Source organism: Schistocerca serialis, chromosome 9 (genome assembly GCF_023864345.2).
Source record: "Schistocerca serialis cubense isolate TAMUIC-IGC-003099 chromosome 9, iqSchSeri2.2, whole genome shotgun sequence".
NCBI classification, from domain to species: Eukaryota; Metazoa; Arthropoda; class Insecta; order Orthoptera; family Acrididae; genus Schistocerca; species Schistocerca serialis.
The window spans coordinates 182975201-183047289 of record NC_064646.1 but is presented as its reverse complement, the minus strand read 5'-3'; positions in this window follow the sequence as shown (position 1 = coordinate 183047289).

Genomic DNA, 72089 nt, shown 5'->3' with positions numbered 1-72089 from the left:
CAATATTTTTAGCGCAACGCAATCTGACTTTCAAAAATCCCTACAAAAGAATGGTCCTGACTAACATTAACCAATACCTTTCACAAATCACTTACCTCACAAAAATCTTCGTTACTCTAGCTACAGCAATACAGCGAGCGCCACTACTGCCAGCTAAATAAAAGATTCGAACTACTGAAAGCACTAACTACTGATAGGCATAGTTAGCAAATGAAAGATTTTGATAGAGAACAAACAATGTATTTACCTTAATAGTCGTAATATATATAGCAGTTCATGACAAATTTCAAAACTCCGCCACCTCTCTCCCCACATCCATCACTGCTGGCGGCTCACCTCCAACTGCGCAACGCTACGCGCTGTTCACATCCAGCTGCCGCTGCCCAACACTACAATGGCGAGTATTACAACAATGCAAAGCAGCCACAGACTGCACACAGCACAGCCAGTGATTTCCATACAGAGTGCTATGTGGCGTTACCAATAAGAAAACATAGCCCCCATGCTCCCCACAAAAAATTTTACAAATTGTTTTGGGCAGTGGCCAATAATGATTTGATTAAATTTTTCATAATTACAATAACAAAGAAATCAAATGCACACACTTATTGATACACTGTTGGTCAAAAGCTAAAATTTTCTCACAGTCCAGAAAGACAGTCCTGATCGTTCATCACAGTAAAATAGCAGCGTTTTTCTCAAAGTCTGAGCAGTAAAAGAAAATGCACACGGAAGTAGTGGATTTCCATGCAGTCTTGAAGAAGTAGTGTTGTCCTTCCAACGAAAAGACAGTGCTGACTCTTGACATGCAGACAGGTAGTGGGCCACAACAGAGCAAACCCACCGTAGAGTCAATCGAAGTTTTGAAGAATATTGGTAGGTCATCACAGAGCAGACCCACTGTAGTCCTGGTAGAGATTACGGTATTGGTGGGCCACCAGAGGCGCAGACCCACTGCAGTCCTTGTAGAAATAATGGTACTGGTGAGTCAGCAAAGACGCAGACCCACTGTAGTCCTTGTAGAGATGGCCAGAAGCCATCTGTTGCAAATGTGCAGGTGCACAATCACCATCGAAGAGTCTTGCGGACAATATAGCAAGTCCATAAACCACCACTTGTGCACTCACAAAGTTTCTGGAATTGTCCTTAGAACCAGCAATGCTGTTATCCAGTCCCTTGCTGAATCATTAACACACATGCAAACACTATCAGTCCCTACTTCTCACATATTGTCCATATACTATGACCAACAGAAACGTGTGCAGTGAAATGTAACTTAATTTGAAGAACTGGTGTCTATACAATTATAAATTTACAACATGAAAATACAATTACAAAGGTACAAAATACATCATTAAAGAACATAATAGTACAGATAACATTTGTAGTAATATGGGCTTTACAAAAGAATCGAAATAACATATACATCAGTGTTACAGGAATTATGACATAAGTACATACATAAAACATCGGAATAATTATTGAAACATCGACTTCACACATGAGCATTAAAACAAAACAGAATAAATAATGTCTAAACATCTTTACAAAGTAAATAACATATTATTAATGCAAATTATATTTGAGGATAACAGTATTCCTCATCATAGTTCATGTAGCTGAGTATTAGAAAGATTCTACAACATAAGTCTTATCAGATAAACATGTTAAGACAGGAAGAACATAAATACACAAGGGTCCACAAACACTTTCTTTACTTCTCGGAGATCTCCCTTCGTTCTTAATTATTCCCAAAAGGTCCTATCTATACCTGCTTTCTGTACTTTTTTCGTATAACTTCTCAATGCGTTTCTTCCAATTCATCGCAACTCATTCTCTTATATAGTCTACCCCCTCTTAAGCTAACTTAAATCTACTGAGCTCAGATGCTAAACTAAGGGGCGAGGCAATGCAGCAGCACAAAACAATTAACACAAACATCAATGACAAAAAATTCAAATTGGCAAAGCAATTGCAATATTGCAACTAATATAAGGCACTGTGCAACAAACAAGAAAAATAAATTCGTAGTAAAACTGGCTTAAAAGAGTAATACAAAGTGAAATTTAGTAACACTATGCCTGGCAAACAGCAGCAGAAAATGAAATAACTTATATCTAAACATGACATAGCTCAAGCAGAAAAAATTGTACATTAAAGATAACAATGCAGATAAGGGAAATGTATAATCACATCTTAATGTCTAAATAATTAAAGTGGTGCACCACAAGAAGTTATTCTACCAAAAAAGTTACCAAGTACTTGAAAAGAAAATTATGAATGCAGTTCCTGTGAAGGTAAATGTCTTTTTGTGCTCCCTCATTTTTTTGAAAAAATTATTATTTACTCAATCTGTAGACAGAAAATATTTATATTAGTACATCTATAAAATTTTATTTTAACCAATGCTGCAGTGCCACTAGAAACTAGATATTAAACAAAATGAGCAATCTCTCAACTAGAAAGACAATGGATGTAAAATGTTTCTCATCATTTCATTAGGCATTTTAGTAAATATCATAAATTAAGAGTTCCACAGTGTAATCATATGTTTTCAAGTTCGAGCGTGTCGTATTTGCGATGCTTTCTACAAAGGAATGTCAATAGCGAGGATAATGGCCTTCTTTTTTTTTTTTTTTTTGCACCTAATGGCTTTCTTTTGTCAGACGTCTACCTCTCATCTGGGCGCCCAAAACGCATTAGGCCAAGGTCACTTACCTTTCTTGCTGAAATATTTACGATGGCAGTTTCCGCCACAGTGACAGTCTCATATAAAAATATTTCACAGGTCAAGAATTTGGGTTGCACATCTGTAGAAACAAAATCCTATAAATATAACAGCGTCCAAACAATTTTCGCCAGCATTGTGATACATTCACGCATATACACACATTTCATAACTCTTAAAGTACGATTCTCGGTTTCCAACAACCTTTTTCACAAACCAGAGTCCCTAACCACTACTCATTATTCCTTACCTTATTCGTCGACACTTCTTCAATATTTCATCATTACAGATATGTAGCATAATCAAATAACTCATATAGCATCAGCTTACTGATCATAAACATACCTCAGCAGCATAATACACATCGTCGTCGTAATAATATCATAACACCTCAGTCAACTCTCAAAAACGTCGTAGCTTTTTGCAATAATTTCAAAACCTAAAAAAAAAATTCTCTGCTCATGTCAAAAGTGTCATCTGCCTCAAACGTACTTTAAAAATCGTGATCCCATACCAAATATATCATTCAAAGTTCTCGTAATATCACAATGGGTCTGAAAAAATATGAACAGTTCACAAAGTACAGACAAAATACAATTTCGTAAGTGTGAAGTTATCCAACAGTGTAATTACGTAAACATCTGTCACTGCCATAGTAAAAACGTTTGTCTCTCTCAGTTAAATGATTAGATAGCTGTGTAATTATGTGTTGGAGAAATATGGTACTGATGTGTAAAGTTGTGTAAGCAAATACCATATTAGCTAGGGCTCCTTGTGCTTGCCAAACACATGATACACAAAGTAAGCGTGTACCCCCCTGAGGATTAATGTAATTATACCCTCAGGTGTTACAGATTACAGCAATGGAATGAAATGTATCACAGAAAACCTTTGTATCATTGCACTTCAAATATCTTTAAAAATAAATGTTTTAAGTACAAAATTAATCACTCAAATCCGTGTACTGTAACGCTAAACTGTGCGTCTTGTTGAAAGATAATCGCTGTGGAAGTGTCATAGTTATTGTCCTCCGAAAGCTAAGTTCTGCAGAAGCCAATGTACTTACCTCATGATAAACAAAAGTGAAATGCTTTGCGTATCGATATCTTAGTTATTACGCTTATTGCCATGATGAAGAAAGTACTGTGCTGTAACATATTGTTGTGCTATGGAAAAAGCTGTCTCATTGTAGCTATACCACAAAAGTTACTACTAAAACATGTTTTACTTTCCAGAATAATTCAGAAAAACTGTGCAGATATAAAACAGATACACCACAAAAGCAACAAGGTAAATTGTGTCACACATTAGTAGCATCGTGATATAGTCGTGTAGCTGTCAAATAAACTAACCACTGTGTCATCTGGTATCTCTAAGAAAGCACCTTAAATCCATAATGTATTTTCAAGTAAACCAAAATGTTGCACTAAAATCTCATTAGCAGTACCAGTACATGTTCTATGTATGTAAGCCTGATAGTAGTTACGTAATCATGCAACTAACAAGCAAGAATGTACACACACAATAACACTGTGACGTCTGTTCACTATAACAATGCATTCGTAATTTCTGTCTAAATAAGTTCTCTTGGTTCTTGACTGGATATTTAACTTCGAGTTTCTAAGTCTGACAATGCATACTAGAAATGTGAAGTGAAAAGTTTTATGGCAATGACAAAGTTAAAAAGCAGATTATCTTTCAATAAACGGTTTTACATGTGAAATGTGGTGCAATCCTTTGCTCTTCCTAGTATGCAGAGTTACAACTTTAACGCAATTATCATGTGGTGCACGTCGGTAAAGGATACTGGAATTTTTCTCAAGGTTAGCGTCTATGTTATTTTTCCCTGAGCCAGCGGATGCACGTGGCTGCCTGCGGTGTGAGTCATTGTCTGTTTCTTTGTTGGCGCGCGTCGTTACTGGGGTTAGGAGACCTAATTTCTACAAATTCACCTTGCCCAGAGGGCCCAGCCCCATTTAAATCCCGCCAGTTCTGATGAAATTCAGGTCTGTCGTTATGTCGGTAGTTGACATAATTGCTTTCTTGTCGGTCATGTGGTGGAGAATGTCTTCCTGAATCGTACCTGCGCGCTGAACTGTTGCGTCTGAAGTTATTCTGTCTCCCTTGATAATAATTGTTTTGGTTCCCATATTGTCTGTTTCTAAGGTAATCTCTGTCATATTCATTACTACGGAAATGCGATCTTTCTCTGTAATTATTATTACTCTGCCAGTGGTTGTCATATGGGTGGTGTCTGTTTTGGTCACGATTTGCATTGTAAGAATAGCCTTGTCGTGTCCAATTATTGTTTCCGTCGTCACGGAATTGTGACGTATGTGACCTGTAGTGATTGTTTTCCTGTTTTCGCAACCGAGCGAGGTGGCGCAGTGGTTAGACACTGGACTCGCATTCGGGAGGACGACGGTTCAATCCCACGTCCGGCCATCCTGATTTAGGTTTTCCGTGATTTCCCTAAATCGCTCTAGGCAAATGCCGGGATGGTTCCTCTGAATGGGCATGGCCGACTTCCTTCCCTGTCCTTCCCTAATCCGATGAGACCGATGACCTCGCTGTTTGGTCTCTTCCCACGACCAACCAACCAACCTGTTTTCGCATCCGGCGACTGTCTGTGTCAATTTCTAATTCTTGTAGGAGTCCCTGAAAAGCTTCATTGTCGTCTACATCTACATCTACATCCATACTCCGCAAGCCACCTGACGGTGTGTGGCGGAGGGTACCTTGAGTACCTCTATCGGTTCTCCCTTCTATTCCATTCTCGTATTGTTCGTGGAAAGAAGGATTGTCGGCATGCCTCTGTGTGGGCTCTAATCTCTCTGATTTTATCCTCATGGTCTCTTCGCGAGATATACGTAGGAGGGAGCAATATACTGCTTGACTCTTCGGTGAAGGTATGTTCTCGAAACTTTGACAAAAGCCCGTACCGAGCTACTGAGCGTCCTCCTGCAGAGTCTTCCACTGGAGTTTATCTATCATCTCCATAACGCTTTCGCGATTACTAAATGATCCTGTAACGAAGCGCGCTGCTCTCCGTTGGATCTTCTCTATATCTTCTATCAACCCTATCTGGTACGGATCCCACACTGCTGAGCAGTATTCAAGCAGTGGGCGAACAAGCGTACTGTAACCTACTTCCTTTGTTTTCGGATTGCATTTCCTTAGGATTCTTCCAATGAATCTCAGTCTGGCATCTGCTTTACCGACGATCAACATTATATGATCATTCCATTTTAAATCACTCCTAATGCGTACTCCCAGATAATTTATGGTATTAACTGCTTCCAGTTGCTGACCTGCTATTTTGTAGCTAAATGATAAAGGATCTATCTTTCTGTGTATTCGCAGCACATTACACTTGTCTACATTGAGATTCAATTGCCATTCCCTGGACCATGCGTCAATTCGCTGCAGATCCTCCTGCATTTCAGTACAATTTTCCGTTGTTACAACCTCTCGATACACCACAGCATCATCCGCAAAAAGCCTCAGTGAACTTCCGATGTCATCCATAAGGTCATTTATGTATATTATGAATAGCAACGGTCCTATGACACTCCCCTGCGGCACACCTGAAATCACTCTTACTTCGGAAGACTTCTCTCCATTGAGAATGACATGCTGCGTCCTGTTATCTAGGAACTCCTCAATCCAATCACACAATTGGTCTGATAGTCCATATGCTCTTACTTTGTTCATTAAACGACTGTGGGGAACTGTATCGAACGCCTTGCGGAAGTCAAGAAACACGGCATCTACCTGTGAACCCGTATCTATGGCCCTCTGAGTCTCGTGGACGAATAGCGCGAGCTGGGTTTCACATGACCGTCTTTTTCGAAACCCATGCTGATTCCCACAGAGTAGATTTCTAGTCTCCATAAAAGTCATTATACTCGAACACAATACGTGTTCCAAAATTCTACAACTGATTGACGTTAGAGATATAGGTCTATAGTTCTGCACATCTGCTCGACGTCCCTTCTTGAAAACGGGGATGACCTGTGCCCTTTTCCAATCCTTTGGAACGCTACGCTCTTCTAGAGACCAACGGTACACCGCTGCAAGAAGGGGGGCAAGTTCCTTCGCGTACTCTGTGTAAAATTGAACTGGTATCCCATCAAGTCCAGAGGCCTTTCCTCTTTTGAGCGATTTTAATTGCTTCTCTATCCCTCTGTCGTCTATTTCGATATCTACCATTTTGTCATCTGTGCGACAATCTAGAGAAGGAACTACAGTGCAATCTTCCTCTGTGAAACAACTTTGGAAAAAGACATTTAGTATTTCGGCCTTTAGTCTGTCATCCTCTGTTTCAGTACCATTTTGGTCACAGAGTGTCTGGACATTTTGTTTTGATCCACCTATCGCTTTGACATAAGACCAAAATTTCTTAGGATTTTCTGCCAAGTCAATACATAGGACTTTACTTTCGAATTAATTGAACGCCTCTCGCATAGCCCTCCTCACACTACATTTCGCTTCGCGTAATTTTTGTTTGTCTGCAAGGCTTTGGCTATGTTTATGTTTGCTGTGAAGTTCCCTTTGCTTCCGCAGCAGTTTTCTAACTCGGTTGTTGTACCACGGTGGCTCTTTTCCATTTCTTACGATCTTGCTTGGCACATACTCATCTAACGCATTATGTACGACGGTTTTGAACTTTGTCCACTGATCCTCAACACTATCTGTACTTGAGACTAAACTTTTGTGTTGAGCCAACAGGTACTCTGAAATCTGCTTTTTGTCACTTTTTCTAAACAGAAAAATCTTCCTAACCTTTTTAATATTCCTATTTACGGCTGAAATCATCGATGCCGTAACCGCTTTATGATCGCTGAATCCCTGTTCTGCGTTAACTTTTTCAAATAGTTCGGGTCTGTTTGTCACCAGAAGGTCTAATATGTTAGCGCCACGAGTCGGTTCTCTGTTTAACTGCTCAAGGTAGTTTTCAGATAAAGCACTTAAAAGAATTTCACTGGATTCTTTGTCCCTGCTACCCGTTATGAACGTCTGAGTCTCCCAGTCTATATCCGGCAAATTAAAATCTCCACCCAGAACTATAACATGGTGGGGAAATCTACTCGAAATATTTTCCAAATTATCCTTCAGGTGCTCAGCCACAACAGCTGCTGAGCCAGGGGGCCTATAGAGACATCCAATTACCATGTCTGAGCCTGCTTTAACCGTGACCTTCACCCAAATCATTTCACATTTCGGATCTCTGTCAATTTCCTTCGATACTATTGCACTTCTTATCGCTATAAACACGCCTCCCCCTTCACTGTCCAGCCTGTCTCTGCGGTATACATTCCAATCTGAGTTTAGGATTTCATTACTATTTACATCTGGTTTCAGCCAACTTTCTGTCCCTAGTACTATATGGGCGTTGTGACCGTTTATTAATGAGAGCAGTTCTGGGACCTTTCTGTAGACGCTCCTGCAGTTTACTATTAGCACATTAATATTGTTATTCCCTGTTGCATTTTGCCTACTCCTACCTTGCTGCGTCTCAGGAGGCGTCTTGTCGGGCCTAGGGAGGGGATTCTCTAACCTAAAAAACCCCCATGTGCACTCCACACGTACTCCGCTACCCTTGTAGCCGCTTCCGGCGTGTAGTGCACGCCTGACCTATTCAGGGGGACCCTACATTTCTCCACCCGATAGCGGAGGTCGAGAAATTTGCACCCCAGATCCCCGCAGAATCGTCTGAGCCTCTGGTTTAAGCCTTCCACTCGGCTCCAAACCAGAGGACCGCAATCGGTTCTGGGAACGATACTACAAATAGTTAGCTCTGATTTCACCCCGCGAGCGAGGCTTTCCGCCTTCACCAATTCCGCCAACCGCCTGTACGAACTGAGGATGACCTCTGAACCCAGACGGCTGGAGTCATTTGTGCCGACATGAGCAACAATTTGCAGTCGGGTGCACCCAGTGCTCTCTATCGCCGCCGGCAGAGCCTCCTCCACATCTCGGATGAGACCCCCTGGCAAGCAGACAGAGTGAACACTGGCCTTCTTCCCCGACCTTCCCGCTGTTTCCCTAAGGGGCTCCATCACCCGCCTAACGTTGGAGCTCCCAATAACTAATAAACCCCTCCCCCCGTGTGCCTGCTCGGACCTTACTGAAGGAGCAGCCACATGTCCACTCACAGGCAAAGCGGGCGATGCCACACGGCCAGCCTCCACATTGACCCTCCGCCTCGTGCGCCGCGAACGCCGCTGACCCCGCCACTCCCCTTGGGGAGAGGGTGGCCCAACCGCACCCAGTACACGCAAAGATGTCTCGACAGCAGGGACAGTGGGTGAAGCGTGTAACACCTGGGGTGTACCTTGCGATGCACCAGACTCCCCACTGCCACTACACTCCGAGGCAGCAGCCTGAAGACGGCTGACCGCGGCCATCAACACGCTCAGCTGTTCGCGAACAGTGGCCAGCTCCTCCTGCGTCCATACACAGCAGTCACACATCCCATCCATCCTAAGGAATCAATTTACTGAAGAGAGTTAATCAACCTTTAACTAGACTGCTAATTCACTAAAGGCGGCAGTTTATTAACTAAACTGTGGTTGCTAGGCACTTCTTGTAGAAAACAATGAAAATAGCACTACCTGTCTCTGGACTGTATTGAAAACAAACACTAGCACTACTGGCACTATGGCTGACTAGAGGGACTCTCTCTGACTGTATTCAAAACAAACACGAAATCTATGGAACACTATTAATAGCACCCGACAATTAAAGCTTCCTAAAAGCAAATACACACGGAAGAAGAAGTGACAAGTAAGAAAAATACAGTTAATACTTAAATTAAGGTAGCTCGCTGCACAGCAGACGTGAAGCAGACGGCAGTTACGACGACACTGACTCTACTGGCACTATGGCTGACTAAAGGGACTCTCTCTGACTGTATTCAAAACAAACACGAAATCTATGGAACACTATTAACAGCAACGTCTTGCCAAAATAATATTTCTTAAATGTTCAGGCAATTTCATTAAGCAAATGGGGATGAGTTCTGAGGGGTTGTATGGGTTTGACAGGTACTGATTCTTATGCAACATGTCTTCAAAATATTTGACAAGACTGGAATATTCAGATTGTTCAAAGTGTTTCATCATCATGATGCTATGTTTTACTCGGTCTTGTGTAGCTTGAGACCAATAATGCTGAGAGGAAGGCATGGTAAAATTCTCCTTCTCTGTGACAATCGTGAATGACCGATCGCATTCTTACAGCTGGTTCATTCTCTAAGTAGCCACACATAAATTCTAATCTGTGTTCTAACGACCAGTTGGGAGCAAAACAATGAGAGAATTGATGGAGCCATGCTTGTGGATGAATGTCGTTGCCAGAATTCTTAAATGTTTTGAATTTACGTGTAGTAATGAACAGCTTATAGTCAAAACCATCATGTCGGCGAGTCGCATATCGGTCATTGTTAGGTCGTGTCGGCCGTTCCATCTCAAAATTCGGTGCACATTGTCAATTTCTTTCATAACTTCCGAAATGCCCTGTGTTATTAATTTGCGCCTTTTCCGTATTTCTAAGTCCCTCTTCCCGTATTGGAGTGCGAGTGTCCTCTGAAATTTGTAATTTTTGTATTACTTGTGCCAACTGATCTTGTACTTCCCGGATTTCTCTTTTGTACTGTATATTGATTTGATTTTGATTGAATTTCCTAATTTGTTCGCACTCTTCTGTGTCATTAAAGACTACCAGCTTTGTGTCATTCAGATTATCATCTACCTTCGTAGATAAATTAGTGAACTGATCCGAAAGTTCGGCTACTTTCTCCGATAGTGTACTTATTTCCTCAGTGTGTTTTTCGGAACCAAGTTTCAGAGTATCTACTGTGTCCTTTAAGTTTTCCTGAGTTTTTGCAAGTTGCGTAACCGAATCGGTAGATGCAACTGAGTCAAATTTAGCTTACAAGGTCTCATAATTTTCATGAACAATAGTTTGCAGTTCTTTTGTGGCTGTTTCGTGATTCTGTAATGCATTTTCATGCCGCGAAAAAATAGGTTGAAAATGCTCACAAATTTGTGTTTTTGCGTCATTACAGACTTTCTGACACCTCGATTCAATGTTATGTAACTCAGTAGTTAAATCTTCACGTGTTTGATCAAGAGTTTGTTCCAATGAGTCTAACTTTTGAAGCTGTTGCTGTGTTTGTCTCTGATTTTGTTCCACCGTGTCTAACTTTTGAAGCTTTTGCTGTGTTTGTCCCATTTGTTGTATTAATTGTAATAACAATGCATTGGTGTCTGAAACATGTTCCTCTGTGCTTTTCGGCAGTGAATTTGCACCGGCAACATTCACATTTTGACAAGCGGAAAATGTGTCTTGACTCATTTGAGAAAACGGTGAGAACCCAAAACCTGAGTCTACAGTATTTGCAACATTGTGTTCTGTCATTCCCGATTCCTGAGGCGAGCTGTTGCCGACCGATCGATCGATAATGCTTCCCTGTTCACTACCTGTTTCACTGTCTACGCCATTATTTGACGCCCGCTCCATTTCCCTATGCACAGTTACCAAATTACTACTTTGAACATTAGTTAATTCATTACATGGTGGCGCTAACACATTGCTTTCGTCTTCACTGTCATTTCTCAGTTTACTTTGGAGCCTAGTGTTACGTTTTTCACACGCCATTATTGTCACAATATTTCACACGATAACACAGAAAAGCACAATTTGAAGAGCAAAATAAGATAACACATTAACATAGAAATGGAAATAATGTCTACTTAAATACTTGGTGCAAATCTACATGCATGTCACAACTGTTTTACTGTACAACAATGAAAGACTGCAACTACAAAGGAGATTCTCTCTACAATTACGCGCTAGCAATAAACAAAATCTACGCTAATTACACAAACTACAAGGAAAAAATCAGAAGATTCCAGTGAGGTATCCTCGGCTAAGGGTCGACATATGAAACGTTCCCTTTTTGAAGAATTAAACGAGACTGTGCTTAAACTGACACACAATATTTTTAGCGCAACGCAATCTGACTTTCAAAAATCCCTACAAAAGAATGGTCCTGACTAACATTAACCAATACCTTTCACAAATCACTTACCTCACAAAAATCTTCGTTACTCTAGCTACAGCAATACAGCGAGCGCCACTACTGCCAGCTAAATAAAAGATTCGAACTACTGAAAGCACTAACTACTGATAGGCATAGTTAGCAAATGAAAGATTTTGATAGAGAACAAACAATGTATTTACCTTAATAGTCGTAATATATATAGCAGTTCATGACAAATTTCAAAACTCCGCCACCTCTCTCCCCACATCCATCACTGCTGGCGGCTCACCTCCAACTGCGCAACGCTACGCGCTGTTCACATCCAGCTGCCGCTGCCCAACGCTACAATGGCGAGTATTACAACAATGCAAAGCAGCCACAGACTGCACACAGCACAGCCAGTGATTTCCATACAGAGTGCTACGTGGCGTTACCAATAAGAAAACATAAACAGCCTACTTACAAAACGACAGCTCCGCTACTGCATTATCCTTTTATACATTGTGTTTATGTGCATATAGCTATCTCAAGACATTTGTGGCGGAGATTCGAGTCCTCCCTCGGCAATGGGTGTGTGTGTTTGTCGTTAATATAATTTAGGTTAAGTAGTGTGTAAGCTTAGGGACTGATGACCTTAACAGTTAAGTCCCATAAGATTTCACACACATTTGTGGCCTCAGTGAATATTGCCTTCTGAATCAACAAAATTACTGCTGCATGCGATCATAAATAAAATTATGTATTGAAAGTATCGAACACCAACCTCGATACATGCATCACATGTTTAATTTTGCTCTCTGTAAAGTGGAACAGATGGAGAGGGCAGATGGAGGAAAAGACATAGTATCAATAATTATCCAAGACAAAAAGACCTTCTACAGAAAGAAACAGCTTCTCAAAGCAAAAACCAGGTACATTAAAACAAGAAACAGATTCAGGAATCGCTATGTTTGTGGTGTAGCACTGCAAGGGCGCGAAACGTGACGACGAGGAAGATATGAATTAATTGATTAGACGCCTTTCAAATGTAGTGAGAATATTGAAGACCAGATGGGTTGACTGAGGAATAAAGGAAGTGAGAAAAATACTACTGCCTGACAAAAAAAGTGCAGCACGCGAAAGACGTGGGTGAATCTCAGTGTAACTTCGTAGACTTACACACCGTCGGCGGGTATGTGAATGACGAGTGTTGTCATTCTCTGTGACAAGTAGAACGGCCACCAGAGAGCATTAGCTTTGGTAACAGGCCTGCTAGGGTATGTGACGGTCGTGAACAGCGTCAGATGTTGAGTGATCACTGTGCAGGACACGGAGATGCCGTATACTCATGTGAGATACCGTTATCTGAACCTGACAGAGTTTCAAAGCGGCCTCATTGTGAGTGTCCATTAGAATGGTACAATTGCCGATCTGTGGGCCATTCGAAAGTGATGACGGCCCGATGTTGGACTGCACTGGAACGTGAAGACACGCCCACACGTCGTCAAGGTTCCAGTCGATCATGTCTGGCCACCACTAGGATGGACTGCCGTACTGCGCACAAAGCACTTCGTAATCCTTTCACATCTGCGCCTGCCATCCGAGAGCGAGTAATGGTTTGTTCCATCACACACTATCCGTCGGAGCGTAGCAGCAGCCTGGTTAGGGAAATACTGTCCCACAGCACCAACGGCTAAATCTGGAGTGACGCCGTGACTAGGAAGCACGGACTCCTGGTGACTGACGTCACATTGTGTTCGCCGATGAATCGCGGTTCTGGGCTACTTCTCATTCATCCAATATTTTAAAGAGGCCACACACAAATGTTACTCTGTGGAAGATGCTAATCGAATGAGATTATATCGTCCCAGAAACATTTTCAAATCACAAAGACCTACCAAGCATATATATACGAGGGATGGAACATTAATAGTGGCAACTATTTATTTACATCTCGTACAAAACAAATACGTGTTTCAAAGTTTTACTGACCTTCAAAGTAGTCAGCAGCATTGTGTATAACCCATTGCTGCGGGGTCAATTGTCCAATGAATTTGTAGCATTTCTGAAACGAATGCCGTGAACTGTTTCCTTCAGTTTAGAAATCGAGCTTATTCAAATACAGAGATATGTAAACAGGCAGAACACGGCGGAGCGGTCGGCGGCGTCTAACAAGTATCTGATGCAGTTCTTAGATCTGTACCTGCTAATACAATGGCAGGTTATCAAGATTTAAGTGAGTTTGAACGTGGTGTTATTGTCGGCGCACTTGTGATGGGACACACCATCTCCGAGGTAGCGATGAAGTGGGGATTTTCCCGCACGACCATTTCACGAGTGTACCGTGAATATTAGGAATCCGGTAAAACATCACATCTCCGACATCGCTGTGGCCGAAAAAAGATCCTGCAGGAAAGGGACCAACGACGACTGAAGAAAATCGTTCAACTTGACAGAAGTGCAACCCTCTCACAAATTGCTGCAAATTTCAATGCTGGGCCACGAACAAGTGTTAGCGTGCGAACTATTCAACGAACCATCATTGATATGGGCTTTCGCAGCCGAAGGCCCACTCGTGCACCCTTGACGAATGCGCGGCACAAAGCTTTAAGCCTCTCCTGGGCACGTCAGCACCGACATTGGACTGTTGATGATGACTGGAAACATGTTGACTGGTCGGACGAATCTCGTTTCAAGTTGTATAGAGCGGATGGACGTGTACGGGTATGAAGACAACCTCATGAATCCATGGTCCCTGCTTGTCAGCAGAGGACTGTTCAAGCTGGTGGAGGTTCTGTAATGGTGTGAGGCGTGTGCAGCTTGAGTGATGTGGGACCCCTGATACATCTAGATACGACTCTGACAGGTATCACGTACGTGAGCATCCTGTCTGATCACCTGCATCCATTCGTGTCTATTGTGCATTCCGAGGGACTTGGACATTTCCAGCAGGACAATGCGACGCCCCACAGGTCCAGAATTGCTACAGAGTGGCTCCAGGAACACTCTTTTGAGTTTAAACACTACCACTGGCCACCAGACATGAACGTTATTGGGGATACCTTGCAACGTGCTGATCAGAAGATATCTCCACCCGCTCGTACTCTTACGGATTTATAAACAGTGCTGCAGGATTCATGATGTCAATTCCCTGCAGGACTACTTCAGATAGGTCGTGTTGCGGCACTTTTGCATGCTCGCGTGGCCCTACACGGCATTAGGCAGCTGTACCAGTTTCCTTGGCTCTTAAGTGTACAATGTAAAATCAGAAGAATTATTTCAAAGACCCCTGAATTGTCTCTGCTCGAGTGATATGAAAACTGCAACATTTTCTTCAGTTAATATTATTAGAATTTGGTCAGTTTCCGTCGTCCTTCTATGACCACTTTCAGTGACACCAGAAAAACAATTTGTCATATAATTCAAAACATAGATGACTTGGCAGTTCTGTAGTTCCTGAGACGTTATTTCACCGAACTGGTGCGCGACAGAGTGTTTGTAATTAAATTAATGTTGTTCCGAGTGCTGCAGTGCGCGCTTTATGCAGATAAGGATGTTGAAACATCGTAGATAGGTTCATTAACCTATACTTCCAATTTTCGTTACCGAATGAAAATATAACTCTGCAAGCAGTTAGATTTTGAAATGTTTCATACTTTGACGTTAGTATGCTGTCTGTCGCTTGCCGACACTAGTTGATTTCTTTTGTGAAGTGACTGTTGGTGTAAAAAGTAAAGAAGGTTGAAATTCTCCATACGAAACGTAATGGCTATTCAGAAGAAATATCGTTAACTGCTTGCACTGTTGGTGAAGTTGTTTTATCATAATGGCAGCAAAGACAGAGCGTCATTGCGACAATATCGCCGACAGAAAGATATGTGAGGAGGCCCCGTGCAATAAACGGGCTACGGAACACGATTAAGAAATTTGAAGAATGAATTAAGTGGTGCAACATGGAGAGGGAGGCGGCCCATTCCCATGGCAGTTGATGGAGTTGCTGTAGTTATAGCAGACCGTGCAACGTATGTTTCAAATTCTTCAGCCAGTGCTCATTTCACGGCAATGGTTTTTCCCCTGATCAACCCTTCAAAAGATTTTGAGGCCCATTTTACTCTGGTATTCAGAAGGTGCACCAATGAAACCCCAAGATACGCTGCTACACCGCGACTTTGCCCTTCGTTTTTTTGGCACGCATCTTAATGGATGACATGTGGCGGGCGAATATTCTTTGGATGGACGAAGCGTGTTTTACTCTGCACGGTGCTATGAATGCACAGAACTGTCACGTATTCTACTCCGCCACGTGCTATGCAGGAACGTCCAGTGCACTCAGAATACGTGACTAAATGGTGTGGTTTCACAAGCTCCTTCATTCTCGGTCCGTTTATCTTATATGAGATGACACCTCGTAGGCCTGTTGATTGTACGATGACATCTGCATGTTATAAGGATCTCCTTGTGCAACATGTGATTCCAGCTTTGCAAGTATGCAACTGTATCCATATCATTAATTTCATGTAAGATATGGCGACCCATATGTTGCTTGTGTGTAGGTACACGGTGAAAGACCACCCGGATATGTTGTTGTTGTTGTTGTGGTCTTCAGTCCTGAGACTGGTTTGATGCAGCTCTCCATGCTACTCTATCTCGTGCAAGCTTCTTCATCTCCCAGTACTTACTGCAACCCACATTCTTCTGAATCTGCTTAGTGTATTCATCTCTTGGTCTCCCTCTACGATTTTTACCCTCCACGCTGCCCTCCAATGCTAAATTTGTGAGCCCTTGATGCCTCTGAACATGTCCTACCTACCGGTCCCTTCTTGTCAAGTTGTGCCACAAACTTCTCTTCTCCTCAATTCTATTCAATACCTCCTCATTAGTTATGTGATCTACCCATCTAATCATCAGCATTCTTCTCTAGCACCACATTTCGAAAGCTTCTATTCTCTTCTTGTCCAAACTATTTATCGTCCACGTTTCACTTCCATACATGGCTACATTCCATACAAATACTTTCAGAAACGACTTCCTGACAAATCTATACTCGATGTTAACAAATTTCTCTTCTTCAGAAACGCTTTCCTTGCCATTGCCAGTCTACATTTTATATCCTCTCTACTTCGACCATCATCAATTATTTTGCTCCCCAAATAGCAAAACTCATTTACTACTTTAAGCCTCTCATTTCCTAATCTAATTCCCTCAGCATCACCCGACTTAATTCGACTACATTCCATTATCCTCGTTTTGCTTTTGTTGATGTTCATCTTACATCCTCCTTTCAAGACACTGTCCATTCCGTTCAACTGCTCTTCCAAGTCCTTTGCTGTCTCTGAGAGAGTTACAATGTCATCGGCGAACCTCAAAGTTTTTACTTCTTCTCCCTGGATTTTAATACCTACTCCGAATTTTTCTTTTGTTTCCTTTACAGCTTGCTCAATATACAGATTGAATAACATCGGGGAGAGGCTACAACCCTGTCTCACTCCCTTCCCAACCGCTGCTTCCCTTTCATGCCCCTCGACTCTTATAACTGCCATCTGGTTTCTGTACAAATCGTAAATAGCCTTTCGCTCTCTGTATTTTACCCCTGCCACCTTCAGAATTTGAAAGAGAGTATTCCAGTCAACATTGTCAAAAGCTTTCTCTAAGTCTAGAAATGCTAGAAACGTAGGTTTGCCTTTCGTTAATCTTACGACTTATCTTAGAAGAAAGATTAAGAAACCCGGATATGGAAAATTCAAAATTTATTAAAAAATGAAACAGCGATAATGACAGGAGCAAGGACCAACTGTAGGCGTTTTTGTTTGTCTCTCTCGTATGTAGAAGGGTGGTTAAGATGTATTGCTCGAAGTATGACGTGCTACGAGCGTTTTGTATTATATGTGATTCTGAATAAGAGAAGACTTAATAGCAGTATTAAGTATTTTTATTTAAGTGAAGTGGAGCCAAGTTGGGAGAATTTCCTTCATCTTGAAAGGCATTGGTGTCCTTGGAGTCGGCTGCCTGCATCTAGAATTGAAATGTAGGAGAGGAAGTCCGTGGTCCAATTTCATAAGATTAACAGAAGTATAAGAGCCATCAGAAGACGACAAATATAATTAAAACATATATAGTGATGGACACACACATAAAGAGAACAAAAGAAGCGACACAAGGTAAGGTGAATGAAGAATAGCACAATTGCGTGCATGCAGAACGTTTAGTAATAATGCAATTGTACTATCTTTCAATTTCTTCCGTTTTAATTATATTATAATTTTTTTATTATTATTATTATGATACAACAGGCAACTGTGACTTCAGAGCACAGGTTGTAAGTAGGGTTTGTTAACTATTGCCACGGTAAGAAATTTCTATGACATTGTTATTAGCCATAAAAAGTAATTGTCTGTATTTTCCGTTTACATGAATCACAACGGTGAGCAATCAAAGCAAAAAGAAAAAAAAAACTGCGGAGAAAATTTTGGAAAGAAATGAGAATTGGACCGAGGTTACGTAAAATTTTTCGTAGTAAGCTGTTTCGTTCGGCGTAGCAAAGGTAGGACGGCTACGCAAGTTGCTTGCATTGTTACGCTTGGTAGCGCCTCTTTTGATCTAGAAAGAAACCTTTTCCTCATTATTCCCTTCCTTGTATTTTATTGTGAAAAATTTACAGGAATTTTTCAGTGTGATACGTGTTGTCAGTAAAACATTAAGAATTGCGACACAATAGTTTGATTATCACAGTAGGCGTAAAAAAGGCTTTGGCTTCGCAGAAATTACAATTATCAAGAGTAATAATTAGTACACGAAACTTTACCATTTTTTGTTAAATTTTTATTTTTGCATATTCAAACAACATGGTAGAAAAATGTATGTCCGTTGTTGATAGCAATAGCGAAAACTCAATCAGTCAAGATGGCGTAGAATTGCGCGATCGAACAATGGAAGGCGTCAAGCATGCCTACCGCAGAAAGTTTAAGTAGATCAGAGATGAGTGTTGCAGGTGTGACGAATGATAGCAATGCTCCACAGCAGAATAACCTTGACGACACAATGTTTGCAATTGACGAGACAACGTCACACATCTCCCAGAGCGACATACCACTTATGAATGAAACATTGGAGAGCGATAGAAATACGAATCTTGACAACACGTTACAAACACCACTTGTTCACAACACAAACATTAACCTGGAACGTACAGCCTACAGCAACCACAGTAGTACAACTGACGCACTGCCATGGCAATTATTACGTAACATAAACACGAAATTAGACAATATGACCACCAATTTCAGTGATATGAAACAAGATATGAATACCAAAATTCATAATTTGACACAAGATATGAACACAGTAAAAGAGCAACAAAACACTGTTACACAAGCTCTAAATACAATGAAACAAGAACAAAAACAAGTATTCAAGGATTTGCAAGACATGGTCTCACAGAAGTTCAATGACTTAGCCAAAAATTTTCGCAATGAAATCGACGAAAAATTGAACGATGTGAAAAAACAACTAAAGCATGAAGTACTTCCTGAAGTTAACAGTGACATTACGGAGTTAAAACAGAAGGTAGATTCTTTTAACGGCAATCATCATGTAGTACAGCAACAGATCAAGAAAACCACAGAGGCAAACACAAATATTGAAGGCATACAAAACCAGTTGTATTCGACAGTAAAAAAAGGTAACCACTGTCGTTAACAAACCAAACAAAGACTATGAAGGTATGCCTCTAGCTGTAGAAGGGCTTACTTTAAGGGTAGCAACACTGGAAGTTGAGTCAGCAGGTACTAAGAAGAAGAGAGAGAGAAGATCAATGAAAATCTAAGTGATATCACTAGTAAAGCAGAAGCAGGTGCGTTAGATAAGAGTAATACCACTGCAGAGAAGTTAGTAACCAATTGTAAGTTATACACAGATGTAGTAGAAAAGCAATTCAGAAAAAAGAAAACGAAATAGTGAACACGGTAAACATTAACCTACAAGCCGCGAAGGTAAGATCCGCAATCTTTTAGAAGAAAATATTACCAGATCTCGAAATATGCATGTAAATAATACACAGACTACAGTGAATAAACCACAGCCTGTCAGTATACAGGGTGGTCGATTGATCGTGACCGGGCCAAATATCTCACGAAATAGGCGTCAAAAGAAAAAGTTACAAAGAACGAAAGTTGCCTAGCTTGAAGGGGGAAACCAGATGGCGCTATGGTTGGCCCGCTAGATGGGGCTGCAATAGGTCAAACGGGTATCAACTGCGTTTTGTTAAAACAGGAACCCCATTTTTTATTACATATTCGTGTGTACGTAAGGAAATATGAATGTTTTAGTTGGACCACCTTTTTCGCTTTGTGACAGGTGGCGCTGTAATAGTCACGTAACATTGCGCCAGTGCAGACGGTATTTGCTTCGTGATACATTACCCGTGTTAAAATGGACCGTTTACCAATTGCGGAAAAGGTCGATACCGTGTCGATGTATGGCTATTGTGATCAAAATGCCCAATGAGCGTGTGCTACATATGCTGCTCGGTATCCTGGACGACGTCATCCAAGTGTCCGGACCGTTCGCCGGATAGTTACGTAATTTAAGGAAACAGGAAGTTTTCAGCCACATGTGAAACGTCAACCACGACCTGCAACAAATGATGCCCGAGCAGGTGTTTTAGCTGCTGTCGCGGCTACTCCGCACATCAGTAGCAGACAAATCGCGCGAGAATCGGGAATCTCAAAAACGTCGGTGTTGGAGAATGCTACATCAACATCGATTGCACCCGTACCATATTTCTATGCACCAGGAATTGCATGGCGACGACTTTGAACGTCGTGTACAGTTCTGCCACTGGGCACAAGAGAAATTATGGGACGATGACAGTTTTTCTGCACGCGTTCTATTTAGCGACGAAGCGTCATTCACCAACAGCGGTAACGTAAACCGGCATAATATGCACTATTGGGCAACGGAAAATCCACGAAGGCTACGACAAGTGGAACATCAGCGACCTTGGCGGGTTAATGTATGGTGCAGCAATATGGGAGGAAGGATAATTGGCCCCCATTTTATCGATGGCAATCTAAATGGTGCAATGTATGCTGATTTCCTACGTAATGTTCTACCGATGTTACTACAAGATGTCTCACTGCATGACAGAATGGCGATGTACTCCCAACATGATGGATGTCCGACACATAGCTCTCATGCGGTTGAAGCGGTATTGAATACCATATTTCATGACAGGTGGCTTGGTCGTCGAAGCACCATACCATGGCCCGAACGTTCACCGGATCTGACGTCCCCGGATTTCTTTCTGTGGGGAAAGTTGAAGGATATTTGCTATCGTGATCCACCAACAACGCCTGACAACATACGTCAACGCATTGTCAATGCATGTGCGAACATTACGGAAAGCGAACTACTCGCTTTTGAGAGGAATGTCGTTACACGTATTGCCAAATGCATTGAGGTTGACGGACATAATTTTGAGCATTTATTGCAGTAATGTGGTATTTACAGGTAATCACACTGTAACAGCATGCGTTCTCAGAAATAATAAGTTCACAAAGGTACACGTATCACATTGGAACAATCGAAATGAAATGTTCAAACGTACCTACGTTCTGTATTTTAATTTAAAAAACCTACCTGTTACCAACTGTTCGTCTAAAATTGTGAGCCATATGTTTGTGACAATTACAGCGCCATCTATCACAAAGCGAAAAAAGTGGCCCAACTAAAACATTCGTATTTCTTTACGTACTACACGAACATGTAATAAAAATCGGGGTTCCTGTTTAAAAAAACGCATTTGATATCCATTTGACGTATGACAGCGGCATCTAGCGGGCCAACCATAGCGCCATCTGGTTTCCCCTTCAAGCTAGACAAGTTTCGTTCTTTGTAGTTTTTTCGTTTGCTGCTTATTTCGTGAGATATTTGGCCTGGTCACGATCAATGGACCACCCTGTATATAGGGTGTTTCACTAAATGTGTTTGCAAGATGCGAAGTAATAGGCGACGGAAATATCTGGAAATAGTTATTGCTGTAGGTCACCATAAGCAACATTACACTGTCTGCGGAGCTATGAACATAGTTTATTGTGTTGTTATCCAAAGAGTTACAGCAAAAAGATACAATTTTTTAAATAGTACGAGGGTCACTCCAAAAGAAATGCAAACTATTTTTTTAACAATCCATGTTTTATTCTACATGTTTGAAAGTTTTACAGTGTGTAGATACATCCTTTAGGTACAATATTTTCATTTCTCGACATAATTTCCATCCCTCTCAACTGCCTTACGCCATATTGGGACCAGCACCTGTATACCCGCACGGTAAAATTCTGGACCAACCTGTTGGAGCCACTGTTTGGCAGCGTGCACAAGGGAGTCATCGTCTTCAAACCTTGTTCCACGAAGAGAGTCTTTCAGTTTCCCAAAGAGATGATAGTCACATGGAGCCAGGTCAGGACTGTAAGCCAGGTGTTTCAGTGTTGTCCATCCGAGTTTTTTGATCGCTTCCATGGTTTTTTGACTGACATGTGGCCGTGCATTGTCGTGCAACAGCAAAACATCCTTTTGCCGATGTGGTCGAACACGACCTAGTCGAGCTTGAATTTTCTTCAGTGTCGTCACATATGCATCAGAATTTATGGTGGTTCCACTTGGCATGATGTCCACAAGCAAGAGTCCTTCGGAATCGAAAAACACTGTAGCCATAACTTTTCCAGCAGAATGTGTGGTTTTGAATTTTTTTTTTTTTTCTTGGGTGAATTTGCATGATGCCACTCCATTGAATGCCTCTTCGTCTCTGGTGAAAAATGATGGAGCCATGTGTCATCACCTGTCACAATTATTCCAAGGAATTCATCTCCACCATTCTCGTTCTTTTCCAAAAGTTCGCTGCATACCGTTTTTCTTGTTTCTTTGTGAGCCACTGTCAACATCCTGGGAACCTACCTGGCACAAACCTTTTTTAACGCCAACACTTTCAGTATTCTGCAAACAATTCCTTCCCCTGTCCCAACGTAGCGTGACAACTCGTTCACTGTGATGCGTCTGTCAGCAGTCACCAATTCGTTAACTCTCTGCACATTGTCTGGAGTGTGTGCAGTACGAGGCCTTCCGCTGCGAGGATAATCCTTAATATTGCCGTGCCCGCTTTCATCACATAACCTGGTTGCCCACCGACTAACTGTACTGTGATCGACAGCAGCATCTCCATACAACTTTTTCAACCTCTTGTGGGTGTTTCCTACTGTCTCGTTTTCACAGCACAGGAATTCTATGATAGCACGTTGCTTCTGACGAACGTCAAGTCTGGCAGCCACCTTGAAGACTTGCTGTGACGGCGCCACTGACAGGAACAGGTTGAACTAAGTTTGAAAACAAGCGGGAAGGATGTATCTACACACTGTAAAACTTTCACAGATTCAGAATGAAAACTGTATTTTTACAAAATGGTTCAAATGGCTCTGAGCGCTATGGGACTTAACATCCATGGTCATCAGTCCCCTAGAACTACTTAAACCTAACTAACCTAACGACAGCACACAACACCCAGTCATCAACGAGGCAGAGAAAATCCCTGACCCCACCGGGAATCGAACCTGGGAACCCGGGCGCGGGAAGCGAGAACGCTACCGCACGACCACGAGCTGCGTAATATTTTTACAAAAATAGCGTGCATTTCTTTTGGAGTTACCCTCGTACCATAGTTGTTTCTATCATGCACTGAAATCAGTAACACCAGCTGTGTGTACATAAATTTAAATTACGTTCCTATCGCTTTTGTTGGGAGCTACAACCCTTCAAAGTTTCAGGGGCATATACCACACACGCTGCGCGTAACACAATGTGCCTTCTACATGTGGTGCTGCCGAGTTGTAACGTCGCCGGTGCCACGGAGCGAGAAGCTTCCTCGATACGCTGTTAGACTGTCGACTGTCGCCGCACACGGCCGTATACCCGACAGTTCGAGCCACACAAACAAACGGGGCTCAATATATCAGTTACTGACATCGGATGAGGATGGCATACACGAAAAAAAGAGTACGTTGACATGTTGCTGATGTTCGGCGAGTGCCGACAGCACTGAAGCAGCCATAGAGTACGCCGTGAGATATCCTAGGCGAAGAGCTCCGGCAGCCATTACGTTCTTACGTGCCGAAGAACGACTTCGGGAAACAGGTAGCTTAGTAATGCACCGCAGTAACAGACGAAGAACTAAAAGAAGTGAGGAGACGGAAGTGTTTGTTTTAGCTGCAGTACACCACGATCCTCATGCCAGCTTACGAGACATCGCTGCAGTCGCTGGTGGCAGTCTCACATATATGTGGCGTATAGTACACAGTCACAGGTTTCACCCGTACCGCCTGTCACTGACCCAGGCGCTGCATGGGAACGGTTTCCGTGCGAGAGTTACATTCTGTGAATGGATCATGCGAAATTTCACGCTGGAGTCTTTACAAGGTGTTATATTCTCTGATGAGTCCACGTTCACAAATTATGGTGCAGTGAATCGCCATAACGTGCACTACTGGGCCGCAGACAATCCTCGGTGGGTACGACCTGTCGACCGTCAACGTAGGTGGTCTATTAATGTGTGGTGTGGAATCCTTGGGGATGAAATCATCGGTCCACACTACTTCCCACGTCCACTGACAGGTGAGTTATATCGCGCATTTATAATCGACAGTTTGGGTGGTCTCCTTGAACATGTGTGTGTACACACGAGATTCCATATGTGGATGCAGCACGATGGTCACCCTCCCCATTCTGCGAGTGCTGTTGTGGAAGAACTAAACAACAGATTTGCAGAAAGGTGTTTGGGGCGCCATGGTCCTATTCATGGCCCGCAAGGTCGCCCGATTTAGCACCATTAGATTTCTTTTCGTGGGGATATCTAAAGGATCGTGTTTATGTCACTGAGCCCGCATCCCAAGATGATCTAAAACGGCCAATCGAGGACGCATGTTGCTCCGTGACACCGGCGATATTACATCTCGTCCGCAGATCCTTTAGAAGGCGCATTGCATTGTGTATTCACGAACATGGACACACATTTGAACTTATCATTTAAATCAACTTCCCTCCGCCAGAACATCCATCACCCACCACACAGCCATGTATTATGTACAGTGTGTGGTATCTGCCCCTGAAACTTGAAGGATTGTAGCTCCCAAGCCAAAAGTGATAGGAATGTAATTTAAATTGCTGTATACACAGCTGGTGTTACTGATTCCAGTGCATGATAGAAACTACTATTGTTCCATTTGAAAATTGTATCTTTTTGCTGTAACTCTTTGTATAATAACACAATAAACTATGTTCAAAGCTCCGCAGACGGTGTAACGTTTCTTATGGTGACCTACCGCAATAAATATTTCCGTCGCCTATTTCTTCGTAGCTTACAGAGGCAAACACAAATAGTGAAACACCCTACATATATGTTATCTGACATAGACAATTTTGTTTCTTTTGTAATTTAAGTACTTGGTTCATACAAATTAACATGTAAAATCAAAGGAATAGTAAGAGAACAGTTGCGTTTGTTGAAGTGATTAGTGGTTCTATTCCTAAAAGAGGCACAAAAAGTTATAGCAAAGAATAGTAATAGTTAATTATCTGCGAGGAACGTAGTTTAACGCCAGTCTGCCCTGATGGAGTATGAAGGGTAATGTTTAATAGGAACTGCTGAAGTGCATATGACCTGTGTGCTACGGGTAATGCCGGCCGAAGTGGCCGTGCGGTTAAAGGCGCTGCAGTCTGGAACCGCAAGACCGCTACGGTCGCAGGTTGGAATCCTGCCTCGGGTATGGATATTTGTGATGTCCTTAGGTTAGTTAGGTTTAACTAGTTCTAAGTTCTAGGGGACTAATGACCTTAGAAGTTGAGTCCCATAGTGTTCAGAGCCATTTTTGCTACGGGTAAATAAGGAACAACTTTATTTAAGAGGTGCGTTCCACAAGTAATCTTGTGGAAGGAGGAACATATGTGAGACATTGAAGGATGAGGTCGTAGCAGAGAATTTAATGTGATTCGTAATTACTAAACGGTGACCCATTTGCTGTAATAAAAGCAGAGTGAAACCGGTGTCTGTAAATTTTATATGCAGCCCAAACGAACATCCTGCCATAAATATGTACTAAATACATTTGACTTTCAGAAACTGACAAATTACATCGATCGTCATTCATTTACCAACGATCCACAATCCTAAGGGCGAGTTTCGTGTTATTTAAGGAGGAACTGCCGTATTGGATAGAACTGTTATATTTTACAAGTGGTGATAATGCACAGTCTACAGAACGTCCTGTATCCTTGAAGCTCGCAGTACGTTTATGAAATTTTTTTTAGCTAGCAGTAATCTCATTTACAATTTTTAAAACATCAATTCTACCACAGAAACAGTTTCAAAATTATAGTGTCGATGTTATGTATCTGAACGAAGCTTCTGTGTATGTTTCAATTCACTTTGAGGCTAAAGCGCAGTTTAGCAGGAGCAAGACAATTTTATTTGTGTGATTCTTGAAGATTTCTCAGAGGACAGAATATTTCATCAACCATCTGGCACCCATTAAGGTCAGCAGCATTTCTTGTTCCGGTGTTGCTGCCAATAATCGTACGTATGGCAAGTCACTGAGTTAAAACCATTTGACACAATTATATACTGTGGATTAAATGCGCATTTTCAGAGATGATACCGTCGGCACAAAAGCACCAGGCATAAACAAAACTTTTTGCGTCTAAGAATAAACATTGCATGCTCCTAGTCAGCACTTCCAGAGTGTGGTAGAAGGTACATGGACAAACAATGCATATTGCACAAGGACGGTGCATAAAACACCAGACACGACCGCCCATAAAAGCTGCGTTGGACGTTCCCTCGGAACAAGATTCGACCCAAAAGCTTTATTCTCTTTTTAACAATTGTAACGTTGTTGCTTTAATTTGCTATGAAAGCAGTGCCGATAGACAATAAAAGCGGGTTAAAAGCTGTGAGCTGTCTGGGGAAGTTAACCTTGCATTACTGCGCAACTGTTTCACCAGGTATCCAGTCTAGCTTTCCAAATTCCCAACCAGACTATCATTAATTATAATCTTTTAATAGTCATACGACAACCGGTGATATATATATATATATATATATATATATATATATATATATATATATATATATATATATAGGAGAATTTAAATAAAAAGAAATAAATCAGTTTATATTTGGAAATTTATTTTAACATTGATCATTGAAATTTCAGCATATTAAACTTGATTCATAACTATACTGGTGCCTTATTTAGGATTGTGAAAATGTGAGATTGTAATCTTACGGAACACATCAAATATGGGGCCAAGATTGTGACTGCATACAACACTGCATTCATAAAATAACACACAAAGAACGTTGAAACATATGCAAGAGGAAATTAACCACAACCAACCGATTCAATTTTCACCCAAAGAAGTTACGTTCGTAGCACAATCCTGTCCGTCATGTAATTACCACACACTGGTATACTAAATTCATACTAACTCTCTGTGAAATCTTCCCGAAAAGAATAGCTGAGGGCTACTTTGATGGTTACACCACATGCTTCACGTGGTCAACTTGGTTTACACAAAGAGTGTAACACCACAATAATTTTGATAATTAAAATATATTAGATCGAAAAGCAATTTACAAAAGAAAAACCTCGAACTGGTTACTATCGTCTTACTCTTAACCTGATGGGTCAAACAATTGTATAAGCATGTGGTACTGGTCTCACAAAGTACACCCCACGTGGGTTGAACATAAAGAAAAGTTGCTATATTGAAAAATATTGTCAAGACGAGACGTTATAATCTCACGCACATTCGCATTTAAGATTGATGATCTTAGTTAGAGTTACTGATCAACACGTGGTTCCACTTTACTCACAAAGTAGTGACAAAGCAACTACCGGAATATATTCTGAACTTCACACTCGAATTACACTGCATTGCAATTTAAGATAACATTAGATATTTTAGAGCTAAACCTGAAATAAAGGTGATTAAATTTTCAGTTAGGCTGATCTTAAGAAATCCATTGTCCTACAGACTTAGCCGACACGCGCTTAGCCGGAGATCTTACCACTTCAGACGCTCGCTGCGGACACACTGACCTGCTGGGCTCCTACCGAGCGTGCTTCACAAATACAAACGGAAGTGACCAGAGAGGCAGCTCCCTATACCAACATGACAAGGGACGGACAGGACCATACTAAGAATAGAAACCTCTTTGCTTCTAGAAAGCGTAGCTACCTGTTCCGACGTTGGTCCTACTGTTCTCTAGCAGATAGGCTTGTCTGCTACCATCAAGCATGCAACTAGAAATACATTTGCTCATTCATTCTTTCACACAGAAGGGAAGGGGGATGACAGTATCTTATCATATACAGAATATAAAAGAAAGCGGATGTAGGTTCCGTATGAGACTGTGTGACCTGAATTACATATAAACTGTGTTTTAAAGTGTAGTAGTGTGACAGATCGTTCTTGTTTATGTGTAAAAGTAACACGTTCCACTACTCAGTCTCCTCCCAGATAGAAACGCCACAGTAAATTTAGAAGAGGAATTTATGCCATAAATGACAACAGATATAAGAAATTAACATGAAAGGAATCCAACAGAGACCTTTCACAATGTAACATTTTACAGCAGTAGGGAACATGCCATCCTTAAAGCCTGGAATACCCGAAGCAACAGATTACTATAGTCTTCCCAAGATTCAGCGTTAACTGGTTAGTCAACGGATATGGCATCATGCAGAGAAACATACAACATAGAAGCACTTGTAGAACTATGTCTAGATATAGTAACACAAATACTGCAATGAGTATGCCCCACATAAGCACATAGAAGGTGCAACAAGTAGTACTAATTCTTAGAGAGTAGAAGCAAGTACACAGAGAATTATTCATGATGTATTTCATGTAGTATGTAAGAAGACATAATTTTGTGTACTACTCTAGGTGGGCAGGCTCAATGTTTCTGCCGAGACCCTCTCACCTGGAATAGCAACACAAATTACAATTTATACGCTATATTTTGTTTTAATAGTAAATGAAAATTTTTAGATCGTCCTTTCCTATCTTTCCATTATTTTCTTCTAAGTTACTAACATTTATTATTTCTAGGTGGGCAGGCTCAATGTTTCTGCCGAGACCCTCTCACCTGGAATAGCAACACAAATTACAATTTATACGCTATATTTTGTTTTAATAGTAAATGAAAATTTTTAGATCGTCCTTTCCTATCTTTCCATTATTTTCTTCTAAGTTACTAACATTTATTATTTCAGCACTCCGTTTCTTATTGCTCAAAACAAATTTCGCTAGTAATGTGAGACAATGTACTATTACATATATAATGTACGACGTGCTTTTTAAAATATCAAGCAACAAGTCTCAAATATGCAATAAATGAAAGGAAATGAAAATGATGATCTACATATGTAGTGCTTTTGGAGCACAGCTCTGGTCCTAAGACTTGGGCTGGTCTCGTATAAATACTGACCCACTAATATTGAACCCAAAAGAGACAGCAATGTGGAACATCCTTCGAGTCCATACGTCGGCGCGTCCAAAGCACTGCAAGATGTCTCACTCGTGACTGCAGCCTAAATCCACAGACTCTGTGATTTTTGGTGCATGAGACAAATTATGCTATGCAACGCTCTGTAGATATCATCAGAAACATTTATTGGCGAATCCAATTTAATTTCATCCTACGTTACACTATCAAATCAGTCTAAATAATGGCCACCAGTCTCCTTTGATACACAAGACTGAGTTAAACTTCTCACCACTCCAAAGACAGCTAGAAACTCTCACCGATAATCATCAGAACAAAAAACAGGAATACAGTTCAATGTCATTTGGGAAAGAATCACACGAAAACATCACTCTCAAAACTGCATTGAAAGTAAGCTAATTGTACGAAGCTCTGCTACAGCATTTCTCATTTTACTAAATAAATCCAGGCTCACTAATCCGCAAACTCACAGAGAAAAACAGGAGAGCTCCTAAGCAAAATTCTTCGCCCATGCCTGGGAATGCACTTCAGATCCTCTCAGTCTACGTAATGCAGTAAGTGATCTGGTTGATCAAGAAGGATCAACTATTCCCAACTTCTGAATTGCACGATGAAAACAACACCTCTGCCCCAGACAACAAACAGCTTGTACACCCGATGACAAGCTGCTGGCAGATTCCTCACTTTCGCGACCTCCAATTCCCTCCCAAGAAATTAGTTTGTACTTAAGCCTTCAAGTCTTCTCAGTCAAGAGCAGAATGTAGGCATCCCATTGGCCATTACCTGTTCCCACTAACGGAGCTTCTGTAAGATACTGCTTTTTGACGGGACTTTTAGAACATTTTCTACAACGGCTGCTGAAAACACTGGCCGTCATTAGGAAATTACTCTCCCTGTAGGCCAGCCACGTATGCTCCAGCCACAACCCATTTGGGAGTATTTGGGAAAACCTAGCCCATCAGCTACAGGCCTAGGAAAGCCTCCTTATTCTAGAACCCAACCCTGTCAGAGACAATAGCCAAAGGAAGAGCACACAGGCAAGGCCAGAAAGTTACAGGTGTTCTGGTCAGACTTCCCATTTACTAATAAGGCTGTAGGATCTCGATTTTCTTTGACAAGTGGCACCTGTCAATAACTATCCATTGGGCTAACATATCACATTTAGGAGTATATAAACAGAACACTGTGCCACCCCCAGCAGTCAGTCAGTGGTTCTGACTTCTGCTGGCAGTCGCAGAGAAAGCTATCAAAAACCCGAATTTTTTATTCGAAGGACATGGCCTGTAAACCGAAAAGATTTTGTTAACATCAAGACTTGCCACGTTCATTTTGTAGTATTTATATTGATCTTACACGTCCAGCAGGGAGCATTCGATTATCTAACATGCTGTTTCGACAGTGCACCTTGGTGTCATCCTCGGGTGATACCTGTAGAACGAGCATCTTGGCTGTCGTGCCTCCTTTGTACTCTTACTGCAGCCCTCCCTCACTACCTGGTCGCACGTCACATTTGGTGAAGTGGTGGGGATACGATCGCCGACTGCTGGCCACAGACTGCGATTCCTCAGCGCTTCTGCCGCCACCATTGGGTGTGGAAGTCACTCTCGGCTAATGTTATGACCTCAGTTGGCTGAGCACTGGATCCTACGCTTTATTGAGAGAGAAGCCACTGTCTACGTTGATCAGGGTGTCAGACACTTACATTTCAATAGCTTTCTTTAGAAAACAGACACAAAATGACGAGGTCTGTCTATCACTTCCATTATTTATATTTCGTTGAATCACCTGTATCCGTGCAGTTTCTGCAACCACAGATTTTGTTGGTTACTTAAGTTCTCCTTACACCTTTCTTCGACTACCTGCACAGCTTGTCCGATATATGGCATAACAAACTTGTACGGAACACGGTGGGAACCCGGTTTACGGAGCCAAAAGTCGTCTTTCACTGTACCTAATAGTGCACGCATTTTCGGAAAGACACAGAAAACATATTCAATGTTACGTCGAATCGAGATCCTGCCGATTTTGTCCGATACTTTGCCGGTATATAGTAGATACGCCTTTGTCTTATGCTCCTACTTGTGTTCTGTTTGTTATATCTGTACCTTCTGCATGAAAGTACATAGTACTTTTGAACATTTCTCATACTTTTTTGAGCAATCAGTCTCTCTCCTCACTGATTCGATCAGTACTCTAGCATCTCTCGCAACTTACACTACTATCTTCTTTTACTCACACAGCATATGGTAGATATACCATTGTCTCAAGCTCCTCAGAGTAGTCTGTTTGCTGGGTCTGTGTATCCTGTCCGAAATCCTGTAGTACTTTTGCAACATTTCTCCCGTGTTTTCTGAGCAATTAGTCTCTCTCCTCACTAATATATTTAACATCCTAGCATCTGTTGCTAGTTATATACTACTATCTTGTTTACCCACATCAATGTTACTTCTCTTTACAACGTCACATTCCATTATCCTTTCAATTACTGTGTACATTGTCTCCCTTTGCACCAGTAATGTAGGAAAAGGTTTTATCTACAAAGGCTCATGCAGTTTTTATGTCCAGTTTACATTCAAAACGTTGAACTTTACCTGCTCTGTTAGAAAATATTTCCCTATTTACCCATAACACATCTTTAATTCAACTTTCTGCTCGCTTAATATCTCAGCTTTAGACATTTCATTCCTTACCTCTTCTATAATCCCAATTTCACCTGCATCACTGTCATATCTCCAGTTCATTTCTAAATCCCCAACTGGTATTGCTTTTACTTTGAGAGTTACCAATAAATTATCATTGTCCACAATCAGATCATCAAAATTGACACTCACTTTCGATCCTTCACACTCAATATTAACAAAACTGTCCCACAAATAATCTCTACTTTACATTCTCTCAACAAACATATACCTAGAATAATATCTACAGTTAATCCAGGCACTACATAAAAATGGTATACAAACCCATGCCCCAAATATAAAATTCTTATAGTATTTGATGCTTAAAAATTTTTTTGACCTATGTCTCCTTCTGATTCTTTTCAGGTTACACATAAACCTACTTCCTTTTCATTACCAGTTCCCACACCTTTATATTTGTGAACTGTCAAAACATTAACTTTCTCCTCAAAGTCTGTTTCACTTTTCCAGAAATTTGTTATAGATTAATAAATCTGTTATAGATTAATAATTTCAGAATATTCTTTTCAATCGTCATTCAGTCCTTCAAACTATTGATAAAAGAAATGTACCCCCTTGTATTCTCTGTTCTCCCCCTTCACTACAAATACTATCGGTAATATTTTCTCATAATTGTTATCACTTCTACACTGCAACCTGTCTTTTTCATTTTTCCCATTTCCTTGCTACTCTTCACATTCTTTCACACCATTATACATTTATGAAAACATTTCCAACATTACTCTAATGATTTCTCATTTCTGCTATAGCTAGTCTCAGACACATTACCTTCAATAATTAGAGTCTTACTTTCACATATTCTGTCACAGAGTTATTGAACTACAAAATGTTAAGTTTACTGTCTCATTATGGCAACTTGTAACACTGGCAAGCTCGAAGGTATGACCCACATCAGCGTGGGTCTTTACTGCTAAGGGAGTTCTTTTACCACTTCAGATTCTCTCCTTGTGTAACAACCTCTACTATTACCTCCAAAATTCATTTGACCTCTTCCTCCCCTACCCTTCAGATTTATTTGGTTCGGTGTATTGATCTGATCACTGTTTTCATGATAACCATTCATAATTTCTGTTCTGACGATGTGAATAATTATTTTCCCACCTATCGTCATCACTCACTTTGTTTAGAAAATCTTTTATATGACAATTGTACCCTATTAACCCACAGATCTTGTTTGGAATCTCTTCGGTCAGCAGTGGAGGTGGTCACTAAACAAAAACAGAAATCTACAAAGAGGAAACACATTAATAATTTTTTTGGTACTAGATATACTTAGTAATTGAGTTATACAGAACTTTGGGAGCTGTTGGTTTTTCTGCAGTACTGAGCCATATATAAAGAGAGTAAAGTTCTTGATTGTAACAAATATCTTGAAAGCTGATACAGTTATGTAAGTAACTAAATACACTCCTGGAAATTGAAATAAGAACACCGTGAATTCATTGTCCCAGGAAGGGGAAACTTTATTGACACATTCCTGGGGTCAGATACATCACATGATCACACTGACAGAACCACAGGCACATAGACACAGGCAACAGAGCATGCACAATGTCGGCACTAGTACAGTGTATATCCACCTTTCCCAGCAATGCAGGCTGCTATTCTCCCATGGAGACGATCGTAGAGATGCTGGATGTAGTCCTGTGGAACGGCTTGCCATGCCATTTCCACCTGGCGCCTCAGTTGGACCAGCGTTCGTGCTGGACGTGCAGACCGCGTGAGACGACGCTTCATCCAGTCCCAAACATGCTCAATGGGGGACAGATCCGGAGATCTTGCTGGCCAGGGTAGTTGACTTACACCTTCTAGAACACGTTGGGTGGCACGGGATACATGCGGACGTGCATTGTCCTGTTGGAACAGCAAGTTCCCTTGCCGGTCTAGGAATGGTAGAACGATGGGTTCGATGACGGTTTGGATGTACGGTGCACTATTCAGTCTTCCCTCGACGATCACCAGTGGTGTACGGCCAGTGTAGGAGATCGCTCCCCACACCATGATGCCGGGTGTTGGCCCTGTGTGCCTCGGTCGTATGCAGTCCTGATTGTGGCGCTCACCTGCACGGCGCCAAACACGCATACGACCATCATTGGCACCAAGGCAGAAGCGACTCTCATCGCTGAAGACGACACGTCTCCATTCGTCCCTCCATTCACGCCTGTCGCGACACCACTGGAGGCGGGCTGCACGATGTTGGGGCGTGAGCGGAAGACGGCCTAACGGTGTGCGGGACCGTAGCCCAGCTTCATGGAGACGGTTGCGAATGGTCCTCGCCGATACCCCAGGAGCAACAGTGTCCCTAATTTGCTGGGAAGTGGCGGTGCGGTCCCCTACGGCACTGCGTAGGATCCTACGGTCTTGGCGTGCATCCGTGCGTCGCTGCGGTCCGGTCCCAGGTCGACGGGCACGTGCACCTTCCGCCGACCACTGGCGACAACATCGATGTACTGTGGAGACCTCACTCCCCACGTGTTGAGCAAATCGGCGGTACGTCCACCCGGCCTCCCGCATGCCCACTATACGCCCTCGCTCAAAGTCCGTCAACTGCACATACGGTTCACGTCCACGCTGTCGCGGCATGCTACCAGTGTTAAAGTCTGCGATGGAGCTCCGTATGCCACGGCAAACTGGCTGACACTGACGGCGGCGGTGAACAAATGCTGCGCAGCTAGCGCCATTCGACGGCCAACACCGCGGTTCCTGGTGTGTCCGCTGTGCCGTGCGTGTGATCATTGCTTGTACAGCCCTCTCGTAGTGTCCGGAGCAAGTATGGTGGGTCTGACACACCGGTGTCAATGTGTTCTTTTTTCCATTTCCAGGAGTGTATTAATAATTTTCAGTAGTGTCATGCTCCATTGATGTAATGTCGTCACTGCAGCTGTCTATGCGAATGTTGATAAGTCTACAGATGTGCTGAATCTCGGGTGAAGCTCTGAGTGAAGCAACTTAAAAAGATGCACCGGCCAATCACAGTTGCATGCACTGTGGTCATGACAATTTCTGTCCTCTGGTTGCATGTTTGTCCCTCCTCAGATACAATAGACAATGGAAGAGATGCTCATTCGGTGGTGTATGGAGTGAGACTTGAAAGTGCCATGTCTTGTGAAGTTGTGAGTGACTTGCAAGGGACCATCGATGAATATGCCATCGATAATGCAGAGGTAACTTCCCATTAGTAACTATATAGTACTCTTTCACCCCATGGGCTATCCAAATGTTTTAAGCTACTTACCAGCCTTTTGCAGTACTCCTTCATGCTCTCCCCAGTCCCTATCGTACCAAAATGCCTTCATAAATTATTCAATTGCTTCACCTTCTTTTTGCTTACACCATTACTTTTCCAGAAATTGTGTAGCAGAATCCTCAAAATGATCATATTTCTCCGGTGCTTGTGGTACCCAGTTCAATCTTTCCATTTAAGGAAGCACTTGCCCTGTTTAGTTTATATTATCTGCCCATTCTACAGTAAGCTGACTTCTAAAGATATTTATAAAAGAAGCAAAGTGCACTTCCGCATTAGGACCAAAAACCGTTTCAATAAAATTATTAGTATCACTTACACCCATTATCACAGGTGACCATAAAAATTTCTCTACATTAGCGACCCTATTCTCAATCTCAGAAGCAGTCTCTACAATTTCTTCCACTTCTGCCTCATTCTTTCTACTATGTTCCTGGGAAAACTGATCACAACAATTGTTAATTCCAGTTTTCCCTTGTTCACGTTCAGAAGCTTAAGCTTCAGTACTTTTAAAAAAGCATCCTATGTCTTCATTTAAAGTACATTCAAACTATCCTTGCTTTCTAAATATTGCAAGTTTATCTTCCTCTAATTTTTTGCTAATTTACCTGTCTTTTCGTCTACTTAGTTTTGTGATTTGCTTTTTTTCAGTATCTAATTCTGCTTTTTCCATATTTTCCGCAGCAGGATTCATTTGTCAAACCCCCCCTCCCGCATGTTTTGAAACTCACAACACTCGTTTCCTACCTGGTCGTCACGTTGTAGATCGGAAACAAACCAAAATGAAATTTCGAATTCTGACCCCAAAGACTGCAAGTAACTATTTATCACTTAAGAGCTGAAAAAAACGTTTCGACACTAAACTTACTATAACAGTCGTGTTCACAATTAGTAAAAAACCCTTAAAAATAGAAATTTAAAAAAAGTCCCATGAATTATATTGTCAAATAATCGTAACAAATTCTCATATTCCCCATATATTATTGTTGTTGTCGTGGTCTTCAGTCCAGAGACTGGTTTGATGCAGCTCTCCATGCTACTCTATCCTGTGCGAGCTTCTTCATCCCCCAGTAACTACTGCAACCTACATCCTTCTGAATCTGTTTAGTATATTCATCTCTTGGTCCCCCTCTACGATTTTTACCCTCCACGCTGCCCTCCAATACTAAATTGGTGATCCCTTGATGCCTCAGAATATGTCCTACCAAGCGATCCCTTCTTCAAGTCAAGTTGTGCCAAAAATTTCTCTTCTCCCCAATTCTATTCAGTACTTCCTCACTAGTTATGTGATCTACCCATCTAATCTTCAGCATTCCTCTGTAGCACCACATTTCGAAAGCTTCTATTCTCTTCTTGTCCAAACTATTTGTCGTCCACGTTTTACTTCCATACATGGCTACACTCCATACAAATACTTTCAGAAACGACTTCCTGGCACTTAAATCTATATTCGATGTTAACAAATTTCTCTTCTTCAGAAACGCTTTCCTTGCGATTTCCAGTCTACATTTTATATCCTCTCTATTTCGACCATCATCAGTTATTTTGCTCCCCAAATAGCCAAACTCATTTACTACCTTAAGTGTCTCATTTCCAAATCAAATTCCAAATGCATCACCTGATTTAATTCAACTACATTCCATTATCCTCGTTTTGCTTTTGTTGATGTTCATCTTACATCCTCCTTCCAAGACTCTGTCCATTCCATTCAACTGCCCTTCCATGTCCTTTGCTGCCTCTGACAGAATTACAATGTCATCGGCGCACCTCTAAGTATTTATTTCTTCTCCATGGATTTTAATTCCTACTCCGAATTTTTCTTTTGTTTCCTGTACTGCTCGCTCAATATACAGATTGAATAACATCGGGGATAGGTTACAACCCTGTCTCACTCCCTTCCCAACCACTGCTTCCCTTTCATGCCCCTCGACTGTTATAACTGCCATCTGGTTTCTGTACAAATTGTAAATATTCTTTCGCTCCCTGTATTTTACCCGTGCCACCTTCAGAATTTGAAAGAGAGTATTCCAATCAACATTGTCAAAAGCTTTCTCTAAGCGTACAAATGCTAGAAACGTAGTTCTGCCTTTCCTTAATCTTTCTTCTAAGATAAGTCCTAGGGTCAGTATTGCCTCACGCGCTCCAACATTTCTACGGAATCCAAATTGATCTTCTCCGAGGTCGGCTTCTATCAGTTTTTCTATCTGTCTGTAAAGGATTCGTGTTAGTATTTTGCAGCCGTGGCTTATTAAACTGATAGTTCGGTAATTTTCACATCTGTCAACACCTGCTTTCTTTGGGATTGGAGTTATTATATTCTTCTTGAAGTGTGAGGGTATTTCGCCTCTCGTACATCTTGCTCACCAGATGGTAGAGTTTTGTCAGGAGTGGCTCTCCCAAGGCTATGAGTAGTTCTAATGGAATGTCGTCTACTCCCGGGGTCTTGTTTCGACTTAGGTCTTTCAGTGCTGTGTCAAACTCTTCACGCAGTATCATATCTCCCATTTCATCTTCATCTACCTCCTCTTCTATTTCCATAATATTGTCCTCAGTAACATTCCCCTTGTATAGACCCTCTACATACTCTTTTCATCTTTCTGCTTTCACTTCTTTGCTTAGAACTGGGTATCCATCTGAGCTCTTGATATTCATGCAAGTCGTTCTCTTTTCTCCAAAGGTCTCTTTAATTTTCCTGTAGGGAGTATCTATCTTACCCTAGTAATATACGCCTCTACGTCCTTACATTTCTCCTCTAACCATCCCTGCTTAGCCATTTTGCACTTCCTGTCGATCTCATTTTTGAGACGTTTGTATTCCTTTTTGCCTACTTCATTTACTGTATTTTTGTATTTTCTCCTTTCATAAATTAAATTCCATATCTCTTCTGTTACCCAAGGATTTCCATTAGCCCTCGTCTTTTTACCTACTTTATCCTCTGCTGCATTCACTATTTCATCACTCAAAGCTACCCATTCTTCTTCTACTTTATTCCTTTCCCCCATTCTTGTCAATCGTTCCCTAATGCTCTCCCTGAAACTCTCTACAACCTCAGGTTCTTGCAATTTATCCAGGTCCCATCTCCTTAAATTGCCACATTTTTGCAGTTTCTTCAGTTTTAATCTACAGTTCATAACCAATAGATTGTTGTAAAAGTATATAAACTGACTCACGTCTTTGAGAATGTTGCAAAATGATGAATTCCAGTAAACAAACCTAAGTTCTGTCATCGTACACCTGTCAGGTTTAATATTCCCTCTGTGATTAGGCCATGAGCCAATGAAAAATAATCTATTTTATTGTTATTGGTGGGAGGCAGAAATCTAATGGCGGACGCCAAAATCCACATACATTTTACCAAACAGAACATTTAATTATTTAAAAAACTGATAATATTACTGAACACACGTATGCCGAGACCACGCCTCAAAAGACACGTAAAATGCACGTAAAGGCAAACAAAAGCAAAAGGTTGCAATGATGGTAAAGAGTAGTGACAGGAAATACTGTGCCCGAGAAAAAATTGAAGCACCCAGAGGGGAGGAGGAAATGAAATGAAATTTCACAGCTTGAGAGAGTATGATATGTTATTTCAGTGACTACTACATCGGGTAAAATTTATAAAGCACTTTGCAGTATGATCTCTCTTATCACAGTGACGGTACACCCCCACTGGCCTGGACGCGTGCTGATTCGGTTGGAAAAGGTGTCGTAAAGCCGTCGTGTCCTCTCCTGAGGCAGTGTCCCACAACTGTTGTACTGGTCCTTGATATCCTTGTGACTGGCACTGGGACATAGCTCACATCACAGCTGCTCCCACACAAGTTCTATTGGGGACAGATATGAGGATCTTTCTGGGAATGAGTGTTCCCAAACATTACAGAGACACGTGCCGTGTGTGGACGAGCACTATCCTGTTGAAAAATGGCGCCGTGATGCTTATCACATAAGGACGCAGGATTCCCGCGACGAACCTTTGTGCCATCAGAGTTCCTTGAATAACTACTAGCCATGACCTGAAGTCGTACCCAAAGCTCTTCACGCCATGACATCCAGGAGCAACACTGCTGTGCGTCTCCAAAACGTTGGAGGAATGGGACCTCACCCCAGGTCACCGACATACTCGCCAACGCTGGTCGTCTGGGGTAGTGCAGAACCACTATTCATCGGCGAACACAATGTTGATGCCATTCATTAGCAGTCCATGCTAACCGCTCACAGCACCAATCCAAACGCAGCCTCTTACATTGGTATGTTGACGGTAGCCTAGTTATGGAACGGTAATTCGTTAGTCCGGCCACTGCTAGTCTTAGATCAATGATGCAAGATGACACGGAATACTGCAGTAAGTCCACTACTTCTTTTCGAATGGGTAACGACGTGCTTGGTGCATAATGCGGCAATCCTTTCCTGTGATAGTAATACGTAGTCCACTAGAACCTTGACGACGTGTGTAACTTGCACTCACATTCCCATGCAATCCAACATCAGACCACTGTCACATCCGCATGCACCACAGATCTGGATATTGCATGGTTTGGTCAGTCGGCCAAAGTGAAGCCGCTCTGAAGCTGTGTCAGATGCTGTCTCACACGAGTACGCAGCGTCTCCGTGTCTTTCATGTTGATCACTCAACATCTGATACATTTCACGCTCCTTATATACTCTACCAGACCTGGTAACAACACTAATGCAGTCTGGTGGCCGTTTTACCTGTTACAGAGAAATGCAGCTCTAATAACTTACATATCCGCCGATGGTGTGTACATGTATGAAGTTCAATTGACATCCGACGATGTCTTCTGGGTGCTTCACTTTTTTTGTCACGTAGCGTAATGTGGCAAACAATCATACTATCATGTATGAATGCAGAGTCTCGTGGCGATAACATTGAATAAAATGTTCTCGGGTTTCCAACCGCGTCAATTGCTTAAAACTACACGAGCTTTCATACCACTTGACAATGGTCAAGGAGTGCTTGGCCGAAGGCTCGTGTAGTTTTAAGCAATTGACGTGGTTGGAAACCCGAGAGCATTTTCTTTAATCATACTACAACATTTTGTATAGTCACTATACAACTACATTTATTAAAGAATACATATTTGATAAAGTCAATAAAAGTTACATAATAAATTATTGGGCCTGCTTTCAGAGAATTTATGGTGCAAAGTTTTGTAGTTATAATGACTTTATACATTGGATACCCGTGTGTGGTGAATGTTGTATGCTCTCTCAGTACACATGAACTCCTCAAAATCACTCTCACTTGCATATTTCTCCTTCGACTCTGTGCCTGTCGATTGTCCCCTCGCTCTTTCCTTGTCATGTAGCAGTTCTGTTTAGCATATTCACTACAAAAATTGTTACATGAAGTTAAAACATTGCTTCTGAGAAATAAACATGTTAACAATAATTACGTTGTTGTTTTAGCCTTCTATCCCAAGGCTGGTCCGACGCCGCTCTCCGTGCAAGTCTGTCCTTCCAAAGTCTCTTTAACTCTGCGTAATTACTACCTACATTCATCTGAACTTGTTTACTCTATTCAAGCCTTGATCTCCGTTTACAATTTTTAGCCCCCACGCTTCCTTCCGTTACCAAACTGACAATTACTTTATGCCTCACGATGTTTTCTATTAAACGGTCCTGTCGCTTATTCAAGCTGTGCCCTAAGTTTCTTGTTTCTTCAGTTCGATTCAATATCTCCTCTCTTTTTATTCGATTCATCCATCTAATCTTCACTGTACTTCTATAGAACCACATTTCAAAAGTTTCTATTCTCTTCGTGACTGAATTGCTTATCATTCACGTTCCACTTCCATACAAGGTTACACTCCAGCCAAAAACCTTCAGAAAAGACTTCCTAACAATTAAATTTATACTAGCTGAGTATTCAGCATTGCCCGGACATGTATTTATCTCAATTCCATTTGTCCATCTCCTCCTTCCGCCTTTCTCGATCCGTCTTCTTCACCACCTTCTCTGTGCCGGCCGCTGTGACCGAGCGGTTCTAGGTGCTTCAGTGCGGAACCACGCTGCTACTACGGTCGCAAGTTTGAATCCTGCCTCGGGTATGGATGTGTGTGATGTCCTTAGGTTAGTCAGGTTTAAGTAGTTTAAGTTCTAGGGGACTGATGACCTCAGATGTTAAGTCCCATAGTGCTTACAGACATCTGAACCACCTTCTCTGTCCATCTGCTTTTCCCTCTCTCTCTCTCTCTCTCTCTCTCTCTCTCTCTCTGTCGACCTCTGTCCATCTCCTCCTGACCCTCTCTCTGCCCATCTGCTACTCCCCCCCCCTTTCTCTGTCCATCTGCTCCCTCCTACTCTCTCTGTCCGTCTGCGCCTCCCTCCTCTGTACGTCTACCATCTACTCCTTCCCTCTCTCTCTCCATCTCCTCCTCCTCCACATCTGTGTCCATTTCCTCCTTCCCCCTCTCTGTCTGTCTATCTTTTCCTCCCTCATTGTTTCTCCACGTTATCACCACCATCCCAATAGGAGGTTGCTGGTTCTTGCCCTCATGTATTTCTTTTCAGATAGTAAGTAATATACGATATCGCAGTGCCTTTGTTGTTCTGAATTACGATGCTAAGTTCCTTAGGACATGTATGATTTGCGTGAAAGAGACATGGAGACATTGGAAGGTTTCAAATGGTTCAAATGGCTCTGAGCACTATGGGACTCAACTGCTGAGGTCATTAGTCCCCTAGAACTTAGAACTAGTTAAACCTAACTAACCTAAGGACACCACAAACAGCCGGCCGCGGTGGTCTAGCGGTTCTAGGCGCGCAGTCCGGAACCGCGCGACTGCTACGGTCGCAGGTTCGAATCCTGCCTCGGGCATGGGTGTGTGTGATGTCCTTAAGTTAGTTAGATTTAAGTAGTTCTAAGTTCTAGGGGACTGATGACCACAGTAGTTAAGTCTCATAGTGCTCAGAGCCATTTGAGCCATCACAAACATCCATGCCCGAGGCAGGATTCGAACCTGCGACCGTAGCGGTCTTGCGGTTCCAGACTGCAGCGCCTTTAACCGCACGGCTACTTCGGCCGGCAGGAAGGTTTCAAATTGATTATATAATGGTTAGACAGAGATTTACGGACCAGATTTTAAATTGTAAGACATTTATAGGGGCAGATGTGTACGCTGACTAGAATTTGTTGGTTATGAACTGTATATTAAAACTGAATAAATCGCAAAAAAGAAGGAAATTAAGGAGATATAACCTGGATAAGTTGGAAGAGCCAGAGGTTTTTGAAAGTTTCAGAGGGATCATTAGGCAACAGTTGACTAGAACATGGGAGAGGAATACAGTAGAAGGCGAATGGTAGCTTTAAGGGATGAAATAGTGAAGACAGCAAAGGATCAAATTGGTAAAAAGACAAGGCCTAGTAGAAATCTTTAGATAACACGAGAGTAATCGAATTTAACTGATCAAAGGAGGAAACGTAAAAATGCGGCAAATGCAGCGGGCGAAAGCGAATACAAACGTCCAAAAAATGGGACTGACAGGAAGTGCAAAATGGCTAAGCAGGAATCGCTTGAGGACAAACGTAAGGATTTAGAAGCGTATTTCACTAATGGAAAGGTAGATACCGCCTACAGGAAAACTAAAGAGACTTTTATAGAAAAGGGAAACAGCTGTAAGAACATCAAGAGCTCAGATGGGAAGCCAGTCCTAAGCAAAAAAGGGAAAGCTGAAAGATGGAAGGAGCACATAGAGAATCTATACAAGGGAGATGAACTCGAAGGCAATATTACAGAAGCGGATACTTCCCTTTCTCAAGATGAGATGGGAGATATGAATTTGCAAGAAGAATTTGACGAAGCTCTGAAAGATCTAAGCCGAAACAAGACCCTGGAGGTAGACGATATTCCGTCAGAACTACTGATAGCGTACTACTTTTCCGTCTCTTCCTTTTCCTACTATCGAATTCCAGTCCTGCATGACTATTAAATTTTCGACTGCCTTAACTATCTGAATAATTTCTTTTATCGCATCATACAGTTCTTCAATCTCTTCACCATGTGTGGAGCTAGACTAGATGGCATATAAATTTGTAGTACTGTCCTAGGCGTGGGCTTCGTATCTCCCTTCGCCACAATTTCAGATACATTTAATATATTTCACACATACCTGTAAACATATTTCAACTGTATCCCTTTCGAGTTTCGCCCTGCATTTTCCTTTTCACGCTGCTCAATGGTTATGACGCCATATATCCTGAACTAAAGGTCGTACAATGATATAATTTTGCAGGTACATTTAGCGCCATATGAGGACACTGCGAAATGTGGTGCGAACAGAGGTAGTAGCCAAGGGGTAATGAATTTAAACGTCATGCATGATGCAGTAGTTCTTCGAGCATCTCGGTGTTTCTGACGATACACAAGGAGTATCTGGAAAGTAAGATCCGATTGGAAGCGAAATTGAAACCACAGTGAAAATCAAAAACGTTTTATTTGCAACAGTTAGCTACAACTTTCAGCTACTGACCTACACAGTCACCGACCCGACTTAGACGTTTGTCGTAGCGTTGTACCGACTCTCCAATACCCTCGTTATAGAAGGCAGCCGAATGTGCTTTCCGCCAATACTCTACGCTGGTCTAAAGCTCGTTGTCTGTGCCAAAACGCTGTCTTCATAGCCAGCGGTTCATGTGAAAGAGATGAAACTCATAGGGAGCCAAATGCGGGCTGTATTGTGGGTAATCAAACACTTCCAATTGAAAACGCTGCAGGAGCATCTTCATTGCCCCTGCAGAATGTGGCTGAAATTTGTCTTGAAGAAGAAAACGCATGACAATTATGTGATGTAGATTGCATAGCTTCAGGCAAAATTTCTCACCAGGCCCTCATACTTGGCGGGAGACGCTATTTTCTAGACACCTTTATGTGCTGACTGTGCGCTCAAAACTGAAGAGAGCGACGTGACGCGATCGACGGGCATACTAGAGACACTGCCCAACACATCTCTGCAAAGTTTCATCGAATTTTCACAGTGGTTTACATTTCGCGACCGACCGGACCTTGCTTTCCGTACACGCCTCGTGTCTCCTGCACTGTATGTCGTACAGAGACATAATTTTGCAGTAACATTCAACGGCGAATGTGAATACTGTCTGCTAAGCGCGTTGCGAATAGAATTAATACTCATGCATGATGTGGCAGTTCTTTACACATCTCAGTGTTTGTGACATATTTCCTGAACTATGTGTTGCTGTTGTTGTTGAGGTCTTCAGTCCTGAGACTGGTTTGATGCAGCTCCCATGCTACTCTATCCTGTGCAAGCTTCTTCATCTCCCAGTACCTACTGCAACCTACATCCTTCTGAATCTGCTTAGTGTATTCATCTCTTGGTCTCCCTCTACGATTTTTACCCTCCACGCTGCCCTCCAATACTAAATTGGTGATTCCTTGATGCCTCAGAACATGTCCTACCAACAGATCCCTTCCTCTGGTCAAGTTGTGCCACAAACTTCTCTTCTCCCCAATCCTATTCAATACTTCCTCATTTGTTATGTGATCTACCCAACTAATCTTCAGCATTCTTCTGTAGCACCACATTTCGAAAGCTTCTATTCTCTTCTTGTCCAAACGATTTATCGTCCATGTTTCACTTCCATACATGGCTACACTCCATACAAATACTTTCAGAAATGACTTCCTGTGACTATGTGTTAACACAATGAAATAATATCTAAGTACATTCAGTGGTATATATGAATACTGTCTGCAAAGTGTGTCGCAAATATACTTAACAGTAAATGTGTAACAAATTAAAACGTCATACCTGATGCGGCAGTTTTATTGCATGAACAGCGAAAATGTGGTGAACGATAAACTTTTTCTTTCCATGAGTTTGTAGGGGTTGTCAGCGAGAAAACTTTCGCATAGGTTTGGAAATATATGTAACATTAGTTGTAAGTCACTACGAGCTCTCATCACAAAGTTTGGGTATTCACTCGACGTGGTCTACATTTGTTTTGCGCCCCCATCCCTATTCCTTTCCTAGATAGCTGGTTCTTACCCACAGAGCGATTCTTTCCAGACAGTAAGTGATATGTGTACCAAGTTTGGTTCAAATCGGTCCAGTGGTTTAGGAAAAGCTATGAAACATACATACATATGTAAATTTTAGTAATATGTATCGATTACATGTTAACAAATACCACTTTTCCTGGAATGCTTTTCTTACAATTGCCAGTCCGCGTTTTATATTCTCCCTGCTTCGGCCATCATTTCATCATTTACTTTGCTGCCCAAACAGCAAAATTCATGTACTATTTTTAGCGTCTCGTTTCCTAATCTAATTCCATCAGCATCATCTGATTTAATTCGACTACATTTCATTACTATTGTTTAACTTTTATTGATGCTCATCTTAAAATCACTCTTCAAGACACTAACCATTCCTTCGTGGCAGATTAAAACTGTGTACCGGACCGAGACTCAAACTCGGGACCTTTGTCTTTCGCGGGCAAGTGCTCTACCAACTGAGCTACCCAAGCACGACTCACGCCCCGTCCTCACAGCTTTAATTCCACCAGTACCTTGTCTCCTACCTTCCAAACTTCACTTCCGGCACACAGTTTTAACCTGTCAGGAAGTTTCATATCAGCGCACACTCCGCTGTGGAGTGAAAATTTCATTCTAGAAACAACTCCCAGGCTGTGGCTAAACCATGTCTCCGCAATATCCTTTCTTCCAGGAGTGCTAGTTCTGCAAGGTTTGCAGGAGAGCTTCTGTGAAGTTTGGAAGGTAGGAGATGAGGTACTGGCGGAATTAAAGCTGTGAGGAGGGGGCGTGACTCGTGCTTGGGTAGCTCAGCTGGTAGAGCACTTGCCCGCGAAAGGCAAAGGTCCTGAGTTCGAGTCTCGGTCCGGCACACAGTTTTAATCTGCCAGGAAGTTTCATATCAGCGTACACTCCGCTGTAGAGTGAAAATTGCATTCTACTAACCATTCCGTTCAACTGCTCTTCCGAGTCACGACTACAAGGCCACAGGCAAACCGTAAAGTTCTTAGTTCTTTTCTGTGAATTTTAATCCCCTTTCCAAATTTCTCCTTGGTTTCATTTACAGTTTGCTGTATGTACAGACTGAATAACACCGGGGATAGGCTACAAATATGTCTCACTCCCTTCCCAACTATAGTGTCCCTTTCACATCTTTCTGAGACGAAACAAGCGCTGTATCATTGTAAGAGGTACAGAGGTCAGCGAGTGTGCTGGAGCTTAACCCAGTTCACTACGACCAGCGCCACATCCTCATAACGCGTCTATTCTTCTACATACAAAGGATTGCACCGTAATACAAGAGTGAAATTAAAAATGAAAATAACTTTTCCAAACTTCGTCATTATAAACTTAAGTATATTAATGTTAACATTGTAAAATCGCAGACTGATCAAAGGAGTATGTTAGGCTAAATATAAGATCTTTAAAAAAGTGGCGCTGAATGACAAAACTGAGAAGCTAAAAGCTGTTCAGAATACCCAAATGTATATGACAATTAAAAGCTACAAGTCTGAACTTGATCAGAGCAATATTTCGGTTAAAATCGGCGCTAAATATTAGACTCAGAAAGCTGAAAATTCGTATGTAGCCTCAGTTCAGGTAAAAACATCACATATGCGACACCACTAAGCCACCTCCATTAGTTTTCATATCATTTGCTGGAAACAAATTTTCGGTCGAAAATATTCTCATTTGTGGTAGATTAAGTATCCTTTGTGTCTGTAACAGAAACTTCTAATTACAGCACTTGATTATAGTCATGCAATAATACAGCACAGTCCCGCTAATCCGAATCCCGGTAATCAGAACGTTCGGTTAATCCGAACACGAAAAATGTCAGTCTAAAGTATGGAAAACTGTGCGGTAAACTGCTGTACATATACACTATTTTAATTTACGTAGTACAGTAAACATGTATTAGAGAAACTGGCAAGAGAATATTAGGTTTAAACAATGCATGGCAATGAAAGAAAAGCTGTCAAACTTACTAAAATACAGCAAACATTTTATCCCCACTTTTTAGATGACAAAAACTCAGTCATTGTTTTTCGGCGTAATGAAGACAGTCTATTATATGACGCATAGCTGCTGCATCACTGTGTGGCACCAGCTCTCCTTTGTCGCTTTCAGGCTCATTGTCACTTCCGTCACAGAAGTCCACTTCTTCCTGGTCTTGAGTCACAGCAACAACTAAATCAGCGTCAGTAAGGTTCTCCACACATGCCCTATCAGCTGCCATCCACTCATCTATGTCTCCTTCACTAGCTTCTTCACATCCATGGATTGTTTGTATCATTTGTAGTAGATTTTCCTCTTCATTTTCAACTAGGTTGTCCTGAAATTCAATAGATGTCCACAGTTTTCTCCACGATTTTCTCGTAGTATTTACTGAAATATTCTGCCATGCTTCAGCGCCCCAATAAACAACACCCTTCACAATGGTCTTTTTTTATTTTGTCCACTAGAGGAATGCTATCATCTTGGATCAGCATTCTTAAAAATTGTTTTCTGTAAATAAGTTTTAATGTTTGCAGTACGCCCTGATCCATCGGCTGTAGAAGTGGTGTAACATTCGGCGTCAAAAATTTCGCCACAGTTTCTCCATCACATAATTCCTCAGTGCTGGGGTGAGATGGCACGTTATCAATCAAAAGGATTGCACGGGGAGACAAAGGATTTCCGGAACAGAGGGAACAAACTGGCCGTGAAATCATTCTTTGAACAGCTTACTATCCATCCATGCTTATTTCTGATTGCGATAATATACCAGCAGGGACTTCATGTTGCAGTTTTTAAAAGCTCTGGGCCAAGCAGATTTGTCGATCAGCATTAAAGGCAGCTCGTGATTACCAGCAGCGTTGCTGCACGCTAATAAAGTAACACGATCTTTGCACGTTTTAAAACCAGGAGCATGGTCTTCTGCTTTTGATGCCATGCTTGTTGTTGGCGATGCCCTAAAATTAAGGCCAGTTTCGTCAGCGTTACAAATTTGTCGGGGAGAATACTTTCCCTCTTTTATGATTTTCTCAAACTCATCCAAGTACTCCTTCGCTGCATCATGGTCAGAAGAAAGCTTCTCTCCAGTAATTGTTAGCTGACGGATTCCATGACTTTTTTGAATCTGACCAACCATCTCGTACTCGCACTAAAAGACTCATCACCATTCATTAACTTGTTCAGGTAAACAGCTTCATCCACTTTATCGTACTGGGACTGTTTCAAAGTCTGCCGAATTTGGAGTGTTTTTCCCGAAGACGTTGCACAGGACTTTTCAAGCTTCACTCGGTTCTTCTTCCAATCAAAAAAGGTTGCTTTACCAACACCCAGTTCGGTTGCCAGGTTAGATACATTCTCACCACTGTCTATCCGCTTCAAAGCATTCAGTTTTTCTTTTAGAGTTAATGTCGTATATTTTCGTTTACTCATGAGAAAAATACGTACACCACTACACCTGAACGAATACAATACAACTGTTACGCGTGCTAGCGATCGATAAATTATATAACCAAGCGCTTTGTGAGCCAACTGGCAGTGCACTGTCCTCAGACACTACAAAGTAGACTTGGCCACTGTTTCTATGTTTCGATACAGTGTATCGATACGTGGAACTGTTTCAGTGTTTCGGAACGGCTGTGGTTCACTGTTTCGAAACAGTGGTCTTTCATTCCGCCCCTGTCTCGGATATCCGGACCAGATTCGATCTCGAGCCAGACACAGAAACTGTATCGTTGTTTCAAAATAAGGCTGTTTCAGTCCACCCGTGCTTGGAACGGACTGATTGTATCGAAACAGTGATGTTTCATTCCGTTCTGTGTCGGACGAGATTCGGGCTCGGCACAGGTACTGAAACACAACATACCACTTCGTGAAACACTTTCAGGAGTGTCGAAATCGTTTTGACAAGCAATAGCATGAAGCTTAAGATATCCGAAAATAAAGCTTCGTTTCTAGGTGACTGTCCTATTCCGAAATGGCGTAACATTTGCTTTATAAACATTAAGCAAACAATAAAACATCGCATACTATTCACATTCAAAATAATAATGTGAAAATCATTCAGTTAAATTACACTTTTTTTATAACATGCGTTTCTCTGATCAAGTACAGTAATCATATTAAGAAACGCAAGTAAGCCTAGAACATTTTGAATAAAAAAAAGGCGTAGAGTGACAGTTATTATACATATACATAAATTTAATGTAGGAATAATTGCAAGCAATCTGTTTGACATATCACTGATAGTGTAATGGTGAACGGGAAGGCCTGGGAAGCATGGTGAATTTATAGTAACGGTTCGAAACACCTTGAAAGACAAAATTTTTCTGTTATATTTTGTTATTTATTCGAATTATTTGGCATTATTTGTGAGTCTATAGTCACTGTGCCTAATACCCACAATGATTCCCTTTGTGTGCATGGGAATTAGCAGGATGGGTATATTCCCATACTAGCAGAATGTGGGAATCCCAGTACCATATCCGTTGTTTCTGCAGTTCGCTCCCACCTCCAGTTTCGTTCGTGGTGGTTCTTCTGTCTTCAGCTATGGCTGTCCTCAGCCAATTGAAAAGTATGAAAGTCACACGACACGAAACCAACGCATTTGCTGCATGAAATACGAAACTGCCAAGACGCCTAAGTGATAGTTTCATACTTTCTGCGATATGATTAGCGCTCTCGCACCTCATCTGTGTTTCTATGGACATACCTATACAGTAGACATTCAAGATGATAAAATGTCTAGGTTTATTAGATTACAAAACACAAACTGTTTCACTGTTTCGAAACAGCGTATCCAAACATTACATTGTACTGTTTCATTTGTTTCGAAACAGTTAAGTGTTTCAGTTTGCCCATCTCTACTACAAAGGTCTCAACAATGCACTACAACAAGGGCACAGAGTGAGAGTGAGCCATTTTCCCACACTTGTTCTCATTTGTTAGCATGGTGTACCTACTTATCTGTTCGGTATACTTAATTCTAGAAATTCGTCACTGTAATTCCGGCTAATCCGAACAAATCGGTATTCCGAACAAGGTCCGGATTAACATAGTCGAATTAAAGGGACCCTACTGCACAAATGTGCTAAGTTTCAAGACTGTTTTGGAACTAACGACTGTTACAAGGAATCTTTAAGAGGCAGTTCAGTGCTCATGTTCTCCCTCGATTCCGTTCTAAAAATTCTAGCCAGCAAAGTGTAAATGCAGTGGAGCTGAAACCTTTCCAGTAACTAAAGGAAATTTAACTCTATTTATATATAAGTTAAGAAGACTAAATCGTTAAACGACGGAGCTATTAATTAATACGTGTCTGAGAAAGGGGCCATTTAGACACTGCTACCTGTGCCTATGGCGGTTCATAGCAGATGTTACGCTTGACGGATTTTTTTTTTTTCATTTATTGAATTTTTAATTCCCTCCGAAGGGGGCGGGCTGGCAGCAGCTTAGTATGCCGCTCTTCAGCCGACAGATTTTGTGACAAAGATCAAGAGAACAAATAAGAAAAAACAGGCGATAAAATCGGAGACTTAGAGAGTAACAAGGCGAAAAGAAATCGTGGAACTTAAAACAACAACACAGGGATGATGACGCTAATAAAAATACATACGAAGCAGACAGGGAAAACAATAGACAATTAAAAAAAACATGGCGACAGTCTGGATTCTGTTCGCAAAGGACATAAAATTCACACCTAGCGACGGCATGGTTTCTGTTCGCAACACGAGAAAGACAAACAACACTGAATAGTCACTGGAACACTGCACTAAAAAGTTGGCAAATGTGACACCACAGTCGAGAGCAGGTGGGGGGAAACTGGACAGAAGATGGGAAAACAAAAAAGGGGGGAAAGGAGAGTAAAAGCGAAGGGGGGAGCCGGGAAAGGAGCGGAGGGAGGATGAGGACCCATAAGAGGGGGGGGGGGGGGCAGACGCGACAGGGAGTGGGGTAGGCAGAGGAGGGGCAGACAAAAGGACTGGGGGGGAGAAGGGAGGTAGGGAGAGGTTTAGTGGGGAGAAAACAGGATGGAAGGGGGGGGGGGGAAGAGGGAGCCCAGGGAAAGGACAGAGGAAAGGAGGGGGATTGAGGATCAGAGTTGATAGGAAGGATAAATGGAGGGAGAGAGGGCATCATCCGGGAGGGGGAGTTGACGGAAGCCACCTTGGGAAAGGAGATGGAGGGTGTAGAGATGGAGGGTAGGGGGGACACAACGGTGAAGACGTGGCAGGGGGCGGGGACGGGAGAGGAGAGGAGCAACCAGGGGGTGAGAGGGTTCAAGACGGCGGGAGGTGTAGAGGATGCGGATATGTTCGAGGAATAGGAGCAGATGGGGGAAAGGAATGAGATCATAGAGGATCCGCGTGGGGGACGGGAGGCGGATACGGAAGGCGAGGCGGAGTCCATGACGCTCAAGGATCTGGAGGGACTGATAGAATTTGGGGGGGGGGCAGATATCCAGGCAGGACTGGAATAACAGAGGATGGGACGGATGAAGGATTTGTAGGTGTGGAGGATGGTAGAGGGGTGCAACCCCCATGTCCGGCCAGAGAGGAGTTTGAGGAGTCGGAGGCGGTTGTGGGCTTTGGATTGGATGGAGCGGAGATGAGGTATCCAGGTGAGGTGACGGTCAATGGTGAGGCCAAGGTAGGTGAGGGTGGGGGTGAGGCGGACAGGATGTGCGCAGACAGTAAGGGAGAAATCCAGGAGCCGGAAGGAGCGAGTGGTACGACCTACGATGATTGCCTGGGTCTTGGAAGGATTGAGTTTCAGGAGCCATTGGTTACACCATGCAGCAAAAAGGTCAAGGTGATTCTGGAGAAGGCGTTGGGACCGTTGGAGGGTAGGAGCGAGGGCGAGGAAAGCGGTGTCATCAGCATATTGCAAGAGGTGTACTGGAGGGGGGGGGGTTGGGGCATATCTGCCGTATACAGGAGGTAGAGGAGAGGGGAGAGGACAGAGCCCTGGGGCACACCGGCAGAGGGGTAGAAGGTGTGGGAATTGGCATGATGGATGGTAACATAGGAGGGGCGGTGGGAGAGGAAGGAGGCCACCAGACGGATGTAGTTGATAGGAAGGGCGTAGGTTTGGAGTTTAAACAGGAGACCGGGATGCCAGACACGGTCGTAGGCCTTTTCGAGGTCAAGTGAGACAAAAATGGCGGAGCGACGGGAGTTAAGCTGGAGGGAGAGGAGATGAGTGAGGCGGAGGAGTTGGTCATCAGCAGAGAAGGAAGGTCGAAAGCCACATTGGGTGTTTGGGAGGAGGTGGTTTTGGTGGAGGTGGAGATGGATGCGCCGGGAAAGGATGGATTCCAAGAGCTTGCTGAACAGCGATGTGAGACAGATAGGACGATAGGAAGAGGCATCAGATGGAGGCTTATTGGGTTTGGAGAACATCAGGATACGGGAGGTTTTCCACAAGTCGGGATAGAAGCCAGTGGCAAGGATGACATTGTAGAGGGTGGCAAGGAGGGAAAGGAAGGAGGGAGGGCAGTGTTTGAGGTGGCAGTAGGTAACGCAGTCGTGGTCGGGAGCAGTGTTGCGTTTAGTGCGGAGTGTGAGGCTGATGTCCTGTGTAGTGATGGGAGTGTTAAGTGCAGAAGGTGGGGTGTGGCCCAAGTACTGGAAGCTAGGAGCAAGGGGAGGAACAGAGGTATTCGTACGGTCCATGACATCAGGGAAGAGGGAATAATCAAAGTGGGGATCATCTGGGATGGAAAAAACATCAGAGAGGTGGGAGGCAAAGTGGTTGGCCTTACTGAGGTTGTCAGGAAAGGGACGGTCATTAAGGAGGAGAGGGTACTGGGGGGTCGGGCGGTTCCCAGTAAGGCGGTGGAAAGCAGACCAATACTTGGAAGAGTTGATGGGGAGCGTGGTGTTGAGTTGTGTACATGTCTGGCGCCAGGCTCGGCGTTTCTTCGCAACAAGCAGGTTGCGGATGTGTCGTTGTAATTGCCGGTGGCGGGTAAGTGTATCCCGGTCACGAGTGTGGAGAAAAGAGCGGTAGAGGCGGCGGGACTCTCGAAGGAGAAGGATGGCCTGTGGAGGCAGGGCGGGGCGGTGAGGGTGGATGGCTTTGGTGGGGATATGGGTGGCGACGGCGTCAGACAAGGTCTGGTGCAGGAAGGCAGCAGTGCGAGCGATGTCATCAGGAGACTGGAGGGTAAGGTCGTGGCCGTCAACCTGGGTGTGAATGGAATCCCGGTAGGCATCCCAGTTGGCACGGGAGTAATCATGGACAAGTTTAGGAGGGACGTCAGGGCGAGGAGCGTGGCGGGGATGGCGACCGTTAGAGATAGTGAGGAGGACAGGAGCATGGTCACTGCCAATGAGGTCAAGGACATCCGCGGTGATGCGCCCAAGGAGGTTTGGAGAGGCAAGGACCACATCAGGAGTGGTGTTGGATTCGGGCCGGGTGTGCTGAGGCAGGGGAACCAGGTCTCCCTGGAGAGTGGTGATAAACTGATGCCACCACCGGAGGTCGGCAGGATCACGGCTGTGGATATTGAGGTCAGCGGCAATCACGTAGGTGGAGAAGGTGCGGTCAATGTGGGCCAGGAAATCGTACGGGATGGGGGTGCGAGGGCGGACATAAATGGTGGCACAGGTGATGGTAAGGGTGGGGAAGAAGAGGCTGAGGGTGAGATGCTCGGCAGGATTGTTAAGGAGAGGTTGGGGCCGGACAGGGAGGTGCTTGAGGTGGCCTATAGCAACTCCGCCACGCGCGAGAGGGTACGAGTTATCGGTGCGGTGTAGAGTGTAAGGAGCCGTGGAGACGGAGATATGGGGTTGAAGGAAGGTTTCATTTAGGATGAAGGCATCCACGCGGTGCTGACGTAGGGTGTGGAGGAAGAGGAGTTTGTGGGTGGGCAGGGAGCGAATGTTGTGGTACAGGATACGGTACGGTTGTTGTACCATGGGAGTGGAGAGTTAGACAAGGGTGGTGAGGGGGGTGAAGGTGAAGTGGGCATGGTTGTGGGAGTATGTGGCATAGGTGGTAAGATGGAAGATGGAACGGGCAGCGAGGGCGATTTGGGAAAGAGTGTGTGAGCGCTGGAAGGGGTGGATGTTTTGGAGCACAATGGTGGTGAAACGGATGATGTCCTCAGCAGTAGGGGGAGGGCGGAGCGAGTTGTTGGGGTGGATGGGGTCATCAACAGGATGGACAGGCACGGTGAGCTCAGGGGTTACTGGTGGAGGTTTCGCTTTACACTTCGAGGAGTAGGTAGGATGTGGTTCGTTGCAAGTGTTGCAAGAGGGGGGAGAGGTGAGGTTGGGGCAATGCTTGAGGAAGTGGGAAGCTTTGCAGTGGGGACAAGTAGGGGGGTTCCTGCAGGCAGAGGTAATGTGGTCGTTGTAGGTGAGACAGCGTTGGCAGCGGTAGGATTGGATGGGGGAACGGGAGGGGTCCACCTTATGGCGCTGATTGTAGATGAGGGCTCCCTCGGTGAGGAGGCGGTCAATGGAGGAGGAGGATTCGGTGAATATTCGCATGAGAAAAGTCGGCCCGGCATCATTGAAGATGCGACGGGCCGAACGGATTTCAATGTCGGGCCGGGAGTTGAGTTCCGCCAACACCTCAGCCTCCGTGATCATGGGGCTAAGCTTCGTGATCACAGCGGTGAAGGTTGGCGGACGCCGGGGAGGTTGAGGCTGACGGGGAGAGAACGGGGTGTGGTAGGGGGTGAGGGTTGCACGTTGGCCAAATTGGATACGGGGGATGCGGGAGAGGAGATCGGTGTGGAGGGAAGCACTGGGGGATTTGATGAGGACCGAGTCCTTGCGAGGAATCAGTTGGGAGATGGGAGCATTGGGGTAGTATTTCCGGATGGCGAGGGTGAGGGAGCGGGCATCAAGGAATTGAGGGTCAGGATTGGAGAGGACAAAGGTGTGGGTTGCAGGCGGGGTAGGGGCGGGGGTCGGAGCTGCGCCCATGGGGGTGGGTGGGTCACGGGGGTTGGGGGTTTTTTTGGAGGAGACTGCGGGGGAAGGGTCAACATTCGGGCGCTTTGAAGGTTTCGTGGGCACGACCGGGTGGAGAGGGGGCACGGGTATGGGTTGCAGGGGGAGATGGCGGGGGGCAGGACCACCCTGAGCAGCGGATGATGCAGACGGAGGGGGCGTGGGTGTCACTGAGACTGTGGAACGTCGAGCAGAGATCCGTGCTGGCTTGGAGCCTGTCGGAGGCGGTGCGGGGAGCGGCGGAAAGTCAGTAGCTGTCGATGGGGCGACAGTGATAGGGGAGGAGGAGTTGGGGTGGTTACAGCCGAGAGTGGTGCAGGAGTGGGGTGGACAGGGAGAGAAGGAAGGACGGGAAGTGGGGTGGAGGAGGAGCTCCATGTGATGGTGGTTGGAGCAGCGGAGGGAGAGGTGAAAATGATAGTGGTGGTGGTGGTGGGTTGGAACATGGCGGCGGCGAGCGAGAATGGCGGCGGCGGCGACCAGACGGCGACGGCGGCGACCGGCAGGCGGCGGCGGCGGCGGCGGCGGCGGCGAGCACCGGCAGGCGGCAGGCGACGGCGGCGAGCACCGGCAGGCGGCGACCAGGCGGCGGCGGCGAGCCCCGGCAGGCGGCGATGGCGGCGGCGGCGGCGGCGGCGAGTACCGGAAGGCGGCGACCAAACGGCGGCGCAGACGGCGACGGCGGCGACCGGCAGGCGGCGGCGGCGGCGAGCACCGGCAGGCGGCAGGCGACGGCGGCGAGCACCGGCAGGCGGCGACCAGGCGGCGGCGGCGAGCCCCGGCAGGCGGCGACGGCGGCGGCGGCGGCGGTGGCGGCGGCGAGGACCGGAAGGCGGCGACCAAGCGGCGGCGGCGGCGAGCACCGGCAGGCGGCGGCGAGGGGGGCCGGACGGCGAGCAGTATGGACGGCAAGCAGACGACACGGCAAGGAAACGGCGGGAATCTTCCACGTCGAAGTGGCACCCTGAGAGTAGCCCAGGCAGTGAAACTCTTCGATGAAGAAGAGAGGGAATCCAACCCTCGAATGCGCCGCTTGACGGTCAGCTGAGACCCTATATAAATACAACCAGGGAGGCAGTGGAATTACTGACACACTTCGCATCGAGGTATCAAACCGTCCGCGCCAGTCAATCGCTCGGGTACGTTGTGCCTCGGATGACGTCAGAGCTGGTGATACTTGAATGCTTATTCGGTAAAAGCAGGAAGTAAAACCGCGAGGACAGTACACCGTCCCGCATCGCTTCGATTTCACAGAGTTAACCGTGTGACGCCCATAATGCTGACAAGACCACGTGGCAAGTGGCGAGATTATTTTCCACTTTTAAGGCGAGCAATTAACTTTTGGCGATTAGAAGCCAGGGCGATAGACTATTTTACTCGTAACTTTCCTTAGAGACCGCCTCTGAACTGTTAAAAGTGCTGTTTCTGTTAGGAATATTAGTTACAATACTAAGACTTTTATTTTGTGCTTGTGAACTTTTACAGAATATATCAATGAGTTAAAACTCAAAACTTTTACTTATAGTCATAGTTGCCGGTCCCGCTGAGTAAACTGCGAGTAGAAACGTTTTATTTCATTGAGCGTAATGAAGCATGGGAACTGCCTCTTAGAGTAATGAGGAATAAGGGATATTTGCAGGAAGATACATCGTACAAGATGCTAATGCGTAAGAGAACTATATCCTGGAAGAAACAGAGGCTAAGTTACAGCCAATAGATCAAATTTCTGATAGTCAAAGGGCAGAACTAAGGGAAGTATTAACCACTCATCACAATGTATTCCCGAATATATCTGGCGAAGTTGAAGGGTGTGAATGCCGTTTGAATGTAAAGCTGGGAATGCATTTTTCAAGAAACCTTATCAGATACATGTTGCGAGAAAGGAAGCTGTTAAGAAAGAAATTCAACGTTTGCTGGCGTGGGGTGTCATTGTGCAAACAATTAGTGATTATAATAATCCTCTTATTATTGTGACGGAAACGTCAGACTAGTACTGGACACTCGCTTTCTAAATGACATTGTGATATGAGAGAGTGACCACCCTCAGAATATGGACGAAATAATACAAAAGTTCCGAGGAGTTATGTATCTTACATCAATGAACATTTTATGTGGGTACTGGAATCACGTAGACATACAGCATTTTTGCATGAAGGAATGCGCTATCAATTTAAAGCAGTCTCATTTGGATTAAATATTTCTGTGTGTGCCTTTGTAAAAATGATGGCTCATGTATTGGGGTTCCTAATTATCCACAAGTAGAATATTACTACTGCCTCCATAACGGAATTTTATTCCTAGATTCAGCAGAATGGAAGATACGTTTTCCGTCCCAAAATGTGGATGTGCCGATAGACTACGTGCATCTACAATATGGCCATTATGGAGCCAACAAATGCATTGCTAAATTAAGTGAGGAGGTGATTTTCTACAACATGCATCGTAGAGTAGCAAGGAGGCTAGCATCCTGTACTGTATATCAGAAGGTATGTACAGTAAACAATATAGTGCAGGGAGATATCCACAATGTAGAACCAAGTGAACCCTTGGAAGTATGTGCAACAGATCTTTTTAGCCCCCTCGCGACATCTAAAGGAGGTTGCACCCATGTGTTTGTGGTGATTGACCGTTTTAGCAAGAACGTCAAACTATATCCAATAAAGAGAGTTAATGCCAAAATGCTGGTAGATCAGCTGGAAAAGGATTATTTTTTAAAGACTGGCAAGCCTAAGAGTCTCTTATCGGATAGTGTTCCGCAATTTGTATCTGAATAAATTAAAGCATCTTCAGAAAAGGTCGGAATCCGTCACATAAGGATCACGGCGTATCTTCCGCAGGCATATACGAGCGATAGTGTTATGCGTGAGTTAAATAGATTGAGTGGAACTTATTTGCCAGGAAGCATTCAACTTGGGCCGATCATATCGAAAACTTTGAAGAAATCATCAAGAACCTTAAACATATTGCAGCAAGCTTTGCTCCTATGTTTAGCCAGGAATCGCATAACTTTGTTTCAAACACGATTGATTTTCCAGTCCTATCTCAGAGCTGTACAGATGAAAATAAAGCGCAGGCTAGGGCAAACATACGTGAAGCAGCCTTAGACAGAAAAAGACTACATGACGCATTTTCTATCCCCACTAGTTTTAACAGTGCTGAACTATTGTTAGTCAAAACAAAAGAAAAACCTAAGAAAATTTCAGCGGAAACAAAGAATTTCATGCATGTTTATCAAGAACCATTCAGCATAATGGGTAAGTCTCATGTAAACGCATACCGCTTAAAATAACCGAAAAGTAAGAGAGATTTAGGTCTACGAAACATTGTAGATCTAAAGCCTTTCAAAACTAAAAGTGATTACATTATGTTAGGGTGTCTGCCACTCTTTGATGGATAAACAGTTTGGTGTACAGTGCGGTCCCAGCTGGATAAAACTTTATTTCCGTTTCAGGTTTCATTCTCCTCATCTGTTCTATCTGTAGTAAGTAAGGAATAAATGCCTCATGTTGTACATATGCCATTAGTTTGTTATATCTTCCAAGTAAGTAAGAATTAATCCCAAAAATGACTATACCCGAATGATGACTTATAAGAGAATATGAGAAGTAGTTTACAATAATGAACTGTGCTGAAATAACAGTGGGTAACTTATGAGCACCAACAATATAACATAATGGCTAAAGTAAATGAATGATAAATGAGTTCCACAAAAAGGATTAGTAATAATGAAATACCGGTATTTTGAGTTAAGTTAAGAAACTGAAGCTGAAAATTCCTAAAATCTGAAAGAATAAACTCTGCATAAATTAATAATTTACACCTTGGAAGTGAAGTTGTCTGTAGGTAAGAGAGAGTAATAATATGGTGCCAACAGAGGCAAGCCAAAGCGTTTTCATTTCGGTTAAAGGAGATGTGTCAGTGTGGTGTGAGGATCACACCAAAAATATGTGTAAATAATGAGGTCAGTGGGCTGACAAAGAAGGGAGAAAGAAGCGTCAAAAGATATGGTGAAAATAGGGAGAAATAGGAATAATGAAGTCAGTAGACCGATTTATAAGGTAAAAGGATGGAAAATTGGTGTGTAATTCCCTCACGTCTGGTAAAAAAGAGTGGAGAAAGGCGTAATCTTGCTTAAGGCAGATGGTCAATTGACAGACAGATATTGACACATACAGACAATAATACAAGCAAAAGAAAGTGTTAAGAAACACCGGTTGTAGAGTATTGTTATGTTAAAATGAAAACAGCTTTTTTAGTTGTGTGTATAACAAAGCAAAGAAAGTGCTGTCGAACCAGCAACTTCTTTAGCATACTAATCTGCATGATATCTGAGCCATATGAAGATAGAGCTTACAGAGGCTACCCGATATTCTAAGTGAAGGAACATCTAAGCTAATAAAGTAAATTTCAAACTAGCACAAAATATCACTATTTTAAAATCCTATGTTGACTTTCAGAGCATAATAACTATGATTCACAAAAAAATGTGTAGTTCATGATTCAAGCTTAATAATGAAGTAACTAGCAAAAGTGAGCTAGAGTAACGTCACAATTTCATGAAGCGGCGTATTGCCAGTAATCATTTTGTAAACGTTTTCCAAATAATAAATTTCTCAATTAATTACATAAACTATAGAAGGAAAATAGAGCGTGGATTGGATTGTTTGGGGGAGGACACCAGATAGCGAGGTCATCGGTCTCATCGGATTAGGGAAGGACAGAGAAGGAAGTCGACCATGCCCTTTCAAAGGAACCATCCCTGCTTTTGCCTGGAGCGATTTAGGGAAATCACGGAAAACCAAAATCAGGATGGCCGGACGCGGGATTGAACCGTTGTCTTCTCGAATGCGAGTATAGCGTGTGGAATTTGTTTTGTCCTCCCTAGTTGAGAACAGAAGCTTCTGCGTCTATACCTACGTCTACACAGATACTCCGCAAGCCACCGTACAGTGCGTGGGGGAAGGTACTTTGTGCCACCACTTGTCATTTCCTTTCCTGTTCCACTCGCAAATAGAGCGAGGAAAAAACGACTGGCTGTCTGTACGCCTCCGTATAAGCCCTAATGTCTCGTATCTTATCTTCGTGGTCCTTAAGTGCAATGTATGTTGGCGGCAGTAGAATCGTTCTGCAGTCAGCTTCAACTGCCTGTTCTAAATTCTCTCAATAGTGTTTCTCGAAAAGAACGTAGCCTTCCCTCCAGGGATTCCCGTTTGAGTTCCCGAAGAATCTCCGTAACAATTACCTGTTGCTCGAACCTACCGGTAACAAATCTAGCAGCCCGCCTCTAAATTGCTTCGATGCCTTCCTTCAAGTCGACCTGCTACGGATACCAACACTTGAGCAGTACTCAAGAATAGGTTGCACCATCGGCCTATATGCTGTCTCCTTTACAAGTGAACCACACCTTCCTAAAATTCTCCCAATAAACCGAAGTCGACCATTTGCGTTTCCTACCACAGTTCTCACATGCTCGTTCCAACTCACATCGCTTTGCAGCGTTACAGCCAGATATTTAAACGACATGAGTGTGTCAGGCAGGACACTAGTAATACCGTACCCGAACATTACGTATTTGATCTCCCTACTCATCCGCACTCCTCACGAATATGGAGGCTTCATGAAAGGCAGCCTGCAAGCTGTATGGAGAAGAAAAAAAGGACACCAACCATAGTGACTCTTCCCTTTCCCCTTTCTGTAATAACGTCTTGAGAAGGATATAAACCTCAGTGACTTCCCACCCTCTCCCTTAAACGTTTAAATGTAAGTGGTTTGTAAGGACACACCATCTCAGTGCCTAGAGTTGTGATTAAATGAGTGAGTACTGAAATGCTGTAAAAGACAGTAATGTTTTTGTGTGTTTCTCTTTCATGTAAGATCGGAAATTCTAAACCACAAAATTAACTTTGTAATGATGGAACATTTTATTTCATGTTTCTATCTTAAAAATCCGTTATACAGGCTGTTTATAAATGAAAATCAGGGTTTTAACGCTTTATAATATTTATTACATTAAACTTACAGTTATACATGATATGTCAAATGAAAGAAAAACTCAAACAGTTTTACCAAGAACCTTATAAATGTTCAATGTGAGCACCATTTGTCAGACGGCACACATCAAGTCTATATATAGACCAAGCGCTGGATAGGCCGCAAGGGGCCTAATGACAGGGCTTGCTTTGCATGGCCTCCACGTTCACCCGACCTAACGCCATGCGATTTTTTCCTTTGGGGTTTCATCAAGGATCGTGTGTACGTGCCTCCGCTACCAGCAGACCTCCCTGAATTAAGAAACCGCATTGAAGCAGCTGTTGGTGCAATCACTGAAGACACACTTATCAACTTTTGGGAAGAACTCGGCTATAGACTTGACGTGTGCTGTGTGACAAATGGTGCTCACATTGTACATTTATAAGTTTCTTGGTAAAACTGTTTGAGTTGCTCTTTCATTTTACATATCATTTATAACTGTAAGTTTAATATTATTGGTTAAAAACAGTCTTGGTTGCAACTTTAGTTTTTTATTTTTCAACGACGCGTTTCGCGTTGCTTAGGCATCTTCAGGTTATCTTTTCTAGATGGACGCGAGAGGCTGCAAGATCTGCATAACGCGTTCCCGTTCGCTCCTGTGAACGGGCACGCTTTATGCAGATCCTGCAGCCTCTCGCGTCCATCTAGAAAAGATAACCTGAAGATGCCTAAACAACGTGAAACGCGTCGTTGAAAAATAAAAAACTAAAGTTGCAACCAAGACTGTTTTAAACCATTAGTGTTAAGCACTGGTTTGCTGTATTTTACATACAGATTGGAAGAATTTTGTAAGTTCAATGTAATAAATTTCATAAAGCGTTAAAACCCCGATATAAACACTGTGTGTGTATGTGTGTGTGTAATATCAGTTGTCATCATAACGTGTCTGTGCTTAACATAAAAAGGACTGCACGATAATCTAAGAGTAAAATTAAAAATAAAAATAACTTTTCCAAACTTCGCCAATGTAAGCTTAAGTATATTAATGTTAACATTGTGAAGTCGTAGATTTATCAAAGGTATATTTTAGTCAAAATATAAGATGACAAAAAAAGTGGCGGTGAAAAAAACTGAAAAGAGAAAAAATGTTCAGAATGTGCGGATGCATATCACAGTTAAAAGCTACAAATCTCAACTTGATCAGAGCAGTATGATGGTTAAAATCGGCGTTTTTACGACAAATTGAAGTCGCTAAACATTAGACTCAGAAAGCAGAAAATTCGTATGCGTATTTAGGCGAGCTAATCGGCCACCTAGTATTGGTGCAAGGTAAGATGAGTTTGTTGTACAGCTGCACTCGAGCGGGCCCAGATCTCAGTGCACGTCACAGCAGTTCTGGCTTCCGGCTAAGTGACTGACATACGCGAGACCAGGTACAGAGACTAGCAGCAAATGTCCGGATGAGGGTAAGTCCTAGTACAGGAAATTTTGGCAACGGACAGCCACTTAGAAGGACAGACAGTGCTCCAAGAAATGGCGAACTGACAGATAATCTTAAGTTTCGTTAAGTTACAGCTCACTGAATTTCGACGATAAATCACAATTCATATTAAAGTGAATCTGAAAAAGTCTACGATCTCAGAAAAGTGAGGCACATCCAGTGACACGACAGTAATTTTAACATGTTTAAAACAACGAACTTAGCATTTGACAGTCAACAAACAGTCACACAGTGAACATGTGAATTAACAACATTTAATCACTTCACGTGATTTCAATAAACATTATCTCAGATGATAGCATTGCACTATAGCTATCATCCCTCAAAGCTATGTATCTTATCTTTTTTATTTATTGATTTATTACATCTTTGATATCTTTTTACTACGCAAATGTTTGTCGGAACATCATATTTTCCACATTTACACAACAAATGAATACAGCGTCAATACTTCATATTTTGTCATACTTGTGTAGTTAGGGATTAGCCGAGCGATCTTTGGCGCTGCAGTCACAGACTGTACTGTGCGGCTGGTCCCGGCGGAGGTTCGAGACCTCCCTCGGGTATGGGTGTGTGTGTTTGTCCTTAGGATAATTTAGGTTAGGTAGTGTGTAAGCTTAGGGACTGATGAACTTAGCAGTTAAGTCCCATAAGATTTCACACACATTTGAACATTTTTGAACTTGTTTAGTTATTTAATGAACAGTTTACTATTTTGCCAGTAACTTTATTTAAACGTTGACTGCAAGTGCTTTCAAAAAACTGTGCTGGTTTAAATTGGTCAATCATATGTTTTAGCGGACACCAAAATTGCAAAGAGAGCCAAAAGATGCTTCTGTCAAGGACAATTTGCTGTCATTTATCGCGAGCGCACTTGCGCAAGAATACTGGTTCATTTATTTATGGACAGACCAGTATTTATATTTATTGTAAATGTTCTGAGTGTGACCAAATTTTGATAACATTTATTTATTTTAATATAGTTGTAATATGTTAGTTTCGTGTGGAAAAGTGATCAAGATCAGTCAAATCAAATCTAGAGCGCTGTATTTTTGGTGGGGATGGCCTTCAGCCAATGGAAAAGCAGATAGTTGCGGAACACTGTGGGAGTCAAGTAGAGACTGGGACTTCTCGATTCAAAAGCTCAAAGAAGCAATTCGATACACTTTTACATGAGTTCCGGAAGGAGGCGGACCTGCCTGTGGTAACGAGTGGTACTCGATTGTGGTGGTGATTGATTCATGGTGAACTATAAACCGTTTTGAGCTGGTAAATGTTTCGTGTTTTGCGCTCACGAAGTGGACCTAGTTTTCGCAAATCCTTGATGACTATCTAGTTTGGGATTTTGCTACCATTCTCGTAACGCTCTCAATGTAACTTTACTGCATTTGATTAGGGTACTTTCTTTCTGTATTTTAACTGAATATCGCAGGGCCACTTTCCGTTTATTTGATATGTCCTTTCTTGAATGAAGGTTATTCAATATAATTCTCTGTCGTCTACATCGGTTGCAGACGTTAGAATAGAACCCCTGTTATTAAAGTATTCATTTAACTTTTATTTTGTGTTTTTGTGTATTTTTATTAACTCGCAAATCTAGCCAAAGCATAAATTATTTGACTGCAGGATCACATCTACAGGTTATTATTCGCAGCGAATTAGCTGTGGGGCATAAAACCAGACATGCGCGTTTCGACCCTATAACTACATCGAGCTCTTTCTTTTTAAATTGAAATGTCACCTTAGAAAAATTTATGAATTACTGTGCTGGTAAACCCCTTACGTTATTTGATTTTCAAACAGCTGAGCAAAACTGAACGTGCTCAGACATTTCTCTCTTTACTTAATCTGATCATGAATAAAATGACACAAAATATTTTTAGCGCAACGCAATATGACTTTCAATAATCTCTACAAAAGAATGGCCCTGACTAACAATAACCTATACCTTTCATGAATCACTTACCTCACAAAAATCTTTGTTACTCGAACTACTGCAATACAGCGAGCGCCAATACTGCCAGCTAAATAAAAGATTCTAACTACTGAAGTCACTAACTACTGATAGGCATAGTTAGCAAATGAAAGATTTTGATAGAGAACAAACAATGTATTTACCTTAATAGTGTTCAAAAGTCATTATATATATATATATATATATATATATATATATATATATATATATATATATATATATATCAGTTCATGACATCCAGTTTTACAAATTTACTGTCTCTGATGGATTCACGTCCAGATCATCCGCTCTCAAAACTCCACCATCTCTCTCCCCACATCCACCGCTGCTGGCGGGTCACCTCCAACTGCGCAACGTTACACATGTTCCGTTGTTTCCTGGTCGTTCTTTAATGCATTCAGAGGCAAGAAGTGCTCCATTCAGTATACCGGTTTGGAGTCTGTTCCTAATTTTGGTTTTCAGCTGAGCAAAACTGAACGTGCTCAGACATTTCTCTCTTTACTTAATCTGATCATGAATAAAATGACACAAAATATTTTTAGCGCAACGCAATATGACTTTCAATAATCTCTACAAAAGAATGGCCCTGACTAACAATAACCTATACCTTTCATGAATCACTTACCTCACAAAAATCTTCGTTACTCGAACTACTGCAATACAGCGAGCGCCAATACTGCCAGCTAAATAAAAGATTCTAACTACTGAAGTCACTAACTACTGATAGGCATAGTTAGCAAATGAAAGATTTTGATAGAGAACAAACAATGTATTTACCTTAATAGTGTTCAAAAGTCATTATATATATATATATATATATATATATATATATATATATATATATATATATATATATATCAGTTCATGACATCCAGTTTTACAAATTTACTGTCTCTGATGGATTCACGTCCAGATCATCCGCTCTCAAAACTCCACCATCTCTCTCCCCACATCCACCGCTGCTGGCGGGTCACCTCCAACTGCGCAACGTTACACATGTTCCGTTGTTTCCTGGTCGTTCTTTAATGCATTCAGAGGCAAGAAGTGCTCCATTCAGTATACCGGTTTGGAGTCTGTTCCTAATTTTGGTTTTCATGAGGTTTACCTGAAGTTGAACATGAAACTTCAATAACCTGACAAGTATGAAATCATATTATTAACTAGTTATTAGCTTCATTGCTTTACATACTTTAGAAAAAACTCTTTCGCAGTCTGCATTTGAATGAGGTAAACTCAAAATTGAGAGAGCGAAAACGCTCAATTCCTTAAATTCTTCACATTCGTTATTTAATATATTCCACATTTTATCCGGTGATTGTTCCTTTTGTAGTGAGTCTGGGAGACAAGGTAAAACCAGAGGGAGACGCCTCCACTGGTCATCTGTAGTTTGTGCTAAATCGAGATCTGAGGGAGGAATTATAGGTGGCAACAGTTCCATTAAAGGCATGAGTGAAGGTGTTGTATCTCGGAAACTTTGTGACAGGGCATTTGTAGGTTTGAGTGCCGCTAGTTTGGACAGCACTTTATCTTCCATATCACACCGTAATTTGATCTGGCACGAAGCTGTCTGTAATATTTGAGAATTAATAGCTCTCATTAGGTATGCCACACATAAACACAGAAATGTATAGAAAACAATAAAACACAAATTATATATGATTTCAGGCAAACGATGATAAAAACCCTTGATAAGATATGGGTGATTCTTTATCTCCGGTGTGCCAACGTTCTTCAGAATTTTCACACCCAAAACAGTTGTGAATCTTCCAGATGATGTGCTGCATTTTTTGGGTCAACATCACAGAGATTTTTTCCCATGACATAAGTGCGTTTCATGAAATACAGAAGTATTTCTGTATAGAGAGCTCTAATCTTGGCATGAAGGTCAACAATTACTACTGCTCTAGACTGGAAATACTCGTTGAAAGTAGTAAATTTTGGTAGAATCCACTCTAAGAACATATAATACATTTTTGCAAAGGAGTCATGTAAGCAGTTAAAAACTTGTTCAGCACTTAGAACTCGCTCAGAAAGCCACTTTTGGTTAAAAAACAGCATTAGAGCATGCCAGTTTTCCAGCACTGTCCTAACGACAGCGATCATTGACAGCCAACGTGTCAGTGAAGGATGTTGTAATTTGTGTGGTTCCAAGTTTAAAAATATCTGGAATAAAACATAATGTTTAGCCCATGTCCACACGATCGGACGTAAAATAAAGTCTATGAGATATAAAATGCTGCAACACCTGAAATTCCTTGAACTCTGCCTGCCTCTTCGCAGTGAGTTTGAAAAAACCATAAATATTCCTCGCGAGGTCCTCACAAGCTCTTGGAAGGTTCTTGCACGCCTCGCTTGCGCTTGTATGCACCGAATGACAAACACACTTCATTACAAAAATTCCCGGGCAGCTATCTCGGAATGTGCTTGCTACAGAATTACGAACTCCCATCATAGTATTGCAACCATCTGCTCCAAAGCCAATAATATTGGCAAATGGAATGTTATGCTATTGAAACATTTTTACTACATCATTGTAGAGATTTTCTGCAGTAGAAGCTTTCTCAACATTTAAGTCTCCATCTTCATAAACTTTATATAGCTCCCAAAACTTACTTCCAATACAACCTATAAAATGAGAAGTGATACAAAGTGGTAACTTAACAGGAAAATTTATTTTAGAATTAATTTGGTTATTATTTCAAAACTAGCTCTTATTATTACTCACCTGAATCTTTGTCATAAAAGCGGATCGCCAGGCAGGAATTTTTCACAGTTCCGATATCGGTGGACTCGTCCGTCATTATGCTAAATTTGGCGTGTTGTAGTTTCTTCGCCAACACTTCTTTGTGTGACGTCCCAATAACATTAGAAACAATGGCACGTGCTTTGTGCCGTTTAAGAGTCATTGCCCTTGCAATATCCGAGTCTGGAAAAATATCTTTTAACAAACCGGATAAATGGTCAGCAGCTAAAAATGCCACATTATGTTCAGCTAAGAATGCTGATAATTTGATTTCATCTTTAGCAACCTTCCACTTAACTGGTTGTGCGTTTGTGACAAATCGGATCACTATCGCGCACCAGCCAGTTACGTAAACCTGGAATTTGTAGCCACTCATCACGAAATTTTTGTTGTCGATGGACATGCCGTTCTGTCTTCGAGATTTCACCTCTTTTTAAACGTTTTTTCTCCGGCGTGCACGAAAGTTTCGTGCTTGTGTTTTCATATTCACTGTCACTTCCCATTTCTCCACTCACAGTAACACACAGTAACCCGAAAAACTTACAAAAAGAAACTACACAGTAAATGAATTCAGCTAAACGTACTCGTAATGACTATACGCGAAATACGTATTGTTAAGAGTATCGTTTGTTGAAGACGAAAGAAACAATACCGTCTGATGAAATGTCTTTCGTTTGTACTTAACAATTCCGCAGTATTGTAGGGTAATTAGGTCTACTGTTAATTGCTTTCCAATAATATTCGATTAAAGTTCCATTTAGTGCTTTGAGATTCGTTGGCCGCTCTATTTCTGAAACTTAACAATTCGAACTGAGTGAAATAAGTCATGCAAAGCAAAGTGATTTGTTATTGTTAGCTTATTTAATTTATTTTCCAGGGCCAGGCTTTGAACTAAGCCTCATTCTCGACTTTAATCGTTTTATCATATCGGTAGTTTGGCGCTCTCTCTCTCCTGCCTGAAATTTGTTGATTGACAGAGACTGCATGGATTCGTAACAGTTTCTAATCATTTTTAAAATATAACAGATGAATTGATTATTTTCCAAACAAATGTGTATAATGTATATTTGGTAAAAAAATTGGACCTGCCTCCTTAGCCACACGACTTGGTGTGTGGTCACGAACCACGAGCCCGCAACTACTAAGGTTCGAGTTCCCCCGTGGGTATGTGTGTTTCTGTGATGTCTGTAGACTCAGATAGGATAGGATAGAGTAAGTCGTCTGTAACGACTCCAGTTATCGATCGGATTAAACGATAAGAAAAAAAAGTTTTAGGCAAAATTCTCGTATGTTCGTGTACGATATTCACTTTTGCCTCGTACGTCGTGCAAATGACGAAATTCTCGTATGCAAACGAGAATTCTCGTACATATCACAACCCTGTGCGCTGTTCACATGCAACTGCCCAACACTACAATAGCAAAAATTCCAACAATGCAAACCAGCCACAGACTGCACACAGCACAGTCAGTGATTTTCATACAGAGCGCTACGTGATGTTACCAACATAACAACCTAAACAGCCTACTTACAAAATATACCCGTGCATAGCCCAGGTACCTAAAGACAGAGTAACCGCAGGTAATGACGCAACTGGTTTGCTCGTATTGGAGGCTGTTTGGGAGAGCAACTACACTTAGCTGTAACTGTTAGGCACAGTCGCAACTGGAGTCTTCTCACCCACGATATGAGCCTAATCCCTTTAGAATTGCAATTGTCATACCAACTCGTTTGAATATTTTGTGAACCAGGCCCCAAACCTACTGCCCGACAAGCAGTTTCCGTGGGGGGGTCTGATAATAAGATTTTGCAGCAGTTGCCTGAGTGAAAATAGGTAGCAAAAGCTACATGTGGGTTAAGTTCGCCGCGGAATTTCAAGAACGAAGAAGAAGGCTACGCGGAGGCGTGCAGAGTTCGAGTCCACAGCGGCTAGCAGGAGCAGCGAAGACTACGACTGCGGCGTAGCGCTGTGGCGGCCACGGCAATACGGGCCACCAGCGGCAGAAACAGCCAGCGTGACCAATAAGTTATGTATTTGTGCCGATAGTGTCAAAATCTGTGAAACTGCAGCGTCATCGTCAACGATGTAGCCTCCAACGATTAAGCAGTTAACCAGTATGTGTGGTTCAGATAATGTTAGTGGGCCAGTTAGCCCCAAAATCTCAACGTAGTGATGTTGATAAGGACGATATTAGTGGCTCAGATAGTCTACAATCAGAGAAAGGAGATGTAATCGCGAGTGATTCAATGGCATGATTAAAGGAAATTCTGACAAATATGAACTGTAAAACTTTCCAAGGAAGTTTCATATCAGCGCACACTCCGTTGCAGGGTGAAAATCTCATTCTGGACGTTCGGTCATGTTCCTGAGTACATTACATGTTCCCACCTCTCGCCACATGAGGGCACGTCCAGCACATTGTGTGCAACATCCGTAATGTGTCAAATAGCATAGTTCAACACACCAGCTCATAGCCCGTAGAAAAAAAATTGATGCTAAATGGCAGTAAAACGCAGTTTTTGCAATTTCTAACAAACAATTCAACTAAGGCCGAAATTTTTATTATACGGTTTGGGCATATGATTAGTGAATCTGAACCCACCAAGTTCCTAGGTATTCTGATACTTGGTAAGCTGCCACGGAAAGTTTATGTTCAGGATCTTATTCGAAAGCTGAATGCTGCTATTTTCATTCCCTTATGACATACGGCATTATATTCTGTGATAACTCTTCCCATTCACAAAGAACTGTTCGAGCAGTAAGTGGTTCACGTTCGCCAGTCTCTTGTCGATCGCCTGTTCAGAAGTTAGGAAATTCTGATGTTAGCCTCACAAAATATATTCCTTAACTTCTCTTGTTAGCAGTATGAGCTTATTCCCAAGAATTTGCAGCTTTCAGTCGGCTAATACTAAACAGAAATTCACTTTACATTTGGATCACACCTTGTGCAGAAGTGTGTACAGTATTCTGCAGCATCCGTTTTTAATAAGTTACAAGCGGACTTAAAAAATCGTAGCGGTAATCCTCGCATTTTCAAGTACAAATTGAATAATTTCCACGTGCCTCACTCCTTAAATAAGTAAATTTTTCTGTTACATTGTTGATTATGCTAATATATACTCAGCAGCTTGTCGTCTGCCTAGGATTCGTGCAACTTTTATGCCGGCCGGTGTCGCCGAGCGGTTCTAGGCGCTTCAGTCTGGAACCGCCCGACCGCTACAGTCGCAGGTTCGAATCCTGCTTCGGGCATGAATGTGTGTGATGTCCTTAGATTATTTAGGTTTAAGTAGTGCTAAGTTCTAGGGGACTGATGGCCTCAGATGTAAAGTCCCATAGTGCTCAGAGCCATTTTTGTAACTTTTATGTTATTTATTAACTTTTCTGACGTAATATTAGTGAAAGGTAAAGAAAAGTGCTAAGTAGCAGTCGTCACCGTGGAAGAGTCCTTCTTCACCTCGGCCAAAAACCTCGACAAGTCATGTGTGACATTAAGTTCAAAATGGCTCTGAGCACTATGGGACTTAACATCTATGGTCATCTGTCCCCTAGAACTAAGAACTACTTAAACCTAACTAACCTAAGGACATCACACAACACCCAGTCATCACGAGGCAGAGAAAATGTGACATTAAGTCCTTGACAATATACATACACGGTGGACCATTGATAGTGACCAAGCCAAATAACTCACTAAATAAGCATCAAACGAAAAACTACAAAGAACGAAACTCGTCTAGCTAGAAGGAGGAAACCAGATGGCGCTATGGTTGGCCCGCTAGATGGCGCTGCAATAGGTCAAACGGATATTAACTGCGTTATTTTTTAAAACAGGAACCCCCATTTTTTATTACATATTCGTATAGTACGTAAAGAAATATTAATGTTTTGGTTGGACCACTTTTTTCGCTTTGTGATAGATGGCGCTATAATAGTCACAAACGTATAAGTACGTGGTATCACGTAACATTCCGCCAGTGCTTCGTGATACATTACCCGAGTTAAAATGGACCGTTTACCAATTGCAGAAAAGGTCGTTATCGTGTTGATGCATGGCTATTGTGATCAAAATGCCCAACGGGCGTGAGCTATGTATGCTGCTCGGTATCTTGGACGACATCATCCAAGTGTCCGGACCGTTCGCCGGATAGTTACGTTATTTAAGGAAACAGGAAGTGTTCAGCCACATGTGAAACGTCAACCACGACCTGCAACAAATGAGGATGCCCAAGTAGGTGTTTTAGCTGCTGTCGCGGCTAATCCACACTTTAGTAGCAGACAAATTGCGCGAGAATCGGGGATCTCAAAAACGTCGGTGTTGAGAATGCTACATCAACATCGATTGCACCCGTACCATATTTCTATGCACCAGGAATTGCATGGCGACGACTTTGAACGTCGTGTACAGTTCTGCCAGTGGGCACAAGAGAAATTACGGGACGATGACAGATTTTCTGCACGCGTTGTATTTAGCGACGAAGCGTCATTCACCAACAGCGGTAATGTAAACCGGCATAATATGCACTACTGGCAACGGAAAATCCACGATGGTTGCGACAAGTGGAACATCAGCGACCTTGGTGGATTAATGTATGGTGCGGCATTATGGGAGGAAGGATAATTGGCCCCCATTTTATCGATGGCAATCTAAATGGTGCAATGTATGCGGATTTCCTACATAAT